Source organism: Corvus hawaiiensis, chromosome 3 (assembly GCF_020740725.1).
Source record: "Corvus hawaiiensis isolate bCorHaw1 chromosome 3, bCorHaw1.pri.cur, whole genome shotgun sequence".
Classification (NCBI taxonomy): domain Eukaryota; kingdom Metazoa; phylum Chordata; class Aves; order Passeriformes; family Corvidae; genus Corvus; species Corvus hawaiiensis.
The window spans coordinates 109,019,238-109,088,127 of record NC_063215.1 but is presented as its reverse complement, the minus strand read 5'-3'; the positions used below and the strand labels follow the sequence as shown (position 1 = coordinate 109,088,127).

Genomic DNA, 68,890 nt, shown 5'->3' with positions numbered 1-68,890 from the left:
TTCCCAGGAGCCGCCACGTCCAGATGCGGAAGTGCGCGGCCCAACTCCTCCTGTCCTTGATGGAGAAAACTGGAGTCACGAAGCTCGCAGGAACGCCCAGGGCTGAGAGGCTGGCGCACGCGGCAGGGACGCTTGCTCAGGACTGTCACGAGGACACAAGGTAATGATCTTCATTTCACCTCCTAAAACAGGAAAACTGTTGGGTGTCTGGCTGTAAAGGGCAAAACCACAAAAGAGTGGAAGCTAAAGGAAATATTAAGTTCCCTCACTGTGTGGATGAGGTTCACAGAGTCACGGAATACGCTGAGTTGGAAGGGACCCATCAGGGTCATCGAGTCCAGCTCCTGCCCGTGTGCAGGGCCCCCCAAGAGTCACTCCATGTGCCCGAGAGCATTGTCCAAAGGCTTCTTGAGCTCTGTCAGGCTTGGTGCTGTGACCACTGCCCTGGCTTGTCTGGGGAAATGACTGTGCTGGGGAACGTGAGGTTGTCCCGCAAGAGGGAGCATTGCCAACTTCCTGGGACTTGAATGATTCCTTCCTGAGATCAAAAGAGCCATCAGATGAGCCAGTCAAACAGTTTTGCTTGGCCTTTAGGTGCACAAGACAAAGCCAAAATGTTGGCTAATGTTCATCACTGAAGGATCGCATACATCTATTTCTCATTAACTTAAGACTTTCCTAGAAATATTCCAGGGGTCTTTAGCCAATGTATTCAGTCTTTCTAAACCTCTTCTGCAGATTTCTATAATGCTCTTATCTGTGGCTGAATGACCTCCAAATTGCTTCTTGAAGAAAACTGTGGTTTCCTAGTGGCAAAATCAACCCAAACCACCAAAAAAAATCCCCTTACTTTGAGGATTCAATTCCCATTAATAGCTGCCAAGAATGCATGAGCAACTAGCTGTCCCTGTGCATACATATGGTATAGAATAATCAAAAGCAAGCATGAGGCATTTGGTCCTGGCTTCCCTGCCAGTTAAAGAAAGGCAAATTACTGTGCAATGGCAGCAAGACACTGCTAATAAGCTCTGACTCAAAGCAGAGGTGTTTTGCTTGTTCCCTGGGATCCTTCGATGCCACAGAAGCGCACCCACAGTTTCAGAGTGAGATTGTATTTTTCTGTTGCCCCACGTTCTCCTCTTGCCTCTTGTGTTCAGCTGACAGCACTGTGCAGTGCCAAGTGGAGGTAAATCTCTCTCTTTGCTGAGTAGGTAATGCTTTCTCATGCAGGTATGGCAGCTGCTGAGGTTAAGGTATCAGCTTATTCTGTTAACGCTCCTCCTTTGTTTGTTCACCTTCTATTCTTTCTTTCCTTCTTTCTTTCTTTCTTTCTTGTTTTAGGCATTATGGACAGGAGATGGTGAAAATGATGCTGAATCACCAAAAATTTAAAAGGCTTTTGGAACAATCTCTTTCCACCCGTGACCTGGAAGATATTCTGACAAGAATGAAGAAGAAAGTAAGTGCTTGGTAGGAGAAATGTCTCCTTTGTGCAAGTATTGCCACTGCTGATATGACATCAAACATACCTAATCTTATCTCATTCCTTTTCTGCCAAATCAATTTGCTCCTGGGAATGAACTGTTGATCCATAGCCCTTTCATCTGCAGAGCACAAAGGAACTGATAATATTAGGGGAAAAGTGGGGTATTGGATATTTTGAATATTGGCCACAAACAGGGAAGGGAAAGAGGAGAAAATGGGTTTACATTTAAGCATAACCCCCCACCCCACTATCCCTACTCTGCCCCCAGTGACGCAATTAAGTGAGAACAGTGCTTCTGGAGATAACAGAGTCTTTGCAAAAGACACAGGAAGCAGTAGTGCCAAGAAAATTTCCAAATATACAAAAGATGTCCCAGTCAATCCCAATTCCTACAATTACTGTCTGTCTTCTGGGAATACTGCCCTGCTGTCATGCCCTGTGGAGCTGGAAGAAGCTTGGTGAATTCAGCAGCATCCAGTGGAAAATCATTTGTTTGCCTGGGGTATTTTTGTTCTTTTTACTTACGTTATAGAAGGGAGTGTGCCTTTGTGCAGCAACAGGGAGAGTGAGTGTGGAACCAAATCAACTTCCAACACAATGGGCCAACCTCCAAAGAGTCCAAATTTTTCTGCAGCTTCCTTTAAGAGCATTAGTTCCCTACCAGTTTGCATTATTCCCATTTATGCTCAAGAGGAATGAATTGGGGATTTTAGACTGCTGCTCAGTATGGTAGCAGCCATAACCTGCCTTGGGCTATTGAAAACAAAGAGTTGGCATCACTGAACCTCTGGCCTGTTTCCTTCTGTAAGTTCGGAAAGGTTTGCCCAAGCCTTGGTAGCAGTGATCCTGGTTATAAGTTGTGTTTTAAACAGGTAATTTCCTATTTTACATTCTAAAGATCCATGGGGTTTCTTTATGCCTTTGTAGGGGATGGAAACGCAGAAGGGTGAACAGCCATCTGTCGAGAAGCCTGTGAAGAAGAGGAGCGATGGCTCGAAGAAGCCCCAGGCCACATTGCCTTCTAGTAAACGGTACTGAGCACTTTAGTTAGATGTGACAAAGCACGTGGCAGGCTTTACATGTCTCTTCCTCAGGAAAATCTTTCTGGTGGAGATGACCTGTGCCAGAGATTGTTTCCTTTCCCTACAAATGCTCTATCATAAAAAATGTCTCCTTCTGCATTACGCTGAACACAACTTCTCTGGAAGGGTTTCCACAAAAAATGGGCGACAAAAAGACACCCATTGGTTGCAGCTCAGAAGATCCAGTGCACTGGCAAGGACAGTGCTGTGGAGGCTGTGAGAGGGCCATGTCTCCGCTGCCTCACTTGGGACAAGTAAATTCAAGCAGGGTTTTTTCCTCTGAGAGCAGTCTTTTTCAGATGGGTGTTTTGATGAGAAGTCCCAGTCTAGAAGCAAGATGCCGTTCCCCAAAATAGCACTTCCCATGCACGTGGTTTGGCCTTCCTGAGTCATGGTTTTCTTACCCTCAGACAGTACCAAGATGAGTAGTAAGTAGCAAGCCAGTTCCTGAGCAACTTTGGTCAACAGGTGTCTCAATGTGGACATTTTGTCTTGACATTCCTGTCCTTCATACTGTTTGCTTGATGGACAGCATGTTTGGTTTATTTCCCCCTGGGCTGCAATCAGCATTTGAGACAGGAATTTGGTCCTTGCTGTCTCTTCTTACCAGTGGGAGAGCTACTTGTACCTGTTGTCCTCTGATAACAGAGGGGATTTATTTAGCTCTCTCATGCTCAGCGCTGGCAGGAGAGTGACCACATGCCTCAGTAGCATAGTCAGGATCTTCCCATGCCCATGGAAGAGACAGGCTGATCCAAGAGAGTTGTTCCCAGTGGGTTTGTTAAGCTGTGGATCTAGTCTCTAGGGAAGCAATCATATGAGCGTAGTGCTGGGATGTCTGGCTTCTGTTTTTATCCCTGTTACGGATTTTCTGGATCCTTCAGATATGCCCCTATCCATCTGTTCAGATGCATCTGAGCTGCTTTTCCAGATTGTCATGCCTGCTGTAGAGACACTTCTCCAGAGGGATGAGTTTCCTTATTATAAGACACACACCTCCCTCATGATGAGGCATTTAAACTTGGAAGTAGCGTCTCTCTTTCCTCACAAAGCAGTGCGACATGTGTACCTGGGAAGCTGTCTGGAGATAAGTGAGATGCATCTCATCCTTGGTTTTCCTGAGTAAGCACTGGTGAGAATGTTGCTTGCAGATTGTCTCCTGTAATGATTGTGTAGCAGGTTTGGTTTGTAACCAGGCAGAAAAACCAATTTAGTGTAGTGGTTTGGTCCAAAATACTCATTACTGTTTACCTTCTGTGAGATAAGAATTAGGAGAAATGCAAAGCAGGCACCAAACTTGAAAGAATAGAAAGAAGTTTATTAACAGACCTAAAAGAAGAAAAAAAAAGTCATACCACGCCTTCAGAACACTTCTCCTCCCCCCGCCTTTCTCCCTTCTCGCAGTGATAATGTAAAAAGACAGCCCTTGAGATGTTCAGTCTGTTACCACTTCCATAATAACCTTGTTCAGTCCATTTAGGAAGAGGAGCCTCTCTTGCCCATGCTATGAAAACATTATCACAAGGAGCCAGCCGCCCGGGTTGGTTCTCTGCTCGCATGTGAGTCCCTTCCCCCCGTCTTGCAGCTTTTCCCACAACTGCTTTCGAGGGTCCACTCTTGAATTGCTGGGGTAAAATTTTAAGGTTGAGCCGTTCAGAAACAAAAGTTCTCTTCACCCATCTCTGGGAGCATTTAATTTCTAAGAATAGAGGCCCTTCTCCTTCCCTGGAAGCAAAGGGTCTTCCTCATCTTCCTCTTCAGAACTATCTCTGGGGGCATCTCTAGGACCTGAGGTTTTCTCCTTTTCCATTTGGAGCAAAAGTCCTCATCACTTCCATCTCTCCCTGTTCAAACTTCTCATGAAATTACAGCTGCGTCAGCATCTGCTTATCTCAGCGCAGGTGCTTTTGCTCACAAGCACAAGTTGAATGCTCCACCCCCCATGCCTTCATGAAATTACAGCAGGTACTCTGATCTATCATAGCTTCACAACAGAATTTCAGCTTTAAGCATCTCCTCTTTCACTTCCCTCCGGTTTTCAGCTCTTCATAGCACTAAAAGGGTTAATCTCACCTAGGCCTTGCAGCTGGAATGTGGCTTATCGCTGTTGGTCACATGACCTCTGCCAGACAGCCGTGCAGCTTTAGCTGAATCTTGGCAGCTCTGGAGAGGGGGAGCCGAGCCGCTCCGGCTGCCCACAGCCCTGCTGTGGGGGGGGTTCCGCGGGTGGAACAGGGCCCGTCGGCTCCAGGATGGCTGTGGCCCGACCCGGCCTGGCCTGAGCAGGGCCTGGGCCGGGCCCGCTGGCCCCCACACGGGGCCCGCAGCCACCTGTCCCAGCACCGGAAACAAGACAGAGAGAGTCTGCCTCGGGGTTTCCTGTTCTTAAGTGTGGATCACAGAGGCGGTCACAACTTTAAGTGGCTTAAAGAATTGTCCATATTCAAAGTGGCCAGCTGATAGGTTCTGTCAGGTCACAGAAGAAGCTGTAAGCACTCCTTTGCAAGAACATCACTTCCGGGACTATGCTTGCTAACCCATGACAGATTATCATGAAGTCTCCCGTTGTTTTCAGATCAGGATTTTCTAGCTTGAAATCACATCATTAGGAAACCTCCCCAAGATGTTCTGCTCACAATTAACTGAAGGTATGATCACCAACAGGTCCGCATTTGGTTTTATTCTCCAGGGTGAAGTCTACCTCTGATGAACGCCTCCTACACCGCCCAAAAGCCCAGGTCACATTACCTCCGGCTGTGGAAGAAACGGAGCCGCTCCAGAAGCTGTACAATCTCCTGGAAGCCAAGGAGTTTAAGACACGGATGGAAGGAGTGGCACTCCTCCTAGACCTGTGCAAAAGCAGCCCCCAGCTCGTCTCCACTAACACTGTCCAAGTATGTAGGGTGTCTTCACTGTTCCTTTCCTTTAGCTCCTTTCCCAAGCCTGTAGCAGGAAAGTTAATTCAGTGTGTCTTGGCACTACATCCTGGCTGTGTGGGACAGGCTGGTGCCTCTTACCCTGAAATATTTAATTCAGGTCCACGCTTCAGGACAAGTTCTTTCGGTCCAGATGTATTTGTCTGGCAGGTGCCTATTGATGCTGTTCATCAGATGAGGACAGAGTTTTCTGCTGGTGTAACTTCTGCTGTCTCCTACTCCCACTTGGGTTAAGTGAAGGGAATCCAGCCACTGAAAGCGTGGCAATTATTCTCTAGACAAAAAAATGGGTTTGGATGGGGAAGAGAAGTATCAGGCTGGGCTGGTTTAAACCAAGTTTTTTAAAAGGATACTTCTGTAAACTCCGACTTGTCTTGCACAGGCACAACTCTGGCTACTCGTTTCCATCGGCATCCCTAGTCCTCTTGGTAAAGACGGTGCTCACCCTTCTTGGGGGGGGTCTTTTTTTCTCTTTGGAAAAGGAGGGAAATGGCTAGGGACAGATCTCTTCCTTCTCCTCCCAGCAGCTGCTTTTTCCCTTTGTCCAGAAAATGGTGCCTGATAATGTGGCTGTCAAGGGACTGAACCTGCTCTAATGAGAGCGGTACAGCACATTAAATTTCAGAAGTCTACCTGCTAGGTAGACAATTGGTCTGGATCCTGGAAGAGTTGATCAGAGCCCTGCACTTCTCCAGACACAGGTTCTGAGACAGACGGAACAAAACCTGGATCTCCTCCAGCCATAGTTTTGGCAAAATCGTAACTGCCCTCAGAACTTGAGGCAACTGTGTAGAAAAAGGGGCATTGTAAATATCTGGTTGCATACTTCGAAAGCAAAGATACTGTTTTGCATCAATAAATGGGATGAATTTAATGACTGAAATGTGGAGAGAAACACCATAGGAACTATCCTCTCCCCACCCAAACGTTTTCAAAATATATGAAAATCTTTCAACCAGCATGAGGTTGCGCAACCATTCCAGAGAGTGGCCCACAGGAAAATTGTGCAAGCAAGTGCTGACCTGACAGGAAGGATCACTTTCATCTTTTACATTGCTGAGTGCTCACTTCTGCATCCCTTCTTCAAACAAGGACATTTTAATCCAGCTTTCATGTTGTTTGTTCTCTTCACAGATTTTTGATTATTTTGTCCCGAGACTTGGTGATACGCACAAGAAAGTGAAGCAGAAGGCGCTGGACGTGCTGGCTGAAATCATAGGCATCCTGAAAGATGGCTTAAACCCGGTGATCATCTGTTTGGTTGAAGGAATAACAAACAACCTAAACTCAAAGGACCCCGGGGTTTATGCCGCAGCTGTGAAAGCGCTGGAAGAATCCATGGCTCACTTAGGTAAGGCTGAGCCCTGGCATGGACTCTCCTCAACTGTGTCTCTGCCTCTGCGAGTCAAGAGAACGCTGAGTGCCTTGACAGCTGTTGTTGTCTGTGGAAACCTCCAGCTGACATCCACCAGAAGCTGTGCAGGTGCAGTCCTTACGCACCAGTCCCCCACCAGGCTTGAATGTGCATTGGCATTTCCCAAAAGTCCCAGGAGCCCTTGGCTCTGTGCTGCTTGTCTGAAGAGGAAGTGCTGGACTACAGCTTTGCTGGAATTCAGGGCCAAAGGGATTTTTGGAGTTTGCCTGGGCCCCATTTGACTTCCCAAATGAATAGCTTTGCTGTTGGCATGAAGGGACACTGGCGCATCAGAACCTCTGCAGAGCAGCCTCCTGGAAGGCTCCACATTATAGGCATTAGCTTCATTAGGACAGCAGGATCAGTTCTTTACTGCATGCTTGCATGAAGATCATTTGGGACCTCCTTTTTGTATCTCATGCAGGAAAGGAGCTCTTAGTAATACCCTGCTACTGAAACCCACACTGGGGTGTAGCTCTGTAGTGGTTCCCAATGAAGCAGATTGCCTGCTTTGTCACTGCCAGCCCTGTGACCCTGTGAGGGACCAAACTTCATCCCACACACATTCTGTCTCCAGGAAAAGCTTGCCTTGGCTTATTAGAGTGGTAGGACTGGAGGCTTGCAGGCCAATGCAGGCAACAGCAAATTCAGACCCCCAAAACCGCAACAGATAGGCACAAGAAAAACCAAAATACATACGCCGGTCAAGTATTGGGAAATCAGTTCATTTTCCAGTCTCTCTGCCAAGATTTGATTTCACAGATGTTACAGAAACCCACAGGCTACTGAGGCACTGAGCACTAATAGCTCTTGTATGAGTAACTTGGAGTCTTGTTCCTAGATCCACAGAGGTAACCTGACAATTTAAAAACAGCTTATCCTTCAGGTGGGAATGGAGGTGTGAATTTTGGAGCCTTCTCACCCTATTCCATACAGGAGAGAGAAGATCACTTCTGCAAAGCTCTGGGATGCAAAACCTTTTCACTGCTTACGTGTGATTGAAGTCTTGAGGTCCCTGATGTGAAATGTTTAACATAGCTCCTGGTACAGCAGACAACTTTGGATTTAAAAAGTGAAAGGAGAGCTTTTCTTTTGGAATTTAAAATCCTCCCAAGTAGGCTGGAAGGAAAGAAGAAAAGGATTCAAAAATCGGCAGGAATTTCCTTTCTTTTACAAAATGTAGTTTCCCCTGCCCTTTCCCTCCCCACTGTCCTTTCTCTTATGACCTCAGAAGAGAGAGCAGAAATGTGTGTTTCCCTTGTAGATAAAGTATCCCTGATGAAAGAGTTCAGCCACCGCAGGAGTGAACTGAAGGGCCAAGCTCTGCTGGATGTCACGGAGCATCTCTCAGGTATGGCCTCCCCTTCTAAGGCAAGAGGTCTTCCGAGGCAGAATTTACAGGGAATGCCAGTGAATAGACACTAGAGTGGCTCCTCCAAATCAGGAGGTGCTGAGCTTGTCCCTCCTGCCCAATACCCATGGAAGGTGTATTGGGCAGGTTTTCCCTGGCTGCTGCAGAGGTGTGCAGCATCTGAGATGGGGGCGGCACTCGGCCTCGGGGCTGAGCTCTCACTGGGGCATCTCAGAAGCCGCCTCCAGGAAAGGGAGGGGCTAAAAATTCCCAAGCTGGCTCCTCTCTTGGAAGCTCAGGGACAGCTCTGATCCTTTAGGGAAAATGGTGGCAAATGCTGTTTCAGGGGATCGGTTTGTTTTGTCCTCACAGAATTCTTGCTTAGCTCTTGGAAAGTTTTGAGGCGGAAGCCTGCAGTGCCTGGGGGTCACCGTTTGGTCCAAACTCAGCACACGTGTTAGAGGCACGGATTTTGTGCAAGGCAGCCTTTGGGGGCAGAGGGGCAGAAGCAGAGTGCTGAGGCTCCCTGCCTGTGCTGTGGAAGTGCCATTGGACTGAGCATTTCAGGGTGTGCAGTCAGGGTCTTCCTATGTCAGCGCTGCCCAAAATGCTCCAAATGCAGCTGAAAATTGATTGCTCAGAGGAGCTTGCTATGTCAGCAATAGCCAAGGGATGGGAAAATGTTAACCTCAATATATACTAGAGAAGACAGTGTATAGCCTTGCTTTATTTATAGCCTTGCTTTAGCGGGGTCTAAATCCACTGCTAATTAAGCCAGGTCACAAAAACGGAGTCATCCTTTTTATTAGAAATCTCTCAATTTCCTCTCTAAAGTGCCTTTCAAACCTTCAGCAGTGGGTTTAGACAACTTCTAAATGGAAATAAACAGCAATTTGACATTTTGGTCATTCATCATGCTGGAAACAGATTGTGGAATGATTTAGTAAAGCTGTGAAGTCTGCCACAGATACAAGGCTCGGATCTGGAGAAATTAGTCCTGAGGGCTTGGTGGTTCTGTTTTGGGGATGTTCAGCTGCTTTGCCCATTTCTGGATCATGGGGCTCTCACTGTTATTTCACTGATCTTAGCCAGAGAGACTCCCAAAATCACAACTAGAGGTAGATCCTTGTTTGCATTAAGGCTGGTGGTTAAGAAGTTTGTGTCTCTCTTCCGGCAGCGCCTGTGGCATGGGTTTATCCCAGGAGCCCCGAAGTCGTCCAGCGCTACGCCCTGCCCGTGCTCTGGTCCTTCCTGGGGAACAAGGCGCTGCCTGTCCGAAGCGCCAATGTCCGCACTGTGGTCACCAAGCTTGCCTGCGCCCTCTACAAGGTGATGGGCGCCAAGCTGAGGAAGCATGCTGCCAGCCAGCCTCCGCATGTGCGGGAAAACCTCTCCGACATTTTGGGCTGGTGAAGGCTCGATGACCTGCAGAGAGATGACAAAGTGCTGAGTTGGACACCTCCGGACGTGACTTCTTAGCTGTGCCAAAAAGGACAGAATGCAAAGGAAGGGTGTGCACCTGCCCCCACTCTCTCCACCCCCCTTCCTAGTCGTGGCATGGGGTGCCTGAAGCAACTTCCAATTGAGGACAAGGTGAAGGCTGAGCATGGCTCAGCCTCACAAAGAGGTAAGGCGGGAGCTGGGCCGCTCTCTGGCGGGAGGAAGGCTCTTGTGCCAGCCTAGAGAGCCTGGGCACATTGCCAGGGAACAGTTCTGCCCTGCATGTGCCCCCTGCACTGAGCTGTGCTGCTCCCAGTGCCCCGTGGAGCTGTAGGGCTGCTCAGCTGTGGGGCCGGGAGAGGAGCAGGAGGGTGCGTGTGCAGCTGAGCCATTCCTGGAAAGCACAGGCCTCTGGGCTCCCTGCTGTCCCAGGGCAGCCCAGAGGCCAGGCTGTTCCTGTGCTGGCTCTGTGCAAGTGGGTCAGGGTGTCTCCCTGGCCTGCCTCAAGTGGCTGCTGGCAGGAGCATGTTTCCCTGTGCAGCTCTTTAGAAGTTTCCAGGTGGTCTGTCCCATTAAATACGTAGCTTCAGATGCTTTAGGTTTGCATTGCGGCCTCTGTTATATTTTGTGTCTCCACTTTGCAGGCGTGACTGGCTACAGTCTTATCAAGAAGTTTTCCTTGGACGTTTCCTATGTTCCCTAACCGACAAAGCCCTTGCCTCCTGTCCCGAAGAGCTCTCTTTCCTCGAGCTCAGGAAGAAGGTGCTGCCTGTCTGAAGAATGTTTGAAGATTTGGATTTATACGTTAGGCTTTGTAGTTACAGATGTACATATGTTCTGACATGTAGATGTAGGTTTGAATAAATGTGTTGTCATTTTATCTTTTAAATTTTGAAAATAGATTTTCAACAGTATATATTTTATTTTGATTGTTTTTGTTTGTTTTAAATAAAATAATTTTTAAAAAACAAGCCAAGAATGTGAGACCTGCTAGCCTAGAGGTTGTCAGAGTGCAGCTGACTCAACGTGCCTCTGTCTCACAGTATTCTTTCCTCACAGCGCCTCTCCTCTTCCTCTTTTGCCATGTTTTCTTCATGTCATTTGTGCTGCTGTTTGTTATTTAGCATTACAATGGGGCCACCTATTACCATGTTTGGGGGACAATGCACCCAGAAGATCCTGTGTAGTCTCCAGTTTTCTGCCTCGATCTATTCTGTGCTCACAAAAGGCCTGAGCAAAGCAACAAAGAGAATGTGCCCAAATCCCAAAGCTTTGCTCCTTTGCAATGTCACACAGATCTGGCTCAGAGGTGTCTTCAAGCACAATTCCATAGGTAAGAAGAGGACGTGTATTTCACTGGGAAAAGAGGCACTGCTTTGGAAAAGGCATCTATATGTATATTTACCCAGGACAGCAGTCCAACGGCGTTGTTTGCAACTTGTTTGCAGAAGGATGAGCGGACTGTGAGGTTATTGAACAGGTGACAAGGGTTCCTCAAATCTGTACCCTAGCCTGGGTGCCATTCAGCCCACGGGTATGGGATCATTTGGTACCATGGACCAGTGCTTGCCAGCATATTGAATTCCTGCCTAGCTGGACGAAGCAATTCTGGGTTCAGCTCCAGCTCTTGGTGGGCTGCATGATCACTGACAATGCTGCCTTTCCAGAATTTATTTCTCAGTTGCCTTTCATAGTCATTTGAAGCTTTTAAACCTCACATGTCAATTTGCTCTGCCTTAGGGAAAAACACTTCTGAGCCCAGTGCAAACTGTAACCTTTTGACACCAAAGTCTTCATGGTTTCCAGGTTCAGATGTTAGAGAAGAAAATGCATGTGAATGTGTTAATTAGGTTTTCTGGAGGAACAACTCTGTGTCACGTGGCTGCGTGTGTTTGCTTAGCTATGGGTCAAATCCCGGACTAGTAAAGCCTGGGAAGGCTGGCATGTGTCAGGGAAAACTAGTCCGTGAGCTTATGGAGTTGCCATCACCAGCAGAGTGGATGTGTCCTTTGGGGATTCCTCTGGAGACAAAATTAGGCACCTGCTCCCTCCTGCAATATTCTCTTAGATCTTTCTAAAATATCCTAGAAAAGGCAGTGAAACTTCATGTCTACTTGCACACCCACTGTTTGAATAGGGGCATTTTTGTCTCTCCGCTAAGTCATTGCTCTTGCACACCAGAAACAGGAACACCAACAAACAGGAATGATGCATGATCCTCCTGCTGGTGCCTCAGAATACTGGTAAGTGCAGATCTGGGTAGCTACCCAGATTAACATTTAATTAGCATTTCATGCTCCTTCAAGATCCCCAGATCTCAGGGCATTTTGTTTCCAAGCTGCAGCTATACCATCACTCTCTGGGGAAGAACAGTAAATAGGAAACAGCGACTGCCAGTATTGCAAGAGTGTGGGGAAAACCTGAAGTGTCTGTGTAAAAAGATGAGTGGGAAGAGTGTCATTGCCACAGCCAAAGCTTAATTAGGGCAGCAGGATCACTTCTTTATGCATGGCTGCAAGATGATCATCAGGGACCTTCATTTTTGTACCTCATGCAGGAAAGGAGCTCTTAATAATACCCTGCTACTGAAACCCACACTGGGATGTAGCTCTGTAGTGGTTCCCAATGAAGCAGATTGCCTGCTTTGTCACTGCCAGCCCTGTGACCCTGTGAGGGACCACAGTTCATCCCACACATGTTCTGTCTCCAGGAAAAGCTTGCCTTGGCTTATATGAGGGGAAAAACCAGAAGAATAATAAAATGGACAATTAATCTGGTCACTTTGGAGGACATGCTCATGCTTTCACATGTCAGCCTTGTACCGGCTTGTTCGTCATCATGAAACATATCAATAGAAAAAACTCAGATCCTATGCTACATCTGAATGAAATTCCTTCAGATTATTAAGATTTCTGTTGTCAGGACCAGGACAAAACCCTTCCGACACTCACTTGCAGCTGTCCTGGATTTCTGCAGCCCTTTGTGGAAACCTGCTGTAGGTACAGTGTCTGGAGTTGGTTTGGGCCTTTAGGAAAGATGTGTGGAACAGTATGCAGGGCTCTCCTAGGAGAAAACTGTTTGTCCAAGACCAGGGACATCGTGCCTGCAGAAGTGGAGTGGCCCCGCTCCCAGCCCAAGAGTCTGTGAGCTGAGCCACGCCGGGGAGAAAAGACCCCGAGGGGCACCAGCCCAGCCGCCTCACCTGCCATGACCGTTCTGCGGAGCTCTGCCGTGGGGTGGAAGTCGACGCTGGGCGAGCCACCGAGCTTTCATCTGCTGCTAGAACTACTCCGTGATAGCTCCTGTTTTTCCCGAGAGAGAAGCCAGCGCCATCTTGTAACGCGTGTCCTGGGCGGGTTTTCCTCTGGCATTTTGGGTCTTTGTTCCAGTGGGAGGACGGTGAGGTCTGACAGTTTGATATCTACAAGTTACTTACCTATTTTTCCTTGCCTTGTGGGCATTCTGTTTGTTAATAAAGTGTTGGGTTTTTTCCACTTTCATCTATTAGTATTCATTTCCTATTGCTGGAAAGGAATTGTTGGAACAGTTTAGAGGAGACAATTTATTCCAGACTGCCCTAAGTTTTCTCAAACTGACACAGATGGCTTCACATAGGAACATCCCCAAGGCTGCTGAGAGGAAGGCACGGAGGAAGACAAACCTAGTTGTACCGGTTTGGCCAAATTTAGAAATATATCCCCTGAGAGAAGGCACATCACCACCCCTCCCCCACCAGGTTCGGGAAAAAATAAATTTTCCTTAACGGAAAGTGAAAGAGATAAAAACGATTTCTTTAACAAACACAGGGGAAAAGGAAAATAATGCTAACTAATAAAAATCTCTCGCTGTGGAGAAAAAACCTGGCAAAGTGTTAAGAGTCCTCCCTTTGGTCTCCTCGGAGCTGGGACTTGGCCCAGGGCCAGGCCCTCTGTGCTCGATGGAAAGTCCTCCCGATGTGCTCTGATATTGAAGCAGTCCAGTAGAAAAGGGAGAAAATCTGAAATTCCAGGGAAGGAAAAAATGTTCAACTCTCAGTCTCTCTCTGGAGAAAAAGAAACTGAACAACTGGCCAAAAGCTGACCGGGCAGCCGCAAGCCGGGTGCCTCCTCCCTCCCCTGCCGCAGCTGGAAAAAAAGTCGCTATCTCTGTGTGACCTTGAACAAGCTGCAAACTGCTTTGAAAAAGTTTTGCTCAGTTTTTCCTTCCCCCTCTAAGGCTCAGTTTAAAGGCATAAAAAGGCGCAAAAATTAATTTCTGGGCATAGGGCAGCAATATGGGATACACATCATAAAGTCACCCCAAGACACTAGTATTTCCTGAGGGAAATTCTTTTACACCAAACCAACTGGAGTCGTCAAACAGCTGACCGGACGTTTCGAGACATGGGCCAAAGGGGAAACCTTTCAGTGTGTTTGGTCAAGGCCGGGCTATGCTCGAGGCAAAGGTGTGTCAGTGTACTCGGCTCCTTCTCTCCGCATGGTGTCCGGCAGGCACAGGAGCCCAGAGCTCCTGCAGAAACCATCACAGCACTCGGTGGGAGCAAACTTGTGTCCAGTCCTCACACAGAGCTCTGGTGTCCAGCACTGCACCTCCTTGGAATGAGGAATTGTTGCAGTGCTCTTGGAAGGAGCTAAGGAGGTTTGGCCTTCAGATCAGCTCCTTCCTAGCTCCTGATTTGCTGCCCTGGGTAAGCTGCTGCCTGTGGCAACACTTGGTTCACAGCTGACAGCCCTGCTCTGCTGGCGGGCGGCCATTGCAGGAGCTTTAGCTGGGGTCATTGTGATGCCTTTTCTTGGTCTTAAAATCAAGAGTCATGCATGGTTAGAAGGGGAAAAGGGATTTTACCTTGGTATTTATTTTAAGGATCCTTAGGTGTACACGTCCAGGTCATAGGCATCAAGATGCACCCCGCCGAGTCTATCTCTCTGTGTCTCCCCTCTCAACATTGGGTATAACATTACAGGTTTTACTAATTAGCATATCTATCAAAGATTCCCCAATGAGAGGCTCAAGTGAGCTCCCCTCCCCAAGGAACCTTCCGCTGGATGGTTCTATCTTGGTTTACAGAATGTGTTCTGGAGAGGACCTTGGGGTCTGGGGCACACTGATCCCTAGCTACGAAGCTTCTAAAATGTTTAGCTTCTTAGCTTGACAAACAAGTCCAAGAATGTAGGCAAAAAGCACTAGGAATACAGAAGTTGTAAAAAAGTATAACAGGGGTATAAAAGAAAAGGCAAAAATCTTCATGGCATCATTTCCCCCCTTTTAGAGACTAACAAAACTCTATCTTGTCTAGTCTCTACTCTACTCTATTTTTTACCCACAGAACCGGTTTACACTACCAGCTGCTCCACAGGAAATTACACAGATAATAACTACAATTACAACTATGAAGAATATTTCTTTTACCCAGGCCCAGTTTGGTAACCATGAGGTGAAGGTATCAAAAATATGATCAAATTTTAAAGTCTTATTTCTAGAAGCCACTTCATGTAGAATTTGAGTTCCCTTCCAAATTTCATCCAAATCTTTCTTAATTCTTCCACTTTGGTCCACATAAGGACAACAAGAGGTTTTGACAATAGCACATACACCTCCTTGTGCAGCAAGTATGAAATTGAGAGCTATCCTGTTTTGCATAACTGCACGGGACAGACTGTCAGCTTCTTCTTGTAAGGCTGAAATTGCATCTGCAGTATGCTGCTCAATATGTTCAATGACAGCTGAGATGTTTACAATTGCTCTCTCCAGTGCAACTACTCCGTAAGCGGGTACAAGGGCTCTGATTATGCTATGAAAAAGTGTGGGACGTTCAATGAGGGGATTAAGAGATCTTTTTCTCCTCTCATTTGGTTTTTCAAGATGGTCAAATATTGTTATATTTGGGACCACAGCCCCAATAGCACAAGCCTGGTCTTTGTTCACGGGCATAACTTTCCAGGCCTTATCACCACATATCCAATACAACCCCGTCCCAAACGGCTGAGCCAGTCTCCACCCTGTCAATTTCATCTTTGCTGCAATTCTTATTTCCCTGAAATTGGTTCCCACATTTCAGTGCGGTTCTCTTCCATTAAAATGCCAATCAATGGCCAGTGACCCTTCCCATCTAGGGGTGGTAACTGAGTACAGATCCAGCAATTGCTCTTATTAAGAATTTTGGACACATTTTGGACCACTGTCTTATGTAAATCATGGGGTGAACCCTGAACCATGGGTACCAGTTGGGCAAACAGCAAACATGTAAAAAACAGTTTAGACTGCATCTTTCTGATTTGTATCAGTCTCTGTCTTCTTGGTGATTTCAGGATCAGAAGCTTTCTTCACTCTGGAGTAGTGAATCCACGGTCCCTTGCCAGCAACCTTGACCGCAGTAAAAGTGGTCAGCAAAACTTGGAATGGTCCCTTCCACTTGGCTTGCAAGGGGTCACTGTCCCACCACTTGATGTAGACCCAGTCTCCAGGCTGGAATGGATGAGCAGGTATGTCCAATCCTATTGGTTTGGATAACATGACGAATCTCTGGAGCTTCTGCAAAGTGGAACTCAGAGCCATTAAATATTTACCTCTCATATGAATTTCCCCCGGGATATGTGGAACCTGGTATGGCCTGCCGTATAATATTTCATAGGGACTGATGTTGTCCCTTCGCCTTGGCTGTACGCGGACTCTCAGCAAGGCTATAGGCAGGGCTTGAACCCATCTCATGGATGTCTCTTGACAAATCTTGCAAATCTGGGTTTTGAGGGTCCCATTCATGCGTTCAACTTTGCCACTTGCCTGGGGCCTGTATGGTGTGTGCAGGTCCCAGGTAAGTCCCAAAATCCTGCTAACTTCCCCAACCACTGTTGCAACAAAATGCAAAATGTGGTCCCCTATCTGATGACATTCCCAAAGGAACTCCAAATCTTGGTATTATATGATCAAGCAAAGCTTTCACTACTTCTTTTGCTGTGTTGGTGCGACAGGGGAAAGCCTCAGGCCATCCACTGAAGGTGTCAACCAGTACCAGTATATACCTGCATCCCTCTTTGCGTGGCATCTCAGCAAAATCTATTTGCCAATAATCTCCTGGGAGATCTCCTGTCTTTGTCACTCCTAACACAACTCTCTTGCTTGTGTCAGGGTTGTTTTTACAGCAGGTTTCACACTTGCTTGTTACAGATTGTACAATATCAGTCATTCCTCTCCCTATCACTACTTTCCTCAAATGTTTAAAAGATTTTCTGTTCCCCAGTGGGTACTTTCATGCTCTCGTTGGGCTATTTCCCGAAGGATCGGGGTGGAACTACGACTTGTCCTACCGGGGTAACAGCCCACCCACCTTCTTTGACTTCAGCCTTAAGGAACTTAATTAATTTGTGATCATATTTTGGGGTAAATGATGACAAATCTATCTCTTTCTGTGGTACCACTGCAAAAATGCCTTTTTCTGCAATCCCCCCGGCTGTTTCGTCAGCAAAACGATTTCCCAGTTCGGGGGCTGTTTTCCCTTTTTGGTGACCCTTGCAATGCATGACAGCTACTTCCGTAGGCTTCCAAATGCTCTGTAAAAGTGCAAGAATTTGTTTAGCATGCTTAACCTCATTACCTTGAGCGGCCAGCAGGCCACGTTCCTTCCAAATAGCTCCGTGGGCATGAACAACACTGAAGGCATATTTGGAATCAGGCTGTATGTTCACCTTCCTCCCCTCACTCAGTTCTAGAGCTCTCGTTAGTGCAATGAGTTCAGCTTTCTGGGATGATACATCTGGAGGCAAGGCTTTTGCCGCAATGATTTTACCTGAGGTGGTTACGGCGTAACCGGTCATCCTCCTACCGTTTCTCATGAAGCTGCTCCCATCAGTGTACAATTCCCAGTCTGGATCTTTCAAAGGAACATCTTTCAGGTCTGGTCTGCTGCAATAAGTTTCCTCTATTGTCTGCAAACAATCATGCTCAGGCACACTGTCAAGTAACGTAGATGATAAAAACGTCGCAGGGTTGACCACAGAAGTTGTCTTTAGAGTATCATCATCCTGTTCTAACAACACAGATTGGTATTTGAGCATCCTGCTAGGGGAGAGCCAGTGTCCCCCCTTTTGCTCCAGCACATTTATCACTGCATGGGGTACATACATGACAATGTGCTGCCCAAGGGTGAATTTACGGGCCTCCTGTATCAGAAGGACTGTTGCTGCCACAGCTTTCAAGCATCCTAGCCAACCCTGGGCGACATTGTCTAGTTGTTTTGAGAAATAGGCCACAGCTCTTCGCTGGTCTCCAAGGTGCTGTGCCAGTACCCCCAGAGCAACATTCAGTCGCTCATGTGTAAAGAGTTCAAAAGGTTTAGTCAAGTCCGGCAGTCCCAGAGCTGGGGCTGACATTAAGGAATGTTTCAGCTGTTTAAATGCAGCCCTGGCATTCTCTGTCCACACGATTGTCCCCTTTTCAGCTGCTTTAAGGACCTCATATAAAGGTCTCACCAGTATACCGTAGTTTGATATCCACAGGCGACACCAACCTACCATTCCCAGGAAGGCCTGCATCTCCCTTACGGTATGGGGCTCTGGAAGTCGACAGACGGCTTCCTTCCGTTCTCTGCTGAGTTGGCGATGTCCATGGAAAATTTCCAGGCCCAGGTATACTACTGTTTCCCTGGCAACCTGTGCCTTCTCTTTCGAGACCCGATACCCACTTTGGCCCAAAAAGTTCAACAGACTTACAGTGAGCTCGATGCAGTCATCTCGTGTCTTGGCCGCTATCAAGATGTCATCAACATAGTGGAGAACCGCTCCTCCTGGTTCTTGTTTCCTCCAGTCCTCAAGCTCCTTTGACAGCTGTTTCCCGAAGATGGTCGGGCTGTTTTTGAATCCTTGTGGTAAAACTGTCCAGGTAAGCTGGGTCTTCCTCCCTGTTTCTGGATTCTCCCACTCAAAAGCAAAGAGTTCGTGGCTATTCTTATGCACAGGAATGCAGAAAAAGGCATCCTTGAGATCTAAAACAGTGAACCACCCTAATTCATTTGTTAGTGTTGTCAAAAGTGTGTAAGGATTTGCTACCACTGGGTGTATGTCCTGTGTTATCTTGTTGATTTCCCTCAAATCCTGTACCAACCTGTAGCTTTTACCATCAGCTTTCTTTACTGGCAAGATTGGTGTGTTGTACCTGGATTCACATTCTACTAACAACCCAAATTTGAGAGACTTTTCAATCACAGGTACCAATCCCTTATGAGCTTTTAATTTCAGAGGATATTGTCTTTGTCTTACTGAAGTAGCCCCTGCTTTGAGTGTGGTACTCACAGGTTCAGCTTTTTTGGATCTCCCAGGAGAATCATCGGCCCACACTATTTGAATGACAGCCTCTTCAACTTCTTTGGGAATTTTTCCATGGCATTCCTGTACAAGTATAGCGGCTGCTTCGATAATTTTAGATTCTGGGGTTATAACTTTCACTCCCCCTTCCTTTGAAAACTTAATTTCGGCTTCCAATTTTTCCAATAAATCTCTGCCTAACAATGGCATTGGGGAATTTGGCATATACAGGAACTGGTGAGTGACCCAGTGTTTTCCCAATTTAAATTTTAAAGGTTGGAAAAAAGGCCTTGTTTCACTTACCCCTGTAGCTCCAATCACATCCACAGTGTCTTGACTCAGTTTACCTTTTAAAGTACTTAACACAGAATATATTGCCCCTGTATCAGCCAGAAATTCAACATCGTCATTCCCCAGCTTAGCTACAACCGAAGGCTCTGCTGGGGTAGTTACCTTCGGTCCCCGTCAGTCTGTATTTACAGTTAGTTCCGAAACTGGGGGCTTCTTCTCTGCTCGTGATGGACACTCATTTTTCCGGTGCCCCCGTTTTTTGCAAATTGCGCATTGGTCCTCAGATAGGGGAAAAGGGGGACCCCTTTTTGATGTGTCAGATGACTTTTCCTTATCATACTTCTTCTTGTAGTGGGGTTTACGATGTTTATCTTTGTCTGCTAAGTCCCTGTTCTGGTATACCTTCCAGGCTACAGTCAACAATTTACTTATGTCCGGTGGCCCATCTATCTTTTGCAGCTTTTTCTTTATGTCATTAGCAGATTGACCTATAAACAGGTAGGCCAGGTGGATCTGCTGCTCAGGTGAGTCAGGGTCTAAGGTAGTGTATTTTTGTGCAGCCTCTTTAAGCCTATTTAGAAACTCTGTGGGGGTCTCATTTGGATTTTGTTTGATCTCATATAACCTAGCCCAACTCACTGCTTTAGGAACAGCACATTTTAACCCAACAACCCCCCATTTTTGGTATCGCTTCAGCTTTTCCATCTGTTCTGGGACATTAGGATCCCAGTTAGGGTTTGCTAGGGGATAGATATCATTAACTGACCCTTGAAGACTCCCAGTTGCAATTTGAGTTTCTATAGCAGATATAGCAGCTTTGTTGACCATTTCTCTCTCTGTTTTATCCAATAATTCATCTAGCATAACATTTAGATCACCCCAATCTGGGTTTTGGGATTTTATGGCCATTTCTACACGCATAGCTACTCTCTCTGGGTTGTCCCTGTACTTCCCAATTGAGTTTTTCCACTGCTATAATTCTCCAAGAGAAAATGGTGCCTTTATATAAATGACTCCTTGATTTCCCACAGCCTGTCTCAGAGGTGCTTCTAATACAAGTTCTTCCTCCCCCCCTTTATCTGTTTTGGACCTTGTGTGTTTAGCGACGAGACTGACTGCTCTCAAAGCTTCTCGGGCTACCCTGCCCCTTCTTCTACCACCCTCCCCGTGAGAACCATCTGTATCAAAATCATCCCATTCGCTTTTAATCCACCCCTTCTCTGCCTCTGGGGCAGTCAGGGGGCGGTGGCCAATCCACCCCTTCCCTGCCTCTGGAAAAGCCAGGGGGCGGTGGCATACCTGCCTCTTCTCTGCCTCTGGGGCGGTCAGGGGGCGGCGGCCGATCCGCATCTCTGCTACCTCCGCGCCCACCCTCCGCCCCCAAGGAGGCTGGGGGTGGGGGGGCCCCGCGCCGCTCCTGCGGCTTGGAGCCGGCCGCTCGCCCCCTCCCCTGCCCCTGCTCGGACAGCGGCAGGGACAGCGGAGGCGGCGGCGGCGGCAGTGGCGGCGGCGGCACCACTGCTCCCCCATCCTCCGCCCCCACCTGTGCGGGCTGCCCCGCCGGCAGAGGCGGAGCCACCGCTCCCCCATCTCCCCCCTGTGCGGGCTGCCCCGGCGGTGGAGTCGGTGGCGGCGGCGGCGGTGGCCGTGGCGGAGCCACCGTTCCCCCACCCCGCACCCCCACTTGTGCGGGCTGCCCCGGCGGTTGAACAGGGAGGGGAGACCCCTCCCCATTGCGCAAAGCTGGTGCTACCATATCTGTATCTGTCATATCAATCTCTCTGTCCGTATTAGTATACGAGTCAGCTTGCTGCGGCTTTTTCTTTCCCTTTCTCCTCCTCAAAGTCATTTCCATATTACTTTTGTCTACCACATATGCTTCTTCCCTGTTCAAATACAAAGTAAAAAGTTCTGCATATCTTAGTTCATCAAACCTACGTAATGATCTCAAGTCTACCATCAGGTCATTAATGATGTTATTTTCCAAACTCCCATAGCGAGGCCAATTTCCTTGACTTAATTTTAACGTCGGCCAAACCCGTGTGGACAATCTGATCAATTCTCGGGTGTCCAAAGTAGTTTTTCGCCCTGTCCGCCATTTCCAGTGTTATATTATCAGCTCTAATGGGCTGTTAGGAGGGATTTTTTCATTCACACTGCCCATGTTTGCTCACAGACAGGAAAACTCTGCCAGCGGAAAGCTCTCAACTCTGGAATTCAGCCTGCAATCTGGCCTTGGAATTCCGATTTCCCAGGCAGTTTATCTAGGTTACTACACAAACACTTCAAAACAGCACTTTAAAATACTAAAAAGCAACTAGTTTTAGCAAGCAGTAAATGCGCGCGCGAAAATCTGGTCTCAAAACGATTCAAACCCACAATTTCCCGACGTCTCAACCAACCAACCAATCAACCAACCTCTGAGCCACTCCTGCGGCTGTGTAGGGTGCAGCCTCTGGGCTCCTGTGGACTCCACGGAGGGCGTCCCCTCCTTTCCACAGTTTGGAGGGGAAAAGTTTAAGCTTTCCCCTTTCGTGGGCTTCTATGCCCCCAACCTTTCCAACCCCCTCGGAGATCTCCTTCCCTAGTGCCAGCACAGCCTCGGTAATATCGGTCCCCCTCTTTCCGTGCTTCTGCCTTTCCGTGCTGGGCCCTAAAGTCCTGGTCACAGTCTTAGATTGTTGCTCCGGCCCCTCTGTAATTTGCTGGCAAAGAGAGGGGCAAAGCAAGATGTGTTCCAAACCAAGATTGCAATTTTCAAGGTCTTTAGGGTCCCTTCGTGGTCGCCAGCAACTGATGCCTTTTCATGGTCTTAAAATCAAGAGTCATACACGGTTAGAAGGGGAAAAGGGATTTTACCTTGGTATTTATTTTAAGGATCCTTAGGTGTACACGTCCAGGTCATAGGCATCAAGATGCACCCTGCCGAGTCTATCTCTCTGTGTCTCCCCTCTCAACATTGGGTATAACATTATAGGTTTTACTAATTAGCATATCTATCAAAGATTCCCCAATGAGAGGCTCAAGTGAGCTCCCCTCCCCAAGGAACCTTCCGCTGGATGGTTCTATCTTGGTTTACAGAATGTGTTCTGGAGAGGACCTTGGGGTCTGGGGCACACTGATCCCTAGCTACAAAGCTTCTAAAATGTTTAGTCTCTTAGCTTGACAAACAAGTCCAAGAATGTAGGCAAAAAGCACTAGGAATACAGAAGTTGTAAAAAAGTATAACAGGGGTATAAAAGAAAAGGCAAAAATCTTCATGGCATCAATTGAACCTTTCAGATCTTCCCAAGGAGAGCTAAGGAGGGAACTTGTCAAAAGAGCATTGCCTGGGCAAAGCTTTTAACATTAAATCTTTCCTCTGTGCTCATTACCATGCATAGGAAATATTTGAGGAAGCAAGTTTGTTGTTCCAGAAATTCCTGCAATCAGTCAGATTGCCAGAAAGAAAGCACAGATTTGGGATGTGTAATCTCACTTTAATTCATTGTATAGAGAAATACAGGAGCACTTCTTGGGAGCTGTGTGTCTAACCTAAGTGACCTTGCCACCAAGAACTGAGAAAAGTGGGGAGAGATGGAATCAGTGGCACAAGGATCTGCAGTGGATTCTCCCGCAGGCCTGAGGAAACTGCCCCGGGCTTCCACTGGGCCATGGCTTTTTACTCCACATCAAAACTTCATGCAGCGGCTTTTCACTCCACATCAAAACTTCATGCTTCACACTGTGGTGGTGAATCTTCCCTGGCCTTGTCAGGCCACACTGTGATCTCAGAAATGCTTGTTAGGCCCCAGCCTTGATGAACAGCCCCTGGACTCAGCTCCTCTTGAGCTTGCCCAAAACACTGAGTGCTCCCAGGAACTTGTGCTGTCTAACCAGCTCCTGGGGTTTTCTATGAACAGTCTTGGAAACTACTTTTCTTGCCTGAAGGCCATAACATCCTTCTTCTCGCACTTCCAAAGACAGGGTGCTGACCCAAAGTGCGGCCATGATGAAGCATTTTATGACTGAAGCCCACTGTCTTGTGGCCCATAAACAGTGGTCCAAAAGGAAGCCCTCGAAGCTCTCCTGGACCACAGCGGCTGCCACTGGCAACCTCCAGTGGGGCCTCTCAGAGCCAGCGAGCTCAAGTTTCCTGTACTCACAGGATCGTCGATCAACAATGGATCCTGGGCCAATACCCCCACTCCTCACGGCTCCAGTTTAACTACTGTTAAGCTTGAGTGCTGTTAAGCTTTTAGGCCACATTCCTTTTCATCCTTGTCCTTTCTCTCCCTTTGTCAAACCCGTCTAAACACACACACACACAGAGTTCTCAGTTCATGTCTGGTTTGATTGACTGCATTTTGTTTGTTGCTCTTTTTCCTTGTTGTGCCTTAAAGGACTAGTAAGTATTAGTGTGAATGTTGCCAACAAATTTTGTTGAGCTGTTACTTAATATTCTGTACTAGTTTGAAAACAAACCAGTGAGAGATCACAAGACAGAACTGTAATTTAATAGGAAAATTAAAATAATTGCAATAGTACAAGAACACTGACAGAGTCAGGATACAACCTGACACCCTGTTAGTCAGGGTGGTGGTAGCAGCCCAGATGAAGTGGTCCTATTGAAGCAGTGATCCTGTAGAAGGGGCTGGTCTTCAGCTGAAGGTCCAGTAGTAGCCCTTATCCTCTGGGAATCCAGTAGGGAAGAGCTGCTTGTGCTTCAATCCTACCTGATTATATCCAGGTGGGAATGCTTGGCTCCTCCCCCTGGGTGGAGCATCTCCCAATGGGCTGATGTAATTCTGTGAGTCATGGGGTGGGTCATTGATTGCCCATTAAACAGAGATAGCCCCCAGAGGGATTTATCCAGGATGAGTCATGGTAGGAGATAACAAACACAGCCCCATCTGTTTTAACAGCTTGTGAAGGTGACAATAGAATACATACTCTTGGTTGCATCTTACACTGTAACCTAGGACATATTCAATCTGGTTTTACTGATAACCTTGACAGTGAATTTTTAAGCAATCTCAAACACTCGTTCGTAACAAGCCTTGGGAGCATGAGGTACAGGGCTGACATTGGAAAGCAGGAGAATCACTCTAAAGTGACAAGTTTAAATGTCCATTTCACTGCTCTTCTATTTATTTCACTCGATTAAGCCAAGCCAAGCTTTTCTTGGAGGCAGAATGTGTGTGGGATGTACTACGCCATTACCCCATAACTCTGGGCTGAATGGCACCCAGGCTAGGGTACAGATTTGAGGAACCCTTGTCACCTGTTCAATAACCTCACAGTCCGCTCATCCTTCTGCAAACAAGTTGCAAACAACGCCGTTGGACTGCTGTCCTGGGTAAATATACATACAGATGCCTTTTCCAAAGCAGTGCCTCTTTTCCCAGTGAAATACACGTCCTCTTCTTACCTATGGAATTGTGCTTGAAGACACCTCTGAGCCAGATCTGTGTGACATTGCAAAGGAGCAAAGCTTTGGGATTTGGGCACATTCTCTTTGTTGCTTTGCTCAGGCCTTTTGTGAGCACAGAATAGATCGAGGCAGAAAACTGGAGACTACACAGGATCTTCTGGGTGCATTGTCCCCCAAACATGGTAATAGGTGGCCCCATTGTAATGCTAAATAACAAACAGCAGCACAAATGACATGAAGAAAACATGGCAAAAGAGGAAGAGGAGAGGCGCTGTGAGGAAAGAATACCGTGAGACAGAGGCACGTTGAGTCAGCTGCACTCTGACAACCTCTAGGCTAGCAGGTCTCACATTCTTGGCTTGTTTTTTAAAATTATTTTATTTAAAACAAACAAAAACAATCAAAATAAAATATATACTGTTGAAAATCTATTTTCAAAATTTAAAAGATAAAATGATAACACATTTATTCAAACCTACATCTACATGTCAGAACATATGTACATCTGTAACTACAAAGCCTAACGTATAAATCCAAATCTTCAAACATTCTTCAGACAGGCAGCACCTTCTTCCTGAGCTCGAGGAAAGAGAGCTCTTCTGGACAGGAGGCAAGGGCTTTGTCGGTTAGGGAACATAGGAAATGTCCAAGGAAAACTTCTTGATAAGACTGTAGCCAGTCACGCCTGCAAAGTGGAGACACAAAATATAACAGAGGCCGCAATGCAAACCTAAAGCATCTGAAGCTACGTATTTAATGGGACAGACCACCTGGAAACTTCTAAAGAGCTGCACAGGGAAACATGCTCCTGCCAGCAGCCACTTGAGGCAGACCAGGGAGACACCCTGACCCACTTGCACAGAGCCAGCACAGGAACAGCCTGGCCTCTGGGCTGCCCTGGGACAGCAGGGAGCCCAGAGGCCTGTGCTTTCCAGGAATGGCTCAGCTGCACACGCACCCTCCTGCTCCTCTCCCGGCCCCACAGCTGAGCAGCCCTACAGCTCCACGGGGCACTGGGAGCAGCACAGCTCAGTGCAGGGGGCACATGCAGGGCAGAACTGTTCTCTGGCAATGTGCCCAGGCTCTCTAGGCTGGCACAAGAGCCTTCCTCCCGCCAGAGAGCGGCCCAGCTCCCGCCTTACCTCTTTGTGAGGCTGAGCCATGCTCAGCCTTCACCTTGTCCTCACTTGGAAGTTGCTTCAGGCACCCCATGCCACGACTAGGAAGGGGGGTGGAGAGAGCGGGGGCAGGTGCACACCCTTCCTTTGCATTCTGTCCTTTTTGGCACAGCTAAGAAGTCACGTCCGGAGGTGTCCAACTCAGCACTTTGTCATCTCTCTGCAGGTCATCGAGCCTTCACCAGCCCAAAATGTCGGAGAGGTTTTCCCGCACATGCGGAGGCTGGCTGGCAGCATGCTTCCTCAGCTTGGCGCCCATCACCTTGTAGAGGGCGCAGGCAAGCTTAGTGACCACAGTGCGGACATTGGCGCTTCGGACAGGCAGCGCCTTGTTCCCCAGGAAGGACCAGAGCACGGGCAGGGTGTAGCGCTGGACGACTTCGGGGCTCCTGGGATAAACCCATGCCACAAGCGCTGCCAGAAGAGAGACACAAACTTCTTAACCACCAGCCTTAATGCAAACAAGGATCTACCTCTAGTTGTGATTTTGGGAGTCTCTCTGGCTAAGATCAGTGAAATAACAGAGAGAGCCCCATGATCCAGAAATGGGCAAAGCAGCTGAACATCCCCAAAACAGAACCACCAAGCCCTCAGGACTAATTTCTCCAGATCCGAGCCTTGTACCTGTGGCACAATTCACAGCTTTACTAAATCATTCCACAATCTGTTTCCGGCATGATGAATGACCAAAATGTCAAATTGCTGTTTATTTCCATTTAGAAGTTGTCTAAACCCACTGCTGAAGGTTTGAAAGGCACTTTAGAGAGGTAATTGAGAGATTTCTAATAAAAAGGATGACTCCGTTTTTGTGACCTGGCATAATTAGCAGTGGATTTAGCCCCAGCTAAAGCAAGGCTATAAATAAAGCAAGGCTATACACTGTCTTCTCTAGTATATATTGAGGTTATCATTTTCCCATCCCTTGGCTATTGCTGACATAGCAAGCTCCTCTGAGCAATCAATTTTCAGCTGCATTTGGAGCATTTTGGGCAGCGCTGACATAGGAAGACCCTGACTGCACACCCTGAAATGCTCAGTCCAATGGCACTTCCACAGCACAGGCAGGGAGCCTCAGCACTCTGCTTCTGCCCCTCTGCCCCCAAAGGCTGCCTTGCACAAAATCCGTGCCTCTAACACGTGTGCTGAGTTTGGACCAAACGGTGACCCCCAGGCACTGCAGGCTTCCGCCTCAAAACTTTCCAAGAGCAAAGCAAGAATTCTGTGAGGACAAAACAAACCGATCCCCTGAAACAGCATTTGCCACCGTTTTCCCTAAAGGATCAGAGCTGTCCCTGAGCTTCCAAGAGAGGAGCCAGCTTGGGAATTTTTAGCCCCTCCCTTTCCTGGAGGCAGCTTCTGAGATGCCCCAGTGAGAGCTCAGCCCCGAGGCCGAGCGCCGCCCCCATCTCAGATGCTGCACACCTCTGCAGCAGCCAGGGAAAACCTGCCCAATACACCTTCCATGGGTATTGGGCAGGAGGGACAAGCTCAGCACCTCCTGATTTGGAGGAGCCACTCTAGTGTCTATTCACTGGCATTCCCTGTAAATTCTGCCTCGGAAGACCTCTTGCCTTAGAAGGGGAGGCCATACCTGAGAGATGCTCCGTGACATCCAGCAGAGCTTGGCCCTTCAGTTCACTCCTGCGGTGGCTGAACTCTTTCATCAGGGATACTTTATCTACAAGGGAAACACACATTTCTGCTCTCTCTTCTGAGGTCATAAGAGAAAGGACACTGGGGTGGGAAAGGGCAGGGGCAACTACATTTTGCAAAAGAAAGGAAATTCCTGCTGATTTTTGAATCCTTTTCTTCTTTCCTTCCAGCCTACTTGGGAGGATTTTAAATTCCAAAAGAAAAGCTCTCCTTTCACATTTTAAATCCAAAGTTGTCTGCTGTACCAGGAGCTATGTTAAACATTTCACATCAGGGACCTCTAGACTTCAATCACACGTAAGCAGTGAAAAGGTGTTGCATCCCAGAGCTTTGCAGAAGTGATCTTCTCTCTCCTGTATGGAATAGGGTGAGAAGGCTCCAAAATTCACACCTCTGTTCCCACCTGAAGGATAAGCTGTTTTTAAATTGTCAGGTTACCTGTGTGGATCTAGGGACAAGACTCCAAGTTACTCATACAAGAGCTATTACTGCTCAGTGCCTCAGTAGCCTGTGGGTTTCTGTAACATCTGTGAAATCAGATCTTGGCAGAGAGATTGGAAAATGAACTGATTTCCCAATACTTGACCGGCGTATGTATTTTGGTTTTCATTGTGCCTATCTGTTGCGGTTTTGGGGGTCTGAATTTTCTGTTGCCTGCATTGGCCTGCAAGCCTCCAGTCCTACCAATCTAATAAGCCAAGGCAAGCTTTTCCTGGAGACAGAACATGTGTGGGATGAAGTTTGGTCCCTCACAGGGTCACAGGGCTGGCAGTGACAAAGCAGGCAATCTGCTTCATTGGGAACCACTACAGAGCTACACCCCAGTGTGGGTTTCAGTAGCAGGGTATTACTAAGAGCTCCTTTCCTGCATGAGATACAAAAGGAGGTCCCAAATGATCTTCATGCAAGCATGCAGTAAAGAACTGATCCTGCTGTCCTAATGAAGCTAATGCCTATAATGTGGAGCCTTCCAGGAGGCTGCTCTGCAGAGGTTCTGATGCGCCAGTGTCCCTTCATGCCAACAGCAAAGCTATTCATTTGGGAAGTCAAATGGGGCCCAGGCAAACTCCAAAAATCCCTTTGGCCCTGTAGTCCAGCACTTCCTCTTCAGACAAGCAGCACAGAGCCAAGGGCTCCTGGGACTTTTGGGAAATGCCGATGCACATTCAAGCCTGGTGGGGGACTGGTGCGTAAGGACTGCACCTGCACAGCTTCTGGTGGATGTCAGCTGGAGGTTTCCACAGACAACAACAGCTGTCAAGGCACTCAGCGTTCTCTTGACTCGCAGAGGCAGAGACACAGTTGAGGAGAGTCCATGCCAGGGCTCAGCCTTACCTAAGTGAGCCATGGATTCTTCCAGCGCTTTCACAGCTGCGGCATAAACCCCGGGGTCCTTTGAGTTTAGGTTGTTTGTTATTCCTTCAACCAAACAGATGATCACCGGGTTTAAGCCATCTTTCAGGATGCCTATGATTTCAGCCAGCACGTCCAGCGCCTTCTGCTTCACTTTCTTGTGCGTATCACCAAGTCTCGGGACAAAATAATCAAAAATCTGTGAAGAGAACAAACAACATGAAAGCTGGATTAAAATGTCCTTGTTTGAAGAAGGGATGCAGAAGTGAGCACTCAGCAATGTAAAAGATGAAAGTGATCCTTCCTGTCAGGTCAGCACTTGCTTGCATAATTTCCCTGTTTTCCTGTGGGCCACTCTCTGGAATGGTTGCGCAACCTCATGCTGGTTGAAAGATTTTCATATATTTTGAAGAGGTTTGGGTGGGGACAGGATAGTTCCTATGGTGTTTCTCTCCACATTTCAGTCATTAAATTCATCCCATTTATTGATGCAAAACAGTATCTTTGCTTTCGAAGTATGCAACCAGATATTTACAATGCCCCTTTTTCTACACAATTGCCTCAAGTTCTGAGGGCAGTTACGATTTTGCCAAAACTATGGCTGGAGGAGATCCAGGTTTTGTTCCGTCTGTCTCAGAACCTGTGTCTGGAGAAGTGCAGGGCTCTGATCAACTCTTCCAGGATCCAGACCAATTGTCTACCTAGCAGGTAGACTTCTGAAATTTAATGTGCTGTACCGCTCTCATTAGAGCAGGTTCAGTCCCTTGACAGCCACATTATCAGGCACCATTTTCTGGACAAAGGGAAAAAGCAGCTGCTGGGAGGAGAAGGAAGAGATCTGTCCCTAGCCATTTCCCTCCTTTTCCAAAGAGAAAAAAAGACCCCCCCCAAGAAGGGTGAGCACCGTCTTTACCAAGAGGACTAGGGATGCCGATGGAAACGAGTAGCCAGAGTTGTGCCTGTGCAAGACAAGTCGGAGTTTACAGAAGTATCCTTTTAAAAAACTTGGTTTAAACCAGCCCAGCCTGATACTTCTCTTCCCCATCCAAACCCATTTTTTTGTCTAGAGAATAATTGCCACGCTTTCAGTGGCTGGATTCCCTTCACTTAACCCAAGTGGGAGTAGGAGACAGCAGAAGTTACACCAGCAGAAAACTCTGTCCTCATCTGATGAACAGCATCAATAGGCACCTGCCAGACAAATACATCTGGACTGAAAGAACTTGTCCTGAAGCGTGGACCTGAATTAAATATTTCAGGGTAAGAGGCACCAGCCTGTCCCACACAGCCAGGATGTAGTGCCAAGACACACTGAATTAACTTTCCTGCTACAGGCTTGGGAAAGGAGCTAAAGGAAAGGAACAGTGAAGACACCCTACATACTTGGACAGTGTTAGTGGAGACGAGCTGGGGGCTGCTTTTGCACAGGTCTAGGAGGAGTGCCACTCCTTCCATTCGTGTCTTAAACTCCTTGGCTTCCAGGAGATTGTACAGCTTCTGGAGCGGCTCCGTTTCTTCCACAGCCGGAGGTAACGTGACCTGGGCTTTTGGGCGGTGTAGGAGGCGTTCATCAGAGGTAGACTTCACCCTGGAGAATAAAACCAAATGCGGACCTGTTGGTGATCATACCTTCAGTTAATTGTGAGCAGAACATCTTGGGGAGGTTTCCTAATGATGTGATTTCAAGCTAGAAAATCCTGATCTGAAAACAACGGGAGACTTCATGACAATCTGTCATGGGTTAGCAAGCATAGTCCTGGAAGTGATGTTCTTGCAAAGGAGTGCTTACAGCTTCTTCTCTGACCTGACAGAACCTATCAGCTGGCCACTTTGAATATGGACAATTCTTTAAGCCACTTAAAGTTGTGACCGCCTCTGTGATCCACACTTAAGAACAGGAAACCCCGAGGCAGACTCTCTCTGTCTTGTTTCCGGTGCTGGGACAGGTGGCTGTGGGCCCCGTGTGGGGGCCAGCGGGCCCGGCCCAGGCCCTGCTCAGGCCAGGCCGGGTCGGGCCACAGCCATCCTGGAGCCGACGGGCCCTGTTCCACCCGCGGAACCCCCCCCACAGCAGGGCTGTGGGCAGCCGGAGCGGCTCGGCTCCCCCTCTCCAGAGCTGCCAAGATTCAGCTAAAGCTGCACGGCTGTCTGGCAGAGGTCATGTGACCAACAGCGATAAGCCACATTCCAGCTGCAAGGCCTAGGTGAGATTAACCCTTTTAGTGCTATGAAGAGCTGAAAACCGGAGGGAAGTGAAAGAGGAGATGCTTAAAGCTGAAATTCTGTTGTGAAGCTATGATAGATCAGAGTACCTGCTGTAATTTCATGAAGGCATGGGGGGTGGAGCATTCAACTTGTGCTTGTGAGCAAAAGCACCTGCGCTGAGATAAGCAGATGCTGACGCAGCTGTAATTTCATGAGAAGTTTGAACAGGGAGAGATGGAAGTGATGAGGACTTTTGCTCCAAATGGAAAAGGAGAAAACCTCAGGTCCTAGAGATGCCCCCAGAGATAGTTCTGAAGAGGAAGATGAGGAAGACCCTTTGCTTCCAGGGAAGGAGAAGGGCCTCTATTCTTAGAAATGAAATGCTCCCAGAGATGGGCGAAGAGAACTTTTGTTTCTGAACGGCTCAACCTTAAAATTTCACCCCAGCAATTCAAGAGTGGACCCTCGAAAGCAGTTGTGGGAAAAGCTGCAAGACGGGGGGAAGGGACTCACATGCGAGCAGAGAACCAACCCGGGCGGCTGGCTCCTTGTGATAATGTTTTCACAGCATGGGCAAGAGAGGCTCCTCTTCCTAAATGGACTGAACAAGGTTATTATGGAAGTGGTAACAGACTGAACATCTCAAGGGCTGTCTTTTTACATTATCACTGCGAGAAGGGAGAAAGGCGGGGGGAGGAGAAGTGTTCTGAAGGCGTGGTAAGACTTTTTTTTCTTCTTTTAGGTCTGTTAATAAACTTCTTTCTATTCTTTCAAGTTTGGTGCCTGCTTTGCATTTCTCCTAATTCTTATCTCACAGAAGGTAAACAGTAATGAGTATTTTGGACCAAACCACTACACTAAATTGGTTTTTCTGCCTGGTTACAAACCAAACCTGCTACACAATCATTACAGGAGACAATCTGCAAGCAACATTCTCACCAGTGCTTACTCAGGAAAACCAAGGATGAGATGCATCTCACTTATCTCCAGACAGCTTCCCAGGTACACATGTCGCACTGCTTTGTGAGGAAAGAGAGACGCTACTTCCAAGTTTAAATGCCTCATCATAAGGCAGGTGTGTGTCTTATAATAAGGAAACTCATCCCTCTGGAGAAGTGTCTCTACAGCAGGCATGACAATCTGGAAAAGCAGCTCAGATGCATCTGAACAGATGGATAGGGGCATATCTGAAGGATCCAGAAAATCCGTAACAGGGATAAAAACAGAAGCCAGACATCCCAGCACTACGCTCATATGATTGCTTCCCTAGAGACTAGATCCACAGCTTAACAAACCCACTGGGAACAACTCTCTTGGATCAGCCTGTCTCTTCCATGGGCATGGGAAGATCCTGACTATGCTACTGAGGCATGTGGTCACTCTCCTGCCAGCGCTGAGCATGAGAGAGCTAAATAAATCCCCTCTGTTATCAGAGGACAACAGGTACAAGTAGCTCTCCCACTGGTAAGAAGAGACAGCAAGGACCAAATTCCTGTCTCAAATGCTGATTGCAGCCCAGGGGGAAATAAACCAAACATGCTGTCCATCAAGCAAACAGTATGAAGGACAGGAATGTCAAGACAAAATGTCCACATTGAGACACCTGTTGACCAAAGTTGCTCAGGAACTGGCTTGCTACTTACTACTCATCTTGGTACTGTCTGAGGGTAAGAAAACCATGACTCAGGAAGGCCAAACCACGTGCATGGGAAGTGCTATTTTGGGGAACGGCATCTTGCTTCTAGACTGGGACTTCTCATCAAAACACCCATCTGAAAAAGACTGCTCTCAGAGGAAAAAAACCCTGCTTGAATTTACTTGTCCCAAGTGAGGCAGCGGAGACATGGCCCTCTCACAGCCTCCACAGCACTGTCCTTGCCACTGCACTGGATCTTCTGAGCTGCAACCAATGGGTGTCTTTTTGTCGCCCATTTTTTGCGGAAACCCTTCCAGAGAAGTTGTGTTCAGCGTAATGCAGAAGGAGACATTTTTTATGATAGAGCATTTGTAGGGAAAGGAAACAATCTCTGGCACAGGTCATCTCCACCAGAAAGATTTTCCTGAGGAAGAGACATGTAAAGCTTGCCACGTGCTTTGTCACATCTAACTAAAGTGCTCAGTACCGTTTACTAGAAGGCAATGTGGCCTGGGGCTTCTTCGAGCCATCGCTCCTCTTCTTCACAGGCTTCTCGACAGATGGCTGTTCACCCTTCTGCGTTTCCATCCCCTACAAAGGCATAAAGAAACCCCATGGATCTTTAGAATGTAAAATAGGAAATTACCTGTTTAAAACACAACTTATAACCAGGATCACTGCTACCAAGGCTTGGGCAAACCTTTCCGAACTTACAGAAGGAAACAGGCCAGAGGTTCAGTGATGCCAACTCTTTGTTTTCAATAGCCCAAGGCAGGTTATGGCTGCTACCATACTGAGCAGCAGTCTAAAATCCCCAATTCATTCCTCTTGAGCATAAATGGGAATAATGCAAACTGGTAGGGAACTAATGCTCTTAAAGGAAGCTGCAGAAAAATTTGGACTCTTTGGAGGTTGGCCCATTGTGTTGGAAGTTGATTTGATTCCACATTCACTCTCCCTGTTGCTGCACAAAGGCACACTCCCTTCTATAATGTAGGTAAAAAGAATTAAAAAACCCCCAGGCAAACAAATGATTTTCCACTGGATGCTGCTGAATTCACCAAGCTTCTTCCAGCTCCACAGGGCATGACAGCAAGACAGCATTCCCAGAAGACAGACAGTAATTGTAGGAATTGGGATTGACTGGGACTGGACTTTTGTATATTTGGAAATTTTCTTGGCACTACTGCTTCCTGTGTCTTTTGCAAAGACTCTGTTATCTCCAGAAGCACTGTTCTCACTTAATTGCGTCACTGGGGGCAGAGTAGGGATAGTGGGGTGGGGGGTTATGCTTAAATGTAAACCCATTTTCTCCTCTTTCCCTTCCCTGTTTGTGGCCAATATTCAAAATATCCAATACCCCACTTTTCCCCTAATATTATCAGTTCCTTTGTGCTCTGCAGATGAACAGGCTACGGATCAACAGTTCATTCCCAGGAGCAAATTGATTTGGCAGAAAAGGAATGAGATAAGATTAGGTATGTTTGATGTCATATCAGCAGTGGCAATACTTGCACAAAGGAGACATTTCTCCTACCAAGCACTTACTTTCTTCTTCATTCTTGTCAGAATATCTTCCAGGTCACGGGTGGAAAGAGATTGTTCCAAAAGCCTTTTAAATTTTTGGTGATTCAGCATCATTTTCACCATCTCCTGTCCATAATGCCTAAAACAAGAAAGAAAGAAAGAAAGAAAGAAAGAAAGAAAGAAAGAATAGAAGGTGAACAAACAAAGGAGGAGCGTTAACAGAATAAGCTGATACCTTAACCTCAGCAGCTGCCATACCTGCATGAGAAGGCATTACCTACTCAGCAAAGAGAGAGATTTACCTCCACTTGGCACTGCACAGTGCTGTCAGCTGAACACAAGAGGCAAGAGGAGAACGTGGGGCAACAGAAAAATACAATCTCACTCTGAAACTGTGGGTGCGCTTCTGTGGCATCGAAGGATCCCAGGGAACAAGCAAAACACCTCTGCTTTGAGTCAGAGCTTATTAGCAGTGTCTTGCTGCCATTGCACAGTAATTTGCCTTTCTTTAACTGGCAGGGAAGCCAGGACCAAATGCCTCATGCTTGCTTTTGATTATTCTATACCATATGTATGCACAGGGACAGCTAGTTGCTCATGCGTTCTTGGCAGCTATTAATGGGAATTGAATCCTCAAAGTATGGGGGTTTTTTTTGGTGGTTTGGATTGATTTTGCCACTAGGAAACCACAGTTTTCTTCAAGAAGCAATTTGGAGGTCATTCAGCCACAGATAAGAGCATTATAGAAATCTGCAGAAGAGGTTTAGAAAGACTGAATACATTGGCTAAAGACCCCTGGAATATTTCTAGGAAAGTCTTAAGTTAATGAGAAATAGATGTATGCGATCCTTCAGTGATGAACATTAGCCAACATTTTGGCTTTGTCTTGTGCACCTAAAGGCCAAGCAAAACTGTTTGACTGGCTCATCTGATGGCTCTTTTGATCTCAGGAAGGAATCATTCAAGTCCCAGGAAGTTGGCAATGCTCCCTCTTGCGGGACAACCTCACGTTCCCCAGCACAGTCATTTCCCCAGACAAGCCAGGGCAGTGGTCACAGCACCAAGCCTGACAGAGCTCAAGAAGCCTTTGGACAATGCTCTCGGGCACATGGAGTGACTCTTGGGGGGCCCTGCACACAGGCAGGAGCTGGACTCGATGACCCTGATGGGTCCCTTCCAACTCAGCGTATTCCGTGACTCTGTGAACCTCATCCACACAGTGAGGGAACTTGATATTTCCTTTAGCTTCCACTCTTTTGTGGTTTTGCCCTTTACAGCCAGACACCCAAAAGTTTTCCTGTTTTAGGAGGTGAAATGAAGATCATTACCTTGTGTCCTCGTGACAGTCCTGAGCAAGCGTCCCTGCCGCGTGCGCCAGCCTCTCAGCCCTGGGCGTTCCTGCGAGCTTCGTGACTCCAGTTTTCTCCATCAAGGACAGGAGGAGTTGGGCCGCGCACTTCCGCACCTGGACGTGGCGGCTCCTGGGAAGAAGAGAGCGGACACTGGGGCACAGGGAGCAGAGGGACACAGCGCAGGCCTTGGCCAGAGCATGCTCCCTGTCATTGCTGGGGGAAGGAGGCCTGGGTTCTCCCTGACACTTGGGACACCTGTAGAAGGTTCTGTCCGCAGAGAAACACAAAGTTAGCACTGTACAGAAGGACTGCCTGCAAGCAAGAGCGAGGAATTCAGTCTCCCTGCACTATCTGATCCTCAACGTCTTTCCCCAAATTCACTCTGAGAAAGAGGGAAATTAAAGACAACCCAGGCGGACCCATCAGGGGCCAGCCACTACACAGAGAGCCGCAGCAGGATTGAGGATATTTCCACCCATTTACCCCCAAATCTGCAGACCTTGGGAAAGAAACAAATGCAGGGAAAACACGCTGTGGGACATGAAGTTGCAGAATATTCCGCAATGCAGCCAGTTTCTTCTGTGAGGCTTGGCAAGAGATACATCTGAATGTTTCCCCCTTTTCCAAAGCTGAGGAACGGGTGGCAGTCAGTTTAGCCAGCTTGTCCTGTTCTAGACAGTGTCTCTTGGGGACTATCAGGCCCAGCACCAACACTTAAGGCAGCACCTGCTTCAGCTGTCCCATGGCAGTCGGCCTGTGAAGGTGCCTGTACAGTGATTCATCATCTCAAGGCTAACATGAGACATCAGTTTGAATAGCAAGTGGGGCTCTAAGGCCAGGACAGTCCTACAAGACGCCTCTTGGCAGGAGCTGCACCTGCTGTGCAGGCTGTGCCACACCCAGCACGTTCTCCCCCATGTGCTCCATGCCCCAGCAAGAACCCTCCTTACTTCTCAAGTGAATGGCATAATGAGGATGCATGGTTTTTCCCAAGGCCTCTGTGGTTAGGGCTGTGAAATATCAAAGAGCGCTCACAGCTGCAGTTGCAATTGTCCCTCTTCCCACAAAACCACAGGGCTCTATCCTTAGCCTTTGCAGGCACTTTCACTTGCCCACCATTCACCACATCTAGGCAACTCGGACAGACTGGGAGAACTCCAGGAAGCAGCAGCAAGCTGAGTCAGGGGAGGTTGAGGTTGGATATCAGGAAAAAGTTTTTCACCCAGAGGGTGGCTGGGCACTGGAACAGGCTCCCCAGGGCACTGGTCACAGCACCAAGCCTGAGAAAGTTCAGGAAGCCTTTGGACAACGCTCTCAGGCACATGGTGTGACCCTTGGCGTGTTTGTTCTGTGCAAGGCCAGGAGCTGGACTCAATGATCCTGATGGGCCCCTTCCAACTCAGCATATTCTACAGCTCTGTGATTCTGTCAACTAAAAGGCTGCATGAGGGCAGAAATAGGTGACAAGAGGAAAGAAGTGAGGTTGATTGGAGAATCAAGTCACTGAGATCACAGAAGATGCAGGATACAGGACCCTTCCCTCCCACCATTCCCATTCTCTCTCTCAGCCCTTCTCCCCCCCACACAATAGAAGGTGAAGAATATCACTAAGAGAAGAAGAACCTACTGGACTCCACTGTCCATGAGAGCAGTCATTGCTCGTGCAGGAGTCACATGCTCCACCATGACTCCCAGGGTGTGACTGGCTGCTTTCTGGACAAACTCTGGGGAGTTCCACACCATCTGGAGAAGGACCCGAGCAACCTCATCCACCTCCGAGTCCATGTCCTTCTGCAAGGTCACAAAGAGCTCTCCCAGAGTGACGATTGCAGAGTAAGACACCTTTGAGCGAAGGTTGGTCACCTGGGGAAGTCATGAGGGGAAACATAAGAATCACCTTGAAAAGAAAACCAGTTGCCTTAGACAAAAGTCCCAGGAAATGACAACACTTCCCGCTGTGTCCAGGGGAACACAAAAGCACAGGCAGAGCAGAAGAGCACAAGCACAGAAAGGCACTTAACTCTGGCACCTACTTGTGCTAGGCCTCAGGCCTGCTTCCTGCAGGCCTAAAACATATTCTTTAACTTAAAGTGTTCTACTTAACTCTTCTGGAATGTCCACTGCTTTGGTTTTAGGCCCTTTTATTCAAAAAACAAAGAAACAAATTAAAGCAAGGGCTGCTCTCAAGCCATAAAGGCACAAGTCATAAAGACAAAAGAGTCATTTGCTCCTGTTTGAAAAAGCAACAGCAGCAGTTGAAGCCCTCAGCCAGGAAACAGAAAACACAGGCTCAAGTCTACAGACTAATTGGCAGTGTTGAATTACAGCTTGGGCAGAGATTTGGACTGCAGCAAATAACATAATTAGTGTCTCCGCTTCTGCATTTGCACGTTGCATTGTAATGGCAGCTCGCTCCAAGAGGAGCGTGTCAGATGCCCGACCTACCAGTAAATAGAGCTACATGTGCTCACAGATCCTATAGAGAGCTGACAGACATGAGAAAGATAGGGTCTAGAAACAGAAATGAAGGCAGTCCCTGAGCACACAGGGAGATGAACAAGCACATATCTACTCTACACACCGTGTATGAAGCACGGAGGACGATTCAGAACAATGTTCTTACCTCGTTGGTAAGTGCCAAGCAAACCTCACGAAGTCTACAAAGAAGGACTTCTGAGTGGGACTCAGCCAGGTGTTTGATGCTGAAGAGTCCCTTCTCCTTCAGCTCCCTGAAAGGCAAGTACCAAAAAGATTGACTTTCTCTCCACCCAAGAACTAGGCAGCACCCTCTGAATTTACCAGGCTGGCGGCTCAGTCAAACAAAGGGAGGTGCTTTTCAAGCAGTACTTGATGAGATCGTGGAACTCGCTGCCACAGGTTGCTGTGGCTGTCCAAAGCATACACAAATCCAAGAGGCAAATAGAGGGCTTTCAGAGTCTTCTTCATTTGTGGCCGTTTAACAAGACAGCCTTTCTGAAGTCTCTGGCACATGAAGTCCCTATGTCAGTGCTTCCTGGAGGCTGTGAGACCGTGCCATGCTGCTGTTTCTTGTCACCTCCCTGTACCTGTCCCTGAGACACAGTCCCATTGGGCTGTGTCTGGGGCATTTTCCTTCTTTGCCAGCCCCAGCAGGCAGTTCAGCAGTGAGAGTCTGCACTGGCACTCTGTAGCTGAGTTTCCACTCTGCAATCTAGGCCTGTCTGTCACCCACTCCACTCCACCTCACACATTCCCCAGGAAAGCAGCAGGATGCCCCAGAAGATTCCACACCAGGGCAAGAACAGCTGAAAGTCTGGCTTTTCCCAAAAGCCCCTACCTAAAACAACAGCAACATGTTATTTACAAGGTGCAAACATCTCCCTCTCTCAGCACTTGCTTTGTGCAGGACCTGAGCTACAGGAAGGCGCGTGATGCATCGGGGCTGCAGCGCAGGGCTGGCGGCTGATGCCACGGGCATCCCTGCGTGTCACCCGGACCCCCCCACAGCTGCAGAAGCTCTCTGCACCTCACAGGGCACCAAACAGAAATGGGGAAGAGAAAGCAGAAGAGAAAGGGCAGAGCAAAGGCGACTGCACAAGGAGATGCATCGCTGCAGATTTTTCATGCTTATCCCAGGGTGAATGGAGTCCTTATCCCAGTGTGAATGAAGCATCCAGCAGTGAGTAGATGATAACCCAGACATCAAAAAGACAACCAATATCACCTAATATTTGTGGGGTTATCACCTCTGGGCCTCTACAGGCCTCCTTCTGTCTGTGTCTAAGTTTGGGACACATTGTGAATATTGACAAAACATCTCAGGCCCATATGAAGCAGTGAGAAGGAAACAGTTGAATTGCAAAAGTGCAAGATTCCTAGAGGATTTTATTTCTTTTTCCTTCTCTTCTGCCATGAGCCCCTCAGGACTAATGACAGGCTGAGTGACTCTATAGCACAACTCAGTGCATTTCTCAGAAAGAAGAACTCCCTGTAGCTGCTCCTGGGACTCACATGCGGAAGGTCACAGGCAGACCCTGACTCCTGCATCTGCTGCCAGCAGTGGGGCCGGAGACAAATCTTACTCAGTCCCACTGGGCCCCGAGGCACCCAAATCTCTACACTCCAAACTGCTGCCATCCTGCTTCTGGCTTCAGCCAGCAAATCATCTTGTCCCACAGCTTTCTCTCTTCCCTCAAGATTTCCTTTGCAGCTCCACAGAGCAGCAGGCAAAGCAAGGAAACAGCACGGACCTGCTGCAGCTGGAGCACTGCTGCAGACCAAGGCCAAGAAAAGGCTGCTCTCAAATCTTTATCCTCTCTCTGCTCTGGAGTGGTTTCACTGGTGCCCCTCGGCCCTCTGGGCTGTTGGGGCTCAGAGGCACTAGCAAGATGCTCTCCTAACCTACCTTAACGCTAAGAGGGAGACAGAGTGAACGGGGCCTTTCTTACCAGTCATCGCTGCTGAGCAAGGAGAGTGCCTCGAGCAAGGACTGCTGTGGCTCCAAAGAGGCTCCGTCCTTCTGCCCCTTCCCACGGAGCGGCTCCTCTCGGCGCTCGGCACCAGTGGCCGTCTGCGGGGTCACTGTAAGGAGAGGGTCAGCCATGAGCGCTGCAGCCCCGGGCAAGGCACCCCGCCATGGAGCGGCCTGCAGCCCCATCTCCCAGCCAGGCTTCCATGAGGTACAAACTGGCACTGGCTCAGAGAATTCCCTGCTCTCTGGCTCCTTGCTTTCTCCCAGCCCCCCCAGCTGGGCACAGCTCCTTGGCTCAACCTGACAATTGCCCACACAGCGCCAGCTCCCAAGTGCCACAGGTACCACAGCCAGCGGCACGTTCCTGAGGCCGCAGAGCTCCCACTCCCTGTGAGACAGTGCCCACCAGCAGGACTTGCTCCCCACGAGGGACCCCTCAGCTGCCTCTCCTGTCTCAGCGCCCTGATTTCCCCGAGCCCTGAGGACAGAGGCACTCTGCAACTCCCTGAGGAAAGACCTGCAGCTGCCTCGTGACAGCACCAAGCCGAGCCTGAACAAGCGAGTCCTGCTGGGCCCGGCTGAATCCCCTCAGAGCAGCTACCAGGGAACAGCGATACCTGACCCTTCACACCTCACAGCGCCTCTGTTCCCATTGGCTTCAAATATTCTAGACAGAGGGCAGCTGAGTGCACTTACATTTCAGCCTGCTCTTGGGAAGGGAGTAGTTCATGGATTTTGTTCTTTCTAAGCATCATGAATCTTTACTATTTCAGTAAAGTACACACTGGCTGTATTTCAAAGATGCTGAGGTGAAATGTGTTTGTCATCAAATGGACTTGTGTGCACACTGTGCAAGCCTAAGCTTTCTCTTGTGGAAAAATGGAATCTCTAGCCCAGATGGTTGATAAAAAAGCCTTCCAAATGCAAATTGATGATAAGAATACGTAAATACAGATGCAAATTGTTGGCAGACACAATCTCTTGATAGTCAGTTTACAAGGTATGAGAAAATTCAGATGATAAATGCATCTCTTAAGAAACCCACTTGTCATCCAAAGGACTGTTGATCATCAATTTCATGTCATGCACTCAACAGGTCGTTTTCTAATGTGTACAAGGAAACATCTGAGCTGTCTCAAATGATGGAGTTTAAACATTGCACAGAATCTAGATGAACTGCTCTAGACTCTGTAGAAGTTTTGTGCTACCCTGCATGTTCTCACACAGTATGGAGGAAGCGTAACATCAAAAATATTCAGATGGGAGCTAATCTGGCTGTCACTGATGTACTCCTGTCACTGCCATCAGTGGTGTCGCTGCAGAAGGATGTGGATGTACACATCTATATTCAATAGGAATGGGGAGCCACGTCAGGCTAGTTCTGGTCAATTGTGAGCATGGAAGTAGCATGACTAGAAAAGAGCACTCAAAGTATCATTCCTAGCTCCCTTCTTCTTCTCTCACCCTACTCAGGATCATAGCACAGGCAGGCTGCCCTCACATGAGAGGCAAGAGCCACTAGGGACTATGTGCTGTGTATTCACTGCAGGCAGCAAACAGCCTGGGAGCACCAGGCAGCCCCTCCTGGCTGTCACCTGCTACACAGGCCGCTGTATTTGGGTGGGGTGACACAGGAGGTGCTGCTTGTTCCCTCTTGGCATTGCAGGCCGTGGGATGGCAGCGGCGAGAAGCCATTGGGCGCTTCTGGGAGCAGCAGCACGGCTGCACCAAGTGGCTGACTGCCATGCAGAGACAACCCTTGCTGGGAGAGCAGGAAAGCTGGCTGCAGAGGCGGACAGCAGCACAGGCAGCGGGCCAAGATGGAGAGTGGACAATTGATCGTGGTGGTACTCGTAGGTGCACAGTGAGCACACCCTGCCAGACTGCCCCGAGCTCATCCCTGCAGTTACAGCTGCCTCCTGGCACCAGTGCTGTAGTTTGCTCTATCAGGATGGGCAAAAGCCAGAGCTTAGGTCTTTACCACTACTTTATGCAGCTCAGCTTTCCAATGGATCAATAAGAACCAACTGCTCCAGTTCTGCCGAGCTGGAGTAACTCAAGAGTAGATTTGCTGTTCATTCTCAGCACAGGCTATGAACCCAAGATCCCAGCTGTGGTGGCTGAGGCAGGAGGTGGTTTGTGCTCCTTGTGCAAGGAAAACCGGTGCAGGAAAAAGCTGCTGTGGAGCAGGCTTACCTGAGGAGTTGCGTGGGAAGCTGCCGTCTCCATGGATGATGGGCTTCTTGGGCAGTAAGGGCACGTTGTCCTGCTTCCTCAAGACCTTCTTCTTCAAGGCACTACCAGGGTGTTTCCTCGGCACACTGGAAGCTGTGCCATTGACAGGCAGTAGGCTAAAGCCTGCAGGGACCAAAGAGGAGCTTGGAAGTGGAGGGTGACAATGGAAAGGCCCAGAAAACTTGCTGGAGCTGGGTAACATCTCTTTGTTATCCCAAAGAACTTCAAGTGTAACAGTGGCACAGTACCATGGGAAAGTGATCACAGACTCCTAGAAGAGTTTATGTGGGAAGGCACCTTTAACCACCATCTAGTCCAGCCCCCATGAGCAGGGACATCTTCAGCACGAGCAGCTTCCTCAGGGCCCCATCTAACATGGCCTTGAACACCTTCAAGGATCGATCAACAACAGCTTCTCGGGGCAAACTCTTCCAGTGTTTCATCCCTTTCATTATAAAATAAATCTTCCTAATATCTAATTGAAATCTACCCTCTTCTGGTTTAAAACCAAACTGCAGTGATGCTTCCCCGAAGAAACAAGGAAACCCCAGTATTGCTTTGCTTTTGTTTTCCTGTTTCAGAGGCTGGCTGGGGAAGTTACCAAAAGAAAGCGCAGATAACCTTGCGTGATGCCCTCGGGCTGAGTGCTGCCTCCTGAGGTCCCTGCTGCTGCCCTGGGGCAGCGCACACAGCACTGCAGTCAGAGCCCCTCAGCCGGGATTCAGTCGGCAACGCTGCTTGCTCCTGGGGCTACAGCAGAAGCACTGGCTCGGGGCTTCAGCACAGCTCTACAGCACCAGCTCCTCAGCAGGGAGTGGTGGGAGAAGGGTCTCTGGGGTTTTCATTAGAAGGAGTTGAATTTTGTTTCTTCCAGGTTGCACCTTGGTTGAAAAGCATTCTTTTGGACCCGCTTTTCCTGGAGACTGCTATCCAGGAGAGAGTCTGAAGCCCCAGTGTACTTTGCAAGACAGAATTTTACACTCTGAAGGACTTCAGAGGGGAAGGTGGGAAGCTGATATTCTGTTACGGACTCAGTGAGGCCATGGGCAAGACACTTCATGCCTCTCCATTTTTCTTTGGGGACCGGAAATACATCCTATGCAAACTCCCACTCAGATGCAAATGTAACAGCCCCCCAGTCTGAGGGCAACACTGTGCAGAGGGCAAGCAAGTGATCAGAAAGGACCACAGGTGTAGCAACCACTTACTTGCTGCAGCTGCATCCCCGGGGTCAACTGTCTGTGGAGGCAGCTGCAAGGACGTTTCCTTTTCTCTCTCTGTCTTGATCTCTTTCTCCAAAAGCTCCATTGGCTTCCGCTCTAAGTTCCTTTGAGCCAACTTGCCCAGTGCAGCACGGACCTACATGCAATGGGAATGCATCACAGACTGTAAGCAGAGACACACAAACCAGACACAACATCTCATCAGGAGCACAGAGTCCATAGAGTTCCACAGTCCTTGATGCAGCTCCATGTACATTCCAATGGTTTCTGAAGAATGCCTCCCGTCCTCACCTTGGCAATTACACACAGTGAGGTGGAACACTTTATTGCCATAACTTCCCACTGCTCCAAGGTACTGTTTCTCAGCCTATGTCAAGAGGCCCTGCTTGAAGCAAGAAAATCACAGGAGTGCTCCAAGACAGATGAAGAGCCCACGTGACCAGTGAGCAGGCAGTTCCCTTCCTACAGGCCATGGCAGGAGAATAAAAACCATGTGCAATACGCAGCAAGGAGGGGTAAGTAGCTGTTGCTTAACACTCATGGCCAGGAATTGCAGCTGTTTCTCACTTCTGGCTTCTGAAGGACTCAGCTGCTCTCGGAGACCGTGAGGCCAAAAAGAGGAGTCACGTGAAAACAAGTTGCAGAAACATTGATGTTAATGCGCGGAAAAATTGAGAATGAGAGGGCTGTGAGATACAGCAAGAAAAGTAACCAGGAAAAATCAAACTCTCCCATTTTATTTTGCAGCCTTGCTTACACTCAGCATTAGAATCCTTGCTTCTGTGCTTCCCAGGATGCACTTTGCCCACATTCACTGATGTGTAGCTTGCTCTGCCATTCAGAACTTCTCTACAAGGGCCTTTGTACATGGCATGACCTTAGCACCATCTCCAAACCAGTGACCTTGCCACCACTGGAAATAGCCAAGCAGTTGCTCTGTAGCTGTCAAATATATTCCCAAGAGAATCCCCATCCCCCAAGAGTGGAAGATTATGATTTTCAGGGACATTTTGGGCCTAGCACTAAACAGTCACTGGAAAGGAAGTCTGCTCATCCCTGTCCTTATCCCTCACCTTTCCAAAGCCATCCTTCAGGGCTTCGGCACTCGTAAGGCCAGCACTGGTGGGGTGATCCGTCTCCTTGGCCTGGCTCACTGGGAGGCCTGTTAATGGAAGCAAAGGTTCCTGTAAATCTCTGGCATACTTCAAGCCCCCAACAGCGCCATGCTGGGCAACAGGCAAGACAGCTTCCAGATTGCAGAGCTCTGATAAGACCCAGAGACTGTGTCTGAGAGCAGCAAGCTACATATGCCTAGAACCTCTCCCAATGGATGGGCTACTGCCACAGTGCACTGGCAGCAGACATGGCATTGCTCTGTTGGCCAGCAGAATGAAACCTCCTGCATGATGGAGGCCTCAGCCCTGGATGCTGGAGAGCCGCTGTGTTTGATAGAGAAGGGCAGAGACGGAGCTTGCTCTTGACAGAGATTCTTATCTGCCCTAATTCGTGCTGATTTTAGTAAACATCTTCTTCCCGGTTCCTAAAAGAACTCCCGGGTTCTAACACCCGTAAGCATTTAGATCAATATTTTCTTCTCTTTGTGGCAATATTTTAGAGGACATGAAAAGAAAAGCTTAGGATTGCAGGAGTGTTAGCAAAACGTGAATTGTGTTCTTGAAACTGGATTATTTGCTTTCCCCAAGGATTTTCATTCTAAACTGTGTGAGATTGGGCCACTTTCAGGCCAGTCTGACTAAAGGCTGAATTTTCTAATGGAAGTGGAACAATGTAGGTCATTCTGAAACACTCTCCAACAGAGCCGTTAAAACTCAGAGGATGAATCACTCTTTACATGGCTTCACAGAGGATAAAAACACGCAGCAGCAAAGTAGCAAAAAAGCAATGTCTTAAATCAGGATTTTTTGCCCAGCAAAATGGTCAGCTTAATAATAAAAAAGAGTTAGATGTGGGCTTTGAGGAAGGAGGGCTATTCTGGATTGGAAGGCAAGGCCTTGGAAGGTAAGAGCATCTGAGAAGTTGACAGGGAAACTACTGACTCCAGGGTAACCTCCTTGGGACCAGTGCAGTCAGTCCCAAGTGCAAAGTGGAGACACAAAATATAACAGAGGCCGCAATGCAAACCTAAAGCATCTGAAGCTACGTATTTAATGGGACAGACCACCTGGAAACTTCTAAAGAGCTGCACAGGGAAACATGCTCCTGCCAGCAGCCACTTGAGGCAGACCAGGGAGACACCCTGACCCACTTGCACAGAGCCAGCACAGGAACAGCCTGGCCTCTGGGCTGCCCTGGGACAGCAGGGAGCCCAGAGGCCTGTGCTTTCCAGGAATGGCTCAGCTGCACACGCACCCTCCTGCTCCTCTCCCGGCCCCACAGCTGAGCAGCCCTACAGCTCCACGGGGCACTGGGAGCAGCACAGCTCAGTGCAGGGGGCACATGCAGGGCAGAACTGTTCCCTGGCAATGTGCCCAGGCTCTCTGGGCTGGCACAAGAGCCTTCCTCCCGCCAGAGAGCGGCCCAGCTCCCGCCTTACCTCTTTGTGAGGCTGAGCCATGCTCAGCCTTCACCTTGTGCTCCCTGGCAGTGACCCCGGGGGCAGCGCTGCTCAGCTGCCCCTGCCGGGGCTCCTGGGCCAAGGCCCCCTGAGCAGGCTGCGAGCGGAGACCTGCACTGCCAAGGTCGGGCTTCCGCGCATCCGTCTTCAAGCCAAAAAGTTCAGCCAGTTCCCTTGGGAACAGAGGCATCCCAGGTCCTATCACACACCATGAATTTTTTCCCTTCTTCCTCTGGGTTTTTGTTGTAGACTCAGAAGAAGCTGTAGATCAGGTACAAGGGAAGAAGTGAGTTAGTTGAACTCCCACCTTTACAATCACCACAACTAATGGGTGAGGCACTCGAGGGGTTATTTAAATATTGAGAAGATCGCTTTGTTTTTATTTTTCATGAAACTAGCATCACTATAATTGCTCTGAACTGTATGGAGCTGGCAGGACAGGAGAGAGTGGTTCCACTACTTTGCTTCTGTGCTGCTCATGGCTCATCCACTACTTGGGGATCCCTTTCCTTCCAAACAGTTGGCAACCCACAGGGGTCTCTAGAATTTGACAATTCCACCTAGGAAGTAATTGCTTTCCAAAGCCAGTTTTCAAGGCCTTTGTTTCTGTAACTCCCCCTCAGTTCTCGGTTGGGTTTTGTTGGTGGTTTTTATTTCTCTTTACAACAAAGGCAGTGCTGGGACACAAACAATGGCACCACGTGTTAGAAGCAAAAGAAGATTTGCAATCCCCATGAGATGTCCCCAGTATTCAAGCAGCCCATATCTGTAGGGAACACATTGTTCATGCAAACGTCCCAGCTTTCTCTGCTTTGTTGCTCCAGGAGTTTATTCCCTGCTTTCCTTCCTGCAGAGACACCCAAACCCAACATAAACATGACCTGCCTCAAAACATTTCTGATCTTCGCTAATCCTGACAATTCAAAATTTTCTTAATGGAAACAGCATGGTGCAGGTTAATCTGAAATGCTCTCCAACGGAGCTTTTGAAACTCAGAGAACTAATCATTCTGTACAGGCCTCCACCAATGATAAATCGTTTTTCTGCATCAGCAAAATTGTTTCTTCAAATCTCATCTCTCCTATCATTCCATGCCCAGAGATGGCAAAGGAACAACAACCCTGGCATTGAGGCTTTGAACTTGAAAGCAGGGACTGACACACATGCACCAGACACCTCATTTGGTCTGGCACAACTCTTCTTGTCAGGGATCAGGCAAGGCAGGGAGGGGGGACAAGGCAGAAGGCATCTCCTCCCCCAGCCTCAGCCTGCAATACTGACACAGGCAGAGAGAGTCGGGGAAGAGATTTGCCATCGTGAACCTGCCATAGGTGGCTTTAGGCTTGTGCTGTCAGAGGATGACAAACTCTGATCCTGCATAGGCTGCATCCATTTGGAAGTCTCCTTCCCCTTAACTGGAACATTCACAAGGCCTTTCTGTCTAAGGAGGTTTCCCTATTTCTCCCCGTGCAAAACCAGGCAATGTCCATGAATCTCCTTCAGATCTCAAAGGGTTCAGCACAGAAACTGCCCCAAGGGAAGGTGTCCTCCTTCAAAGGCAGGAGGAAGGAGTTGGAACATTTCTCCTTTCATGCTAAATGTCTTTTTTTCTCTACTAATTATGACCTTAGAAAGGGTGCAGGGAGATGAAAGGCATGTGCAGGATGGAGAGGAATGTTTTCTTTTCCTGTGGTGCATTTCCCGAGCCCCAAGGTACCAGTGCAGCTCCTGGAGTAATTTTCACTGCATCACCGGAGCACACTCCCAGTGACCAGGCTCTGGGAGAGTCCACTGAGCCCATCAAGGAATTGAAAGGAATTTGAAGACATTTAAACCAGGATGGTTTTCAACCAAACTGTCACAATGCCACCCCTGGGTCAGCATTCCAATGGTCAGTTTAGGACAGACATGCCCTGTACCTACTTGCATGTTCAGAGTTCTTCTCTTTGCTTCTGCTGCTGGATCTTGGCCTTGAGAAAAGGGAGGACAAAAGAACATATGAGCGCGTAGAAAGAGAAGGGCGTGGAATGTGTGTAGCATCAAAGGAGGCAAACCTTCTTAGCATGGTCCCCCTGATGAAGGAGGAAATGCAACACATAAACCCAACACGATGCAAAGCTGGTGAATTGTCCTAAAGCTTTCAGGTGCTGGAGTCCCACAGAGCTTGCCAAGCTCCGGCTGAAACACAGCAGTCATTCTTCAGCTTGCATCAGACCTGCCCAGTTCTCTCCTTTTGGAGCCAAGTGGCTCCTACAGCCTCTGTGAAGCAGCAAGAGCTGCTGAGCTGAGACACAAGTCTGTATGGAGGGCAGCTACTTTTGTTCTCCTGCCCAAGCTTGACTTTGCCTGCTCATGCCTTACACTGGTGACAGTCTCGGGCTACATGGGGTCATAGCACTGCTCTCTCCTGAGAATGACAGTACACCTCCTTGCTCTTTCAAGGACAAAAAGGCCTTTTCCAACTCAGCTGCTAGGTAAGGATATTCCGATTGCACTTTAAAAGCCCTACGGACGCTTTTCAATTGGAATGATACTTCTGGGACTCCTGCTTTATCCTTGTCACTAGGATAAGCTTGACAGCTACATTTTCTCACACATATATCCAAGCCAATATCTTTGCATCAGGTAAAGTCCTATAACTCTTCTCTAGCACCTTGCCCTCTTTGATCTTAAGCCCAGATCGAAATACTAGACATGGATCAGATGATACATCTGTACCCCAAGTTTTATCTGGGCTCTGGTTTCACGGTGGAGGCCCAGGCACAGAGAAGTCACGCCTGACATTTACAGGAGCAGCACCTGAATTTGCAGACACCTCCTCAGTAGCCAATATTTGCCCTGACATATCCTCATGGCTGCAGAAGTTGACAGTCAAGGATCACAGTATTCAAAGGTCTGCAGTATCCAGATCCATGCAATACAGTTCCCAAATGACAGCACAAACACCACAGAGGGAATCAGTAGCCAAGTCCAGCAGAGGACCTGTTCTGAGGTGCTCTTAAGCCCTGCCTCCTCTTCCCCACAACCACCTCTGCTCTTAGGGCATATGGTGTTGGCTTTGCCATTGTGCTGGATCACCACAGATGGGCAAAATGGGGAATACACTGAGGTTTGCCCAAATACAAGGGAGAGATGACTGTGGAAAATAACCTCACGAGACGGGAAGTGCGAGGGGAACAGCACACTGGAGCAGCAGACACCTTGGCTTACCTCATCTCCTGGGACTCCTGGAAATCCAGCTGCGGAGAGCTTGGGACAGACGCTGCCGCACTGCTCACAGGGGGACTCACTGCCTTGCGTATTGGGGGGATCAAAGGTGGTCCCAATGACCCCTTCTTCATATCCCCACCACTGGAATGCAAAGGCATCAAGGAAGCCTGGAAAGAGCAGAAGACTCAGATCAAGCAACCAGCCTTGCCCCCATTCATGCCTGAAGACATTTAGCCATGCTCTTAGCTGGGACCTGGCAGAGATGTCAAACTGATGGAGCAGCTTGGTCTAGGACAGGGAATGGAAAGGGAAGTGGTGAGGGAGAGACCATGTCCCACATTTGCCACCGCTATCCCTGTGCTCACTTGTCTGGAAATCTACATTCCCAGATGGCATCCACATGTTTGGCACCAAGATGTTCTGCGGTGCCACTGCCTCCACTGGCCTTTTGGATCGTATGGGAATGGCCTTGGATCCCTATTCTCTCCCTGTCCCTAAAGCACCTAACAGCCAGTGCTGATCTCCAGCCAAGTCCCCACAAAGCCATTCTGCAGGAAGTCCAAACCTGCTTTTCTCAAGCCCTTCATTTCTGCTGCTGCTTCCCTTCCCTCGTACAGTTCCCCAGCAGCCTTTGAGCCCCGATGCTGCTGAGCTCTGGGCATGCTCGGTGCTCTCCAGATCCCACACATCCATCATCTCAGGCTCACTGGCATTTAGGAAGTTCTGCTGAGCTCCCTGCCCTGCTGCTCTCTGGAAGGCCTCTGCCTGCCCAAGTTGCTCCAGGGCCCCCATGCCATGTCCAGCAAGCGGGGTGGAGGCAGCGGGGGCAGATGCACACCCTTCCTTAGCATCCCATTGTCCCTGGCACAGCTAAAGAGCCAAATCAGGCCCTGTTCAAACTTCAGTGGAAGGATCAGTTCCTGTCAGGGATACGCTGGGCCCTTTCTCAGCAAGGCTTGGATCAAGTACACAAGCCTTGGGTTGGACATTCTGTTTACCAAAGCTGTTGTTCATCTACCTCCTCCTGCACCCCACGGCAAACCCAAAACAACTGCAGGTCCTGGCCCTGCTGCAAAGGCAATCGTGGGGGTGGGCTCTGGGCTGCTCTCCCCATGGCCACCTGCCATCCCTGCCCTCTGGACAAAGCCATGCCAGAATGCACAAAGCTGCCCAGAAGCTGATGAAGTCTAGAAATAGCATCAGAGACAACTGGGCACAAGGGCATGGCTGTACAACTCAAAAGCTGACACAACCTGGAACTGACTTTGCAGGACTGCCGGTTCCAGCAAACACCTTTCTCCGTCCAAACCGGACACAGCTGACAGAGAACAGCACCAAGACACAGAGATGGTTCACACATACCCGTAGTTTACTAAATGTAGAAGGATTGGTTCACAAGATTGGCCAACTTCAGCTGCTCTGACTGCCTGTTGGTGTTTTCTCAGCCATAAGACAGAGCAGGAGCCACAAGAGAGCCAGAAACCATTCAAAGACCTCCCCTGCTATTGATACCCGCTGAGGACATGAAGCCTGCACTACACACCCACTGCAAAGGCAGCCTGAAGTGCAGTGTCCTGCTGAGCTCTCCCTTTGCTCAGCTGCTTCCCTGGCCTCACACCACAGCAAAAGGTCTCAGAGCTCTGCCTACAGCACATAAACTGAAAATACCCCAGACAGGACTTAGGTTGGTGTCCTTACCATATGTCCTTTTCTCTCTGAACTCAGCTCCTGCTTTTTTCTTCTGTCATCATCATTGCCGGTGACATTTTTCCCATTCTCCTGCTCTCTGCTACATATTTTGTGTTAGAAGAAGGAGAGCTCTTCTGGATGGGAGGCAATGGCTTGGAGGGAAGGAGCATAGAGGGAGATGCCACAGTAAACTTCTTGGCAAGAGTGTAGCCAGTCAGTCCTGCAAAATGGAAACACAAAATATAACAGAGGCCACAATGCCAACATAAAGCATCTGAAGCTACAGTATTTCATGTGAGAGATTCCCTGGAAACTTCTAAAGAGCTGCACAGGGAAACATGCTCCTGCCAGCAGCCACTTGAGGCAGGCCAGGGGGACACCCTGACCCACTTGCACAGAGCCAGCACAGGAACAGCCTGGCCTCTGGGCTGCCCTGGGACAGCAGGGAGCCCAGAGGCCTGTGCTTTCCAGGAATGGCTCAGCTGCACACGCACCCTCCTGCTCCTCTCCCGGCCCCACAGCTGAGCAGCCCTACAGCTCCACGGGGCACTGGGAGCAGCACAGCTCAGTGCAGGGGGCACATGCAGGGCAGAACTGTTCCCTGGCAATGTGCCCAGGCTCTCTAGGCTGGCACAAGAGCCTTCCTCCCGCCAGAGAGCGGCCCAGCTCCCGCCTTACCTCTTTGTGAGGCTGAGCCATGCTCAGCCTTCACCTTGTCCTCACTTGGAAGTTGCTTCAGGCACCCCATGCCACGACTAGGAAGGGGGGTGGAGAGAGCGGGGGCAGGTGCACACCCTTCCTTTGCATTCTGTCCTTTTTGGCACAGCTAAGAAGTCACGTCCGGAGGTGTCCAACTCAGCACTTTGTCATCTCTCTGCAGGTCACTGAGCCTTCACCAGCCCAAAATGTCGGAGAGGTTTTCCCGCACATGCGGAGGCTGGCTGGCAGCATGCTTCCTCAGCTTGGCGCCCATCACCTTGTAGAGGGCGCAGGCAAGCTTGGTGACCACAGTGCGGACATTGGCGCTTCGGACAGGCAGCGCCTTGTTCCCCAGGAAGGACCAGAGCACGGGCAGGGCGTAGCGCTGGACGACTTCGGGGCTCCTGGGATAAACCCATGCCACAAGCGCTGCCAGAAGAGAGACACAAACTTCTTAACCACCAGCCTTAATGCAAACAAGGATCTACCTCTAGTTGTGATTTTGGGAGTCTCTCTGGCTAAGATCAGTGAAATAACAGTGAGAGCCCCATGATCCAGAAATGGGCAAAGCAGCTGAACATCCCCAAAACAGAACCACCAAGCCCTCAGGACTAATTTCTCCAGATCCGAGCCTTGTACCTGTGGCAGACTTCACACCTTTACTAAATCATTCCACAATCTGTTTCCAGCATGATGAATGACCAAAATGTCAAATTGCTGTTTATTTCCATTTAGAAGTTGTCTAAACCCACTGCTGAAGGTTTGAAAGGCACTTTAGAGAGGAAATTGAGAGATTTCTAATAAAAAGGATGACTCCGTTTTTGTGACCTGGCATAATTAGCAGTGGATTTAGCCCCAGCTAAAGCAAGGCTATAAATAAAGCAAGGCTATACACTGTCTTCTCTAGTATATATTGAGGTTATCATTTTCCCATCCCTTGGCTATTGCTGACATAGCAAGCTCCTCTGAGCAATCAATTTTCAGCTGCATTTGGAGCATTTTGGGCAGCGCTGACATAGGAAGACCCTGACTGCACACCCTGAAATGCTCAGTCCAATGGCACTTCCACAGCACAGGCAGGGAGCCTCAGCACTCTGCTTCTGCCCCTCTGCCCCCAAAGGCTGCCTTGCACAAAATCCGTGCCTCTAACATGTGTGCTGAGTTTGGACCAAACGGTGACCCCCAGGCACTGCAGGCTTCCGCCTCAAAACTTTCCAAGAGCAAAGCAAGAATTCTGTGAGGACAAAACAAACCGATCCCCTGAAACAGCATTTGCCACCGTTTTCCCTAAAGGATCAGAGCTGTCCCTGAGCTTCCAAGAAACGAGCCAGCTTGGGAATTTTTCGCCTCTCCCTTTCCTGGAGGCGGCTTCTGAGATGCCCCAGTGAGAGCTCAGCCCCGAGGCCGAGCGCCGCCCCCATCTCAGATGCTGCACACCTCTGCAGCAGCCAGGGAAAACCTGCCCAATACACCTTCCATGGGTATTGGGCAGGAGGGACAAGCTCAGCACCTCCTGATTTGGAGGAGCCACTCTAGTGTCTATTCACTGGCATTCCCTGTAAATTCTGCCTCGGAAGACCTCTTGCCTTAGAAGGGGAGGCCATACCTGCGAGATGCTCCGTGACATCCAGCAGACCTTGGCCCTTCAGTTCACTCCTGCGGTGGCTGAACTCTTTCATCAGGGATACTTTATCTACAAGGGAAACACACATTTCTGCTCTCTCTTCTGAGGTCATAAGAGAAAGGACACTGGGGTGGGAAAGGGCAGGGGCAACTACATTTTGCAAAAGAAAGGAAATTCCTGCTGATTTTTGAATCCTTTTCTTCTTTCCTTCCAGCCTACTTGGGAGGATTTTAAATTCCAAAAGAAAAGCTCTCCTTTCACATTTTAAATCCAAAGTTGTCTGCTGTACCAGGAGCTGATGTGAAATGTTAAACATTTCACATCAGGGACCTCAAGAGTTCAATCACACGTAAGCAGTGAAAAGGTTTTGCATCCCAGAGCTTTGCAGAAGTGATCTTCTCTCTCCCCTATGGAAAAGGGTGAGAAGGCTCCAAAATTCACACCTCCGTTCCCACCTGAAGGATAAGCTGTTTTTAAATTGTCAGGTTACCTGTGTGGATCTAGGGACAAGACTCCAAGTTACTCATACAAGAGCTATTACTGCTCAGTGCCTCAGTAGCCTGTGGGTTTCTGTAACATCTGGGAAATCAGATCTTGGCAGAGAGACTGGAAAATGAACTGATTTCCCAATACTTGACCGGCGTATGTATTTTGGTTTTCCTTGTGCCTATCTGTTGCGGTTTTGGGGGTCTGAATTTTCTGTTGCCTGCATTGGCCTGCAAGCCTCCAGTCCTACCACTCTAATAAGCCAAGGCAAGCTTTTCCTGGAGACAGAACATGTGTGGGATGAAGTTTGGTCCCTCACAGGGTCACAGGGCTGGCAGTGACAAAGCAGGCAATCTGCTTCATTGGGAACCACTACAGAGCTACACCCCAGTGTGGGTTTCAGTAGCAGGGTATTACTAAGAGCTCCTTTCCTGCATGAGATACAAAAAGGAGGTCCCAAATGATCTTCATGCAAGCATGCAGTAAAGAACTGATCCTGCTGTCCTAATGAAGCTAATGCCTATAATGTGGAGCCTTCCAGGAGGCTGCTCTGCAGAGGTTCTGATGCACCGGTGTCCCTTCATGCCAACAGCAAAGCTATTCATTTGGGAAGTCAAATGGGGCCCAGGCAAACTCCAAAAATCCCTTTGGCCCTGAATTCCAGCAAAGCTGTAGTCCAGCACTTCCTCTTCAGACAAGCAGCACAGAGCCAAGGGCTCCTGGGACTTTTGGGAAATGCCAATGCACATTCAAGCCTGGTGGGGGACTGGTGCGTAAGGACTGCACCTGCACAGCTTCTGGTGGATGTCAGCTGGAGGTTTCCACAGACAACAACAGCTGTCAAGGCACTCAGCGTTCTCTTGACTCGCAGAGGCAGAGACACAGTTGAGGAGAGTCCATGCCAGGGCTCAGCCTTACCTAAGTGAGCCATGGATTCTTCCAGCGCTTTCACAGCTGCGGCATAAACCCCGGGGTCCTTTGAGTTTAGGTTGTTTGTTATTCCTTCAACCAAACAGATGATCACCGGGTTTAAGCCATCTTTCAGGATGCCTATGATTTCAGCCAGCACGTCCAGCGCCTTCTGCTTCACTTTCTTGTGCGTATCACCAAGTCTCGGGACAAAATAATCAAAAATCTGTGAAGAGAACAAACAACATGAAAGCTGGATTAAAATGTCCTTGTTTGAGGAAGGGACACAGAAGTGAGCACTCAGCAATGTAAAAGATGAAAGTGATCCTTCCTGTCAGGTCAGCACTTGCTTGCACAATTTCCCTGTTTTCCTGTGGGCCACTCTCTGGAATGGTTGCGCAACCTCATGCTGGTTGAAAGATTTTCATATATTTTGAAGAGCTTTGGGTGGGGACAGGATAGTTCCTATGGTGTTTCCCTCCACATTTCAGTCATTAAATTCATCCCATTTATTGATGCAAAACAGTATCTTTGCTTTCGAAGTATGCAACCAGATATTTACAATGCCCCTTTTTCTACACAGTTGCCTCAAGTTCTGAGGGCAGTTACGATTTTGCCAAAACTATGGCTGGAGGAGATCCAGGTTTTGTTCCGTCTGTCTCAGAACCTGTGTCTGGAGAAGTGCAGGGCTCTGATCAACTCTTCCAGGATCCAGACCAATTGTCTACCTAGCAGGTAGACTTCTGAAATTTAATGTACTGTACCGCTCTCATTAGAGCAGGTTCAGTCCCTTGACAGCCACATTATCAGGCACCATTTTCTGGACAAAGGGAAAAAGCAGCTGCTGGGAGGAGAAGGAAGAGATCTGTCCCTAGCCATTTCCCTCCTTTTCCAAAGAGAAAAAAAAGACCCCCCCCAAGAAGGGTGAGCACCGTCTTTACCAAGAGGACTAGGGATGCCGATGGAAACGAGTAGCCAGAGTTGTGCCTGTGCAAGACAAGTCGGAGTTTACAGAAGTATCCTTTTAAAAAACTTGGTTTAAACCAGCCCAGCCTGATACTTCTCTTCCCCATCCAAACCCATTTTTTTGTCTAGAGAATAATTGCCACGCTTTCAGTGGCTGGATTCCCTTCACTTAACCCAAGTGGGAGTAGGAGACAGCAGAAGTTACACCAGCAGAAAACTCTGTCCTCATCTGATGAACAGCATCAATAGGCACCTGCCAGACAAATACATCTGGACTGAAAGAACTTGTCCTGAAGCGTGGACCTGAATTAAATATTTCAGGGTAAGAGGCACCAGCCTGTCCCACACAGCCAGGATGTAGTGCCAAGACACACTGAATTAACTTGCCTGCTACAGGCTTGGGAAAGGAGCTAAAGGAAAGGAACAGTGAAGACACCCTACATACTTGGACAGTGTTAGTGGAGACGAGCTGGGGGCTGCTTTTGCACAGGTCTAGGAGGAGTGCCACTCCTTCCATCCGTGTCTTAAACTCCTTGGCTTCCAGGAGATTGTACAGCTTCTGGAGCGGCTCCGTTTCTTCCACAGCCGGAGGTAATGTGACCTGGGCTTTTGGGCGGCGTAGGCGGCGTCCATCAGAGGTAGACTTCACCCTGGAGAATAAAACCAAATGCGGACCTGTTGGTGATCATACCTTCAGTTAATTGTGAGCAGAACATCTTGGGGAGGTTTCCTAATGATGTGATTTCAAGCTAGAAAATCCTGATCTGAAAACAACGGGAGACTTCATGATAATCTGTCATGGGTTAGCAAGCATAGTCCCGGAAGTGATGTTCTTGCAAAGGAGTGCTTACAGCTTCTTCTGTGACCTGACAGAACCTATCAGCTGGCCACTTTGAATATGGACAATTCTTTAAGCCACTTAAAGTTGTGACCGCCTCTGTGATCTACACTTAAGAACAGGAAACCCCGAGGCAGACTCTCTCTGTCTTGTTTCCGGTGCTGGGACAGGTGGCTGCGGGCCCCGTGTGGGGGCCAGTGGGCCCGGCCCAGGCCCTGCTCAGGCCAGGCCGGGTCGGGCCACAGCCATCCTGGAGCCGACGGGCCCTGTTCCACCCGCGGAACCCCCCCCCACAGCAGGGCTGTGGGCAGCCGGAGCGGCTCGGCTCCCCCTCTCCAGAGCTGCCAAGATTCAGCTAAAGCTGCACGGCTGTCTGGCAGAGGTCATGTGACCAACAGCGATAAGCCACATTCCAGCTGCAAGGCCTAGGTGAGATTAACCCTTTTAGTGCTATGAAGAGCTGAAAACCGGAGGGAAGTGAAAGAGGAGATGCTTAAAGCTGAAATTCTGTTGTGAAGCTATGATAGATCAGAGTACCTGCTGTAATTTCATGAAGGCATGGGGGGTGGAGCATTCAACTTGTACTTGTGAGCAAAAGCACCTGCGCTGAGATAAGCAGATGCTGACGCAGCTGTAATTTCATGAGAAGTTTGAACAGGGAGAGATGGAAGTGATGAGGACTTTTGCTCCAAATGGAAAAGGAGAAAACCTCAGGTCCTAGAGATGCCCCCAGAGATAGTTCTGAAGAGGAAGATGAGGAAGACCCTTTGCTTCCAGGGAAGGAGAAGGGCCTCTATTCTTAGAAATGAAATGCTCCCAGAGATGGGTGAAGAGAACTTTTGTTTCTGAACGGCTCAACCTTAAAATTTCACCCCAGCAATTCAAGAGTGGACCCTCGAAAGCAGTTGTGGGAAAAGCTGCAAGACGGGGGGAAGGGACTCACATGCGAGCAGAGAACCAACCCGGGCGGCTGGCTCCTTGTGATAATGTTTTCATAGCATGGGCAAGAGAGGCTCCTCTTCCTAAATGGACTGAACAAGGTTATTATGGAAGTGGTAACAGACTGAACATCTCAAGGGCTGTCTTTTTACATTATCACTGCGAGAAGGGAGAAAGGCGGGGGGAGGAGAAGTGTTCTGAAGGCGTGGTATGACTTTTTTTTTCTTCTTTTAGGTCTGTTAATAAACTTCTTTCTATTCTTTCAAGTTTGGTGCCTGCTTTGCATTTCTCCTAATTCTTATCTCACAGAAGGTAAACAGTAATGAGTATTTTGGACCAAACCACTACACTAAATTGATTTTTCTGCCTGGTTACAAACCAAACCTGCTACACAATCATTACGGGAGACAATCTGCAAGCAACATTCTCACCAGTGCTTACTCAGGAAAACCAAGGATGAGATGCATCTCACTTATCTCCAGACAGCTTCCCAGGTACACATGTCGCACTGCTTTGTGAGGAAAGAGAGACGCTACTTCCAAGTTTAAATGCCTCATCATGAGGGAGGTGTGTGTCTTATAATAAGGAAACTCATCCCTCTGGAGAAGTGTCTCTACAGCAGGCATGACAATCTGGAAAAGCAGCTCAGATGCATCTGAACAGATGGATAGGGGCATATCTGAAGGATCCAGAAAATCCGTAACAGGGATAAAAACAGAAGCCAGACATCCCAGCACTACGCTCATATGATTGCTTCCCTAGAGACTAGATCCACAGCTTAACAAACCCACTGGGAACAACTCTCTTGGATCAGCCTGTCTCTTCCATGGGCATGGGAAGATCCTGACTATGCTACTGAGGCATGTGGTCACTCTCCTGCCAGCGCTGAGCATGAGAGAGCTAAATAAATCCCCTCTGTTATCAGAGGACAACAGGTACAAGTAGCTCTCCCACTGGTAAGAAGAGACAGCAAGGACCAAATTCCTGTCTCAAATGCTGATTGCAGCACAGGGGGAAATAAACCAAACATGCTGTCCATCAAGCAAACAGTATGAAGGACAGGAATGTCAAGACAAAATGTCCACATTGAGACACCTGTTGACCAAAGTTGCTCAGGAACTGGCTTGCTACTTACTACTCATCTTGGTACTGTCTGAGGGTAAGAAAACCATGACTCAGGAAGGCCAAACCACGTGCATGGGAAGTGCTATTTTGGGGAACGGCATCTTGCTTCTAGACTGGGACTTCTCATCAAAACACCCATCTGAAAAAGACTGCTCTCAGAGGAAAAAAACCCTGCTTGAATTTACTTGTCCCAAGTGAGGCAGCGGAGACATGGCCCTCTCACAGCCTCCACAGCACTGTCCTTGCCACTGCACTGGATCTTCTGAGCTGCAACCAATGGGTGTCTTTTTGTCGCCCATTTTTTGCGGAAACCCTTCCAGAGAAGTTGTGTTCAGCGTAATGCAGAAGGAGACATTTTTTATGATAGAGCATTTGTAGGGAAAGGAAACAATCTCTGGCACAGGTCATCTCCACCAGAAAGATTTTCCTGAGGAAGAGACATGTAAAGCTTGCCACGTGCTTTGTCACATCTAACTAAAGTGCTCAGTACCGTTTACTAGAAGGCAATGTGGCCTGGGGCTTCTTCGAGCCATCGCTCCTCTTCTTCACAGGCTTCTCGACAGATGGCTGTTCACCCTTCTGCGTTTCCATCCCCTACAAAGGCATAAAGAAACCCCATGGATCTTTAGAATGTAAAATAGGAAATTACCTGTTTAAAACACAACTTATAACCAGGATCACTGCTACCAAGGCTTGGGCAAACCTTTCCGAACTTACAGAAGGAAACAGGCCAGAGGTTCAGTGATGCCAACTCTTTGTTTTCAATAGCCCAAGGCAGGTTATGGCTGCTACCATACTGAGCAGCAGTCTAAAATCCCCAATTCATTCCTCTTGAGCATAAATGGGAATAATGCAAACTGGTAGGGAACTAATGCTCTTAAAGGAAGCTGCAGAAAAATTTGGACTCTTTGGAGGTTGGCCCATTGTGTTGGAAGTTGATTTGGTTCCACACTCACTCTCCCTGTTGCTGCACAAAGGCACACTCCCTTCTATAACGTAAGTAAAAAGAACAAAAATACCCCAGGCAAACAAATGATTTTCCACTGGATGCTGCTGAATTCACCAAGCTTCTTCCAGCTCCACAGGGCATGACAGCAGGGCAGTATTCCCAGAAGACAGACAGTAATTGTAGGAATTGGGATTGACTGGGACATCTTTTGTATATTTGGAAATTTTCTTGGCACTACTGCTTCCTGTGTCTTTTGCAAAGACTCTGTTATATCCAGAGGCACTGTTCTCACTTAATTGCGTCACTGGGGGCAGAGTAGGGATAGTGGGGTGGGGGGTTATGCTTAAATGTAAACCCATTTTCTCCTCTTTCCCTTCCCTGTTTGTGGCCAATATTCAAAATATCCAATACCCCACTTTTCCCCTAATATTATCAGTTCCTTTGTGCTCTGCAGATGAACAGGCTACGGATCAACAGTTCATTCCCAGGAGCAAATTGATTTGGCAGAAAAGGAATGAGATAAGATTAGGTATGTTTGATGTCATATCAGCAGTGGCAATACTTGCACAAAGGAGACATTTCTCCTACCAAGCACTTACTTTCTTCTTCATTCTTGTCAGAATATCTTCCAGGTCACGGGTGGAAAGAGATTGTTCCAAAAGCCTTTTAAATTTTTGGTGATTCAGCATCATTTTCACCATCTCCTGTCCATAATGCCTAAAACAAGAAAGAAAGAAAGAAAGAAAGAAAGAAAGAAAGAAAGAAAGAAAGAAAGAAAGAAAGAAAGAAAGAAAGAATAGAAGGTGAACAAACAAAGGAGGAGCGTTAACAGAATAAGCTGATACCTTAACCTCAGCAGCTGCCATACCTGCATGAGAAGGCATTACCTACTCAGCAAAGAGAGAGATTTACCTCCACTTGGCACTGCACAGTGCTGTCAGCTGAACACAAGAGGCAAGAGGAGAACGTGGGGCAACAGAAAAATACAATCTCACTCTGAAACTGTGGGTGCGCTTCTGTGGCATCGAAGGATCCCAGGGAACAAGCAAAACACCTCTGCTTTGAGTCAGAGCTTATTAGCAGTGTCTTGCTGCCATTGCACAGTAATTTGCCTTTCTTTAACTGGCAGGGAAGCCAGGACCAAATGCCTCATGCTTGCTTTTGATTATTCTATACCATATGTATGCACAGGGACAGCTAGTTGCTCATGCGTTCTTGGCAGCTATTAATGGGAATTGAATCCTCAAAGTAAGGGGGTTTGGGTGGTCTGGGTTGATTTTGCCACTAGGAAACCACAGTTTTCTTCAAGAAGCAATTTGGAGGTCATTCAGCCACAGATAAGAGCATTATAGAAATCTGCAGAAGAGGTTTAGAAAGACTGAATACATTGGCTAAAGACCCCTGGAATATTTCTAGGAAAGTCTTAAGTTAATGAGAAATAGATGTATGCGATCCTTCAGTGATGAACATTAGCCAACATTTTGGCTTTGTCTTGTGCACCTAAAGGCCAAGCAAAACTGTTTGACTGGCTCATCTGATGGCTCTTTTGATCTCAGGAAGGAATCATTCAAGTCCCAGGAAGTTGGCAATGCTCCCTCTTGCGGGACAACCTCACGTTCCCCAGCACAGTCATTTCCCCAGACAAGCCAGGGCAGTGGTCACAGCACCAAGCCTGACAGAGCTCAAGAAGCCTTTGGACAATGCTCTCGGGCACATGGAGTGACTCTTGGGGGGCCCTGCACACGGGCAGGAGCTGGACTCGATGACCCTGATGGGTCCCTTCCAACTCAGCGTATTCCGTGACTCTGTGAACCTCATCCACACAGTGAGGGAACTTGATATTTCCTTTAGCTTCCACTCTTTTGTGGTTTTGCCCTTTACAGCCAGACACCCAAAAGTTTTCCTGTTTTAGGAGGTGAAATGAAGATCATTACCTTGTGTCCTCGTGACAGTCCTGAGCAAGCGTCCCTGCCGCGTGCGCCAGCCTCTCAGCCCTGGGCGTTCCTGCGAGCTTCGTGACTCCAGTTTTCTCCATCAAGGACAGGAGGAGTTGGGCCGCGCACTTCCGCACCTGGACGTGGCGGCTCCTGGGAAGAAGAGAGCGGACACTGGGGCACAGGGAGCAGGGGGACACAGCGCAGGCCTTGGCCAGAGCATGCTCCCTGTCATTGCTGGGGCAAGGAGGCCTGGGTTCTCCCTGACACTTGGGACACCTGTAGAAGGTTCTGTCCGCAGAGAAACACAAAGTTAGCACTGTACAGAAGGACTGCCTGCAAGCAAGAGCGAGGAATTCAGTCTCCCTGCACTATCTGATACTCAATGTCTTTCCCCAAATTCACTCTGAGAAAGGGGGAAATTAAAGACAACCCAGGCTGACCCATCAGGGGCCAGCCACTACACAGAGAGCCGCAGCAGGATTGAGGATATTTCCACCCATTTACCCCCAAATCTGCAGACCTTGGGAAAGAAACAAATGCAGGGAAAACATGCTGTGGGACATGAAGTCGAAGAATATCCAGCAATGCAGCCAGTTTCTTCTGTGAGGCTTGGCAAGAGATACATCTGAACGTTTCCCCCTTTTCCAAAGCTGAGGAAAGGGTGGCAGTCAGTTTAGCCAGCTTGTCCTGTTCTAGACAGTGTCTCTTGGGGACTATCAGGCCCAGCACCAACACTTAAGGCAGCACCTGCTTCAGCTGTCCCATGGCAGTCGGCCTGTGAAGGTGCCTGTACAGTGATTCATCATCTCAAGGCTAACATGAGACATCAGTTTGAATAGCAAGTGGGGCTCTAAGGCCAGGACAGTCCTACAAGACGCCTCTTGGCAGGAGCTGCACCTGCTGTGCAGGCTGTGCCACACCCAGCGCGTTCTCCCCCATGTGCTCCATGCCCCAGCAAGAACCCTCCTTACTTCTCAAGTGAATGGCATAATGAGGATGCATGGTTTTTCCCAAGGCCTCTGTGGTTAGGGCTGTGAAATATCCAAGAGCGCTCACAGCTGCAGTTGCAATTGTCCCTCTTCCCACAAAACCACAGGGCTCTATCCTTAGCCTTTGCAGGCACTTTCACTTGCCCACCATTCACCACATCTAGGCAACTCGGACAGACTGGGAGAACTCCAGGAAGCAGCAGCAAGCTGAGTCAGGGGAGGTTGAGGTTGGATATCAGGAAAACGTTTTTCACCCAGAGGGTGGCTGGGCACTGGAACAGGCTCCCCAGGGCACTGGTCACAGCACCAAGCCTGAGAGAGTTCAGGAAGCCTTTGGACAACGCTCTCAGGCACATGGTGTGACCCTTGGCGTGTTTGTTCTGTGCAAGGCCAGGAGCTGGACTCAATGATCCTGATGGGCCCCTTCCAACTCAGCATATTCTACAGCTCTGTGATTCTGTCAACTAAAAGGCTGCATGAGGGCAGAAATAGGTGACAAGAGGAAAGAAGTGAGGTTGATTGGAGAATCAAGTCACTGAGATCACAGAAGATGCAGGATACAGGACCCTTCCCTCCCACCATTCCCATTCTCTCTCTCAGCCCTTCTCCCCCCCACACAATAGAAGGTGAAGAATATCACTAAGAGAAGAAGAACCTACTGGACTCCACTGTCCATGAGAGCAGTCATTGCTCGTGCAGGAGTCACATGCTCCACCATGACTCCCAGGGTGTGACTGGCTGCTTTCTGGACAAACTCTGGGGAGTTCCACACCATCTGGAGAAGGACCCGAGCAACCTCATCCACCTCCGAGTCCATGTCCTTCTGCAAGGTCACAAAGAGCTCTCCAAGAGTGACGATTGCAGAGTAAGACACCTTTGAGCGAAGGTTGGTCACCTGGGGAAGTCATGAGGGGAAACATAAGAATCACCTTGAAAAGAAAACCAGTTGCCTTAGACAAAAGTCCCAGGAAATGACAACACTTCCCGCTGTGTCCAGGGGAACACAAAAGCACAGGCAGAGCAGAAGAGCACAAGCACAGAAAGGCACTTAACTCTGGCACCTACTTGTGCTAGGCCTCAGGCCTGCTTCCTGCAGGCCTAAAACATATTCTTTAACTTAAAGTGTTCTACTTAACTCTTCTGGAATGTCCACTGCTTTGGTTTTAGGCCCTTTTATTCAAAAAACAAAGAAACAAATTAAAGCAAGGGCTGCTCTCAAGCCATAAAGGCACAAGTCATAAAGACAAAAGAGTCATTTGCTCCTGTTTGAAAAAGCAACAGCAGCAGTTGAAGCCCTCAGCCAGGAAACAGAAAACACAGGCTCAAGTCTACAGACTAATTGGCAGTGTTGAATTACAGCTTGGGCAGAGATTTGGACTGCAGCAAATAACATAATTAGTGTCTCCGCTTCTGCATTTGCACGTTGCATTGTAATGGCAGCTCGCTCCAAGAGGAGCGTGTCAGATGCCCGACCTACCAGTAAATAGAGCTACATGTGCTCACAGATCCTATAGAGAGCTGACAGACATGAGAAAGATAGGGTCTAGAAACAGAAATGAAGGCAGTCCCTGAGCACACAGGGAGATGAACAAGCACATATCTACTCTACACACCGTGTATGAAGCACAGAGGACGATTCAGAACAATGTTCTTACCTCGTTGGTAAGTGCCAAGCAAACCTCACGAAGTCTACAAAGAAGGACTTCTGAGTGGGACTCAGCCAGGTGTTTGATGCTGAAGAGTCCCTTCTCCTTCAGCTCCCTGAAAGGCAAGTACCAAAAAGAGTGACTTTCTCTCCACCCAAGAACTAGGCAGCACCCTCTGAATTTACCAGGCTGGCGGCTCAGTCAAACAAAGGGAGGTGCTTTTCAAGCAGTACTTGATGAGATCGTGGAACTCGCTGCCACAGGTTGCTGTGGCTGTCCAAAGCATACACAAATCCAAGAGGCAAATAGAGGGCTTTCAGAGTCTTCTTCATTTGTGGCTGTTTAACAAGACAGCCTTTCCGAAGTCTCTGGCACATGAAGTCCCTATGTCAGTGCTTCCTGGAGGCTGTGAGACCGTGCCATGCTGCTGTTTCTTGTCACCTCCCTGTACCTGTCCCTGAGACACAGTCCCATTGGGCTGTGTCTGGGGCATTTTCCTTCTTTGCCAGCCCCAGCAGGCAGTTCAGCAGTGAGAGTCTGCACTGGCACTCTGTAGCTGAGTTTCCACTCTGCAATCTAGGCCTGTCTGTCACCCACTCCACTCCACCTCACACATTCCCCAGGAAAGCAGCAGGATGCCCCAGAAGATTCCACACCAGGGCAAGAACAGCTGAAAGTCTGGCTTTTCCCAAAAGCCCCTACCTAAAACAACAGCAACATGTTATTTACAAGGTGCAAACAACTCCCTCTCTCAGCACTTGCTTTGTGCAGGACCTGAGCTACAGGAAGGCGCGTGATGCATCGGGGCTGCAGCGCAGGGCTGGCGGCTGATGCCACGGGCATCCCTGAGTGTCACCCGGACCCCCCCACAGCTGCAGAAGCTCTCTGCACCTCACAGGGCACCAAACAGAAATGGGGAAGAGAAAGCCGAAGAGAAAGGGCAGAGCAAAGGCGACTGCACAAGGAGATGCATCGCTGCAGATTTTTCATGCTTATCCCAGGGTGAATGGAGTCCTTATCCCAGTGTGAATGAAGCATCCAGCAGTGAGTAGATGATAACCCAGACATCAAAAAGACAACCAGTATCACCTAATATTTGTGGGGTTATCACCTCTGGGCCTCTACAGGCCTCCTTCTGTCTGTGTCTAAGTTTGGGACACATTGTGAGTATTGACAAAACATCTCAGGCCCATATGAAGCAGTGAGAAGGAAACAGTTGAATTGCAAAAGTGCAAGATTCCTAGAGGATTTTATTTCTTTTTCCTTCTCTTCTGCCATGAGCCCCTCAGGACTAATGACAGGCTGAGTGACTCTATAGCACAACTCAGTGCATTTCTCAGAAAGAAGAACTCCCTGTAGCTGCTCCTGGGACTCACATGCGGAAGGTCACAGGCAGACCCTGACTCCTGCATCTGCTGCCAGCAGTGGGGCCGGAGACAAATCTTACTCAGTCCCACTGGGCCCCGAGGCACCCAAATCTCTACACTCCAAACTGCTGCCATCCTGCTTCTGGCTTCAGCCAGCAAATCATCTTGTCCCACAGCTTTCTCTCTTCCCTCAAGATTTCCTTTGCAGCTCCACAGAGCAGCAGGCAAAGCAAGGAAACAGCACGGACCTGCTGCAGCTGGAGCACTGCTGCAGACCAAGGCCAAGAAAAGGCTGCTCTCAAATCTTTATCCTCTCTCTGCTCTGGAGTGGTTTCACTGGTGCCCCTCGGCTCTCTGGGCTGCTGGGGCTCAGAGGCACTAGCAAGATGCTCTCCTAACCTACCTTAACGCTAAGAGGGAGACAGAGTGAACGGGGCCTTTCTTACCAGTCATCGCTGCTGAGCAAGGAGAGTGCCTCGAGCAAGGACTGCTGTGGCTCCAAAGAGGCTCCGTCCTTCTGCCCCTTCCCACGGAGCGGCTCCTCTCGGCGCTCGGCACCAGTGGCCGTCTGCGGGGTCACTGTAAGGAGAGGGTCAGCCATGAGCGCTGCAGCCCCGGGCAAGGCACCCCGCCATGGAGCGGCCTGCAGCCCCATCTCCCAGCCAGGCTTCCATGAGGTACAAACTGGCACTGGCTCAGAGAATTCCCTGCTCTCTGGCTCCTTGCTTTCTCCCAGCCCCCCCAGCTGGGCACAGCTCCTTGGCTCAACCTGACAATTGCCCACACAGCGCCAGCTCCCAAGTGCCACAGGTACCACAGCCAGCGGCACGTTCCTGAGGCCGCAGAGCTCCCACTCCCTGTGAGACAGTGCCCACCAGCAGGACTTGCTCCCCACGAGGGACCCCTCAGCTGCCTCTCCTGTCTCAGCACCCTGATTTCCCCGAGCCCTGAGGACAGAGGCACTCTGCAACTCCCTGAGGAAAGACCTGCAGCTGCCTCGTGACAGCACCAAGCCGAGCCTGAACAAGCGAGTCCTGCTGGGCCCGGCTGAATCCCCTCAGAGCAGCTACCAGGGAACAGCAATACCTGACCCTTCACACCTCACAGCGCCTCTGTTCCCATTGGCTTCAAATATTCTAGACAGAGGGCAGCTGAGTGCACTTACATTTCAGCCTGCTCTTGGGAAGGGAGTAGTTCATGGATTTTGTTCTTTCTAAGCATCATGAATCTTTACTATTTCAGTAAAGTACACACTGGCTGTATTTCAAAGATGCTGAGGTGAAATGTGTTTGTCATCAAATGGACTTGTGTGCACACTGTGCAAGCCTAAGCTTTCTCTTGTGGAAAAATGGAATCTCTAGCCCAGATGGTTGATAAAAAAGCCTTCCAAATGCAAATTGATGATAAGAATACGTAAATACAGATGCAAATTGTTGGCAGACACAATCTCTTGATAGTCAGTTTACAAGGTATGAGAAAATTCAGATGATAAATGCATTTCTTAAGAAACCCACTTGTCATCCAAAGGACTGTTGATCATCAATTTCATGTCATGCACTCAACAGGTCGTTTTCTAATGTGTACAAGGAAACATCTGAGCTGTCTCAAATGATGGAGTTTAAACATTGCACAGAATCTAGATGAACTGCTCTAGACTCTGTAGAAGTTTTGTGCTACCCTGCATGTTCTCACACAGTATGGAGGAAGCGTAACATCAAAAATATTCAGATGGGAGCTAATCTGGCTGTCACTGATGTACTCCTGTCACTGCCATCAGTGGTGTCACTGCAGAAGGATGTGGATGTACACATCTATATTCAGTAGGAATGGGGAGCCACGTCAGGCTAGTTCTGGTCAATTGTGAGCATGGAAGTAGCATGACTAGAAAAGAGCACTCAAAGTATCATTCCTAGCTCCCTTCTTCTTCTCTCACCCTACTCAGGATCATAGCACAGGCAGGCTGCCCTCACATGAGAGGCAAGAGCCACTAGGGACTATGTGCTGTGTATTCACTGCAGGCAGCAAACAGCCTGGGAGCACCAGGCAGCCCCTCCTGGCTGTCACCTGCTACACAGGCCGCTGTATTTGGGTGGGGTGACACAGGAGGTGCTGCTTGTTCCCTCTTGGCATTGCAGGCCGTGGGATGGCAGCGGCGAGAAGCCATTGGGCGCTTCTGGGAGCAGCAGCACGGCTGCACCAAGTGGCTGACTGCCATGCAGAGACAACCCTTGCTGGGAGAGCAGGAAAGCTGGCTGCAGAGGCGGACAGCAGCACAGGCAGCGGGCCAAGATGGAGAGTGGACAATTGATCGTGGTGGTACTCGTAGGTGCACAGTGAGCACACCCTGCCAGACTGCCCCGAGCTCATCCCTGCAGTTACAGCTGCCTCCTGGCACCAGTGCTGTAGTTTGCTCTATCAGGATGGGCAAAAGCCAGAGCTTAGGTCTTTACCACTACTTTATGCAGCTCAGCTTTCCAATGGATCAATAAGAACCAACTGCTCCAGTTCTGCCGAGCTGGAGTAACTCAAGAGTAGATTTGCTGTTCATTCTCAGCACAGGCTATGAACCCAAGATCCCAGCTGTGGTGGCTGAGGCAGGAGGTGGTTTGTGCTCCTTGTGCAAGGAAAACCGGTGCAGGAAAAAGCTGCTGTGGAGCAGGCTTACCTGAGGAGTTGTGTGGGAAGCTGCCGTCTCCATGGATGATGGGCTTCTTGGGCAGTAAGGGCACGTTGTCCTGCTTCCTCAAGACCTTCTTCTTCAAGGCACTACCAGGGTGTTTCCTCGGCACACTGGAAGCTGTGCCATTGACAGGAGGTAGGCTAAAGCCTGCAGGGACCAAAGAGGAGCTTGGAAGTGGAGGGTGACAATGGAAAGGCCCAGAAAACTTGCTGGAGCTGGGTAACATCTCTTTGTTATCCCAAAGAACTTCAAGTGTAACAGTGGCACAGTACCATGGGAAAGTGATCACAGACTCCTAGAAGAGTTTATGTGGGAAGGCACCTTTAACCACCATCTAGTCCAGCCCCCATGAGCAGGGACATCTTCAGCACGAGCAGCTTCCTCAGGGCCCCATCTAACATGGCCTTGAACACCTTCAAGGATCGATCAACAACAGCTTCTCGGGGCAAACTCTTCCAGTGTTTCATCCCTTTCATTATAAAATAAATCTTCCTAATATCTAATTGAAATCTACCCTCTTCTGGTTTAAAACCAAACTGCAGTGATGCTTCCCCGAAGAAACAAGGAAACCCCAGTATTGCTTTGCTTTTGTTTTCCTGTTTCAGAGGCTGGCTGGGGAAGTTACCAAAAGAAAGCGCAGATAACCTTGCGTGATGCCCTCGGGCTGAGTGCTGCCTCCTGAGGTCCCTGCTGCTGCCCTGGGGCAGCGCACACAGCACTGCAGTCAGAGCCCCTCAGCCG

General features: G+C 48.8%; 3 protein-coding genes and 5 long non-coding RNA genes across 8 annotated transcripts; 1 reads left to right on the top strand and 7 right to left on the bottom strand.

Annotated features, from left to right (window-relative positions):
* The first annotated feature begins 2,416 nt into the window (after positions 1–2,416).
* On the top strand, positions 2,417–8,489 carry LOC125322383 (TOG array regulator of axonemal microtubules protein 2-like). The gene is made up of 4 exons (XM_048296041.1): positions 2,417–2,517; positions 5,258–5,462; positions 6,639–6,855; positions 8,183–8,489. The coding sequence occupies exons 1-4, from the start codon at positions 2,417–2,419 to the stop codon at positions 8,341–8,343; spliced, it is 684 nt and encodes a 227-aa protein (XP_048151998.1). The 3' UTR covers positions 8,344–8,489.
* An 18,864-nt stretch (positions 8,490–27,353) lies between these two features.
* LOC125323282 (TOG array regulator of axonemal microtubules protein 2-like) lies at positions 27,354–33,254 on the bottom strand. Its single transcript, XM_048298133.1, has 4 exons — positions 33,222–33,254; positions 30,277–30,481; positions 28,876–29,092; positions 27,354–27,565 (listed from the first exon to the last, which is right to left on the bottom strand). Exons 2-4 carry the CDS (start codon positions 30,346–30,348, stop codon positions 27,405–27,407), a joined length of 450 nt encoding a protein of 149 aa, XP_048154090.1. The 5' UTR covers positions 30,349–30,481; positions 33,222–33,254; the 3' UTR covers positions 27,354–27,404.
* Positions 33,255–34,359: 1,105 nt separating this feature from the next.
* On the bottom strand, positions 34,360–37,282 carry LOC125323300. Its single transcript, XR_007202468.1, has 3 exons — positions 37,241–37,282; positions 35,590–35,742; positions 34,360–34,400 (listed from the first exon to the last, which is right to left on the bottom strand). It is a non-coding gene; the product is annotated as an uncharacterized LOC125323300 (long non-coding RNA).
* Positions 37,283–37,429: 147 nt separating this feature from the next.
* LOC125323286 lies at positions 37,430–40,184 on the bottom strand. The gene is made up of 3 exons (XR_007202454.1): positions 40,041–40,184; positions 38,237–38,342; positions 37,430–37,476 (listed from the first exon to the last, which is right to left on the bottom strand). It is a non-coding gene; the product is annotated as an uncharacterized LOC125323286 (long non-coding RNA).
* A 3,349-nt stretch (positions 40,185–43,533) lies between these two features.
* Positions 43,534–46,107, bottom strand: LOC125323303. Its single transcript, XR_007202471.1, has 3 exons — positions 46,076–46,107; positions 44,595–44,683; positions 43,534–43,657 (listed from the first exon to the last, which is right to left on the bottom strand). It is a non-coding gene; the product is annotated as an uncharacterized LOC125323303 (long non-coding RNA).
* A 5,780-nt stretch (positions 46,108–51,887) lies between these two features.
* On the bottom strand, positions 51,888–57,881 carry LOC125322382 (TOG array regulator of axonemal microtubules protein 2-like). The gene is made up of 5 exons (XM_048296040.1): positions 57,859–57,881; positions 56,125–56,329; positions 54,723–54,939; positions 53,301–53,387; positions 51,888–52,123 (listed from the first exon to the last, which is right to left on the bottom strand). Exons 1-5 carry the CDS (start codon positions 57,879–57,881, stop codon positions 51,888–51,890), a joined length of 768 nt encoding a protein of 255 aa, XP_048151997.1.
* Positions 57,882–60,206: 2,325 nt separating this feature from the next.
* LOC125323299 lies at positions 60,207–63,157 on the bottom strand. Its single transcript, XR_007202467.1, has 3 exons — positions 63,116–63,157; positions 61,465–61,617; positions 60,207–60,247 (listed from the first exon to the last, which is right to left on the bottom strand). It is a non-coding gene; the product is annotated as an uncharacterized LOC125323299 (long non-coding RNA).
* A 153-nt stretch (positions 63,158–63,310) lies between these two features.
* LOC125323287 lies at positions 63,311–68,220 on the bottom strand. Its single transcript, XR_007202455.1, has 4 exons — positions 68,135–68,220; positions 65,916–66,048; positions 64,112–64,217; positions 63,311–63,351 (listed from the first exon to the last, which is right to left on the bottom strand). It is a non-coding gene; the product is annotated as an uncharacterized LOC125323287 (long non-coding RNA).
* Positions 68,221–68,890: the final 670 nt, after the last annotated feature.

Bases quoted from the DNA above. Each gene is read 5' to 3' on its own strand.
- LOC125322383 (XM_048296041.1), top strand. From the start codon at position 2,417: ATGGAAACGCAGAAGGGTGAACAGCCATCTGTCGAGAAGCCTGTGAAG. The intron at 2,518-5,257 runs GTACTGAGCACT...TTTATTCTCCAG, and splicing joins ACATTGCCTTCTAGTAAACG to GGTGAAGTCTACCTCTGATG. The intron at 6,856-8,182 runs GTAAGGCTGAGC...TTTCCCTTGTAG, and splicing joins AGAATCCATGGCTCACTTAG to ATAAAGTATCCCTGATGAAA.
- LOC125323282 (XM_048298133.1), bottom strand. From the start codon at position 30,348: ATGGAAGGAGTGGCACTCCTCCTAGACCTGTGCAAAAGCAGCCCCCAG. The intron at 29,093-30,276 runs GTATGTAGGGTG...TTCTCTTCACAG, and splicing joins TCTCCACTAACACTGTCCAA to ATTTTTGATTATTTTGTCCC. The intron at 27,566-28,875 runs GTAAGGCTGAGC...TTTCCCTTGTAG, and splicing joins AGAATCCATGGCTCACTTAG to ATAAAGTATCCCTGATGAAA.
- LOC125322382 (XM_048296040.1), bottom strand. From the start codon at position 57,881: ATGTTGCTTGCAGATTGTCTCCC. The intron at 54,940-56,124 runs GTATGTAGGGTG...TTCTCTTCACAG, and splicing joins TCTCCACTAACACTGTCCAA to ATTTTTGATTATTTTGTCCC. The intron at 52,124-53,300 runs GTATGGCCTCCC...CTCTTCTGGCAG, and splicing joins TGTCACGGAGCATCTCGCAG to CGCTTGTGGCATGGGTTTAT.